This window comes from Terrapene carolina, unplaced genomic scaffold (genome assembly GCF_002925995.2).
Source record: "Terrapene carolina triunguis isolate 2854851 unplaced genomic scaffold, T_m_triunguis-2.0 Scaffold96, whole genome shotgun sequence".
Lineage (NCBI taxonomy): Eukaryota > Metazoa > Chordata > Testudines > Emydidae > Terrapene > Terrapene triunguis.
This window is the reverse complement of record NW_020664447.1, coordinates 58,275,619-58,347,707: the sequence shown is the minus strand read 5'-3', so window position 1 is coordinate 58,347,707 and position 72,089 is coordinate 58,275,619. Positions and strand designations below refer to the sequence as shown.

At 41.3% G+C, this 72,089-nt stretch overlaps 3 protein-coding genes across 5 annotated transcripts in view; 1 reads left to right on the top strand and 2 right to left on the bottom strand.

Moving 5' to 3' along the window:
- Positions 1–2,800, bottom strand: part of TTC6 (tetratricopeptide repeat domain 6) — a 147,679-nt gene extending 144,879 nt beyond the window's left edge. The window contains exons 1-2 of the mRNA XM_029911421.1: positions 2,728–2,800; positions 886–2,069 (exon numbers count right to left, since the gene is read on the bottom strand). Coding sequence (XP_029767281.1) covers positions 886–2,049 — 1,164 coding nt within the window. The 5' untranslated portion in view covers positions 2,050–2,069; positions 2,728–2,800. The remainder of the gene's footprint in view (positions 1–885; positions 2,070–2,727) is intronic.
- Positions 2,801–21,057: 18,257 nt separating this feature from the next.
- FOXA1 (forkhead box A1) lies at positions 21,058–26,532 on the top strand. The gene is made up of 2 exons (XM_024195974.3): positions 21,058–21,459; positions 24,015–26,532. Exons 1-2 carry the CDS (start codon positions 21,385–21,387, stop codon positions 25,275–25,277), a joined length of 1,338 nt encoding a protein of 445 aa, XP_024051742.2. The 5' UTR covers positions 21,058–21,384; the 3' UTR covers positions 25,278–26,532.
- A 35,235-nt stretch (positions 26,533–61,767) lies between these two features.
- The window catches only part of MIPOL1 (mirror-image polydactyly 1), a 292,979-nt gene continuing 282,657 nt past the window's right edge, over positions 61,768–72,089 (bottom strand). For all 3 annotated transcript variants that reach the window (XM_024195976.3, XM_024195975.3, XM_024195977.3), the window contains one exon: positions 61,768–63,357. In XM_024195976.3, the coding sequence (XP_024051744.2) occupies positions 63,291–63,357 (67 nt within the window). In that variant the 3' untranslated portion in view covers positions 61,768–63,290. The remainder of the gene's footprint in view (positions 63,358–72,089) is intronic.

The window sequence follows — 72,089 nt, the reverse complement described above, 5'->3', positions numbered from 1 at the left end:
CACCTTGTTCTAAAGCAACCACCTCTGGATGAAAGAGTAGTTCAGTCTCCCTGCCCATTTATTCCTGGGGTTCTCTGATGATATTGCCAACATAGGTGGGTGCCAGTTGCAATAGTGGTTTTGGTGAGGGAGCTGGACTAGATGACCTCTGGAGGTTCCTTCCAGCCTGAATTTCAATAATTCTATGTGATCACCTGACCACTTGGAAATGGAATAAGATCTTCTTTCATCAACTTATTTCACACAGGCTTAAGAGCCATCTGACAGTAATATCTACTGTCTTGTTTAGGAACTGAATCAGTAATTGCCAAGTAAAAGGCTGTGTATACAATTAACAGTCTTCTGAAGCATTTTTGTAATGCTTGATGCCTTATTGTAGTCTTTTACTGTAAACACTACTACATTAGATGAGAGGAATCTCTAACGCCACATTAATAAATCTAACAGTAACATATTAACAATTTTACTGTGATTTCACAATACTAAGCAATAACTCAAAACTGACACCCTTAATATTGTTAGCTTATAAATACATTTAACACTTCTGTTAATTTGTCAATATCAAGCATATCCCTTTAAAAGGGAAACAGAAAAACCATCTAGATTATAAGCAATGTAATATGACCAGTGTCCAAAAAGAGGCCCTTAAATGAAGTTATATTTTAACTGGTTTTAATATTGGCTTGATTTTACTTTTAAAGGACACTGCAAATTGACAGTAAGAAACAATGAAGGAAGTTCTATGACACATCAGTGTTTTTATCCATTTGTTTTGTCTGGCCTCTGTGTTATAACACATTGTAGGATCTGAAAAACAAATATACAACTTTTCTAAAAGTAATATTTACTCAACAGAAAATATTGCTCTTGTTCTGGTTCACCTACTTCCATTTTTATGCTGTAGTTCCGGCCAAGAACACTCTCCAGGAGTTCTTTGATCATCTGGTCTGAGGGAGACTGAAAAGTAGACTGCAGAGAAGCAATTATTTCATCAATAGACCTTGCAACCACTCTCACAGGCAACTTTGGTGTGGAAGTAAGCTCTTCTGGTTTGCTCTGCTGGAAGTTCTCCTCGTATATTTTTGAAGTGTCTGGTCTAGTTATGTCTCTAGCCTCTTCCAACTGCTCTGAAGCAGACCTCACACTTGGATGGCTGCAGGAGACACTGCTTCTTTTACTCAGTACTCTTCCCGGCTCAACAACTGAATCTTGTTGACTTGCTTTTGAAAGTTCTCTGCATACTTTCTTATCTTTTTTCCTAATAACTTTTTTCTTTTTAGAAGCCTTTTCACTTGAATCAGAATCTGTAGAACTAGATTCATCACTTTCTTTACTGTCATTGCTAGCTTCTTTGGTTCTATTTGTTTTTACAGTCTGAATGTTTATCTTTAGAGAATGGGCTCTACTCTGCACTTTTCTAGTATCTTTGACTTTCTGTAACAGAATGGGGGTGTTATAAGTTACTAGTCTTGGACGAAGAATAAGTTTGCGATATTTAGGCTTCCGAGGTGGTGCTGGTTGTTTTAACATAGTGATTTTTTTAGTGGTCCCTGCTAAAGATGCTATTACTGGCATCTTTACACTTGTACTTTCATGACTACAACTACTATTTTCCATATTTATTTTTTCAGAGTAACTTTTCTGATTTTTGTCAGCACTGTCCTCTTTTACAGAAGATTTATTTCTTTGAGTCATCGTGCTGAGATCATGAGTTTGTTTTTTCATGTCTCTTACTTCAGGAGAGATCCTTACTTTTCTGTGAATTTCAGAACTGCCAATTAATTCATTAGGAACATTTTTATTTATATTAGTGATAGGCTTATGTGGACTCTCTGACCTCTGAAGATGATACTGCTCTAACTGATGTGACTGATCTGGTGTTAAATCTTCCAGGAAGGGCTGAGTGCTCACATTTGTATGAGCAGTAGCTACTGCTTGTTTGAATTTAAGAAAATCCTGCCGAGATTCTTTGCATATAATCTCACGCTCCTTAATCATATTTAGTTCTTCTAGATAACTTAGTCCAAAGTGCTCGTGTTTTCTAGCCATTTCCTCTTAATGTATGTGGCCTGTAAAGCAAAACAGAAATGTGTTTATATATGTTATATACAAACATAGACCCCAATCCTGCAAAGACTTGTGCACATGCTTAACTTTATGCACTGTGAGTAGTTCCATTCATTTCAACAGGACCGCTGACAGTATGTACAGTTAAGCACGTCTGACCAGCCACTAGCACTTTATCTACACCAACTCCAGCCATTGCTACCACTGCTAGCAACTGCTGGAAATCTAGTGTAGAGAAGGCCTAAAAACGAGAGTGCTAAATGCAAAAAAAACAAAAAAAAAACGGGTGGAGCCTTCACCTGCAATAATAAATGATCCCCTCCAAAAATATACTACTCTCTCCAATCAAAGAAAAAGATCCCCCTAAAGAAACTTCCCTTTAAAAAAGTATATGGAAAAGATACAGCCCCAAAGGAAACCAGCTACCCCCAAAAACAGATACAACCTGACCTCCCCAACATGAAATATACCACCCAACTCCCCCAAATGGGACCCCTCCTAAGCACGCACCCAGCCCCCAAATGTACCCCTGGCCCGCCCCAAGACACCCCCAAAAGATACCACCATACCCCGATCTCCCCCCAAAATAACGCGCCCCCAGGCTGAACGACAGCCCGTGGCGCGGAAGGGTCCGTGAGGCCCTAGACCGAGCTCTCTCACCTGCCCCCGGGGAGACAGCTGGGCACAGCCTGCGTCCCCGGGCTGGAGGGCAGGGAGAGCCACAGCCACAGCCCTTCCCGCGGGGCGGCGGCTCTGCCCAGACACTGGGCCGGGGGCGGGGGGACGCGCTCGGGAACCTAGCAACAGACCCGCTCGGCTCGGTGCATGCGGCCCGGCGGGAGAAGAGAGGGGCCCGCGGGGCGCCTGCTTCTCGAGAGCGCCCCCTGCAGCCGGGGAGGGTCCAGCGCCGCGCGCCACACGGGGGCAATGGAGGGCGGAGGGGAGGATGCTCCAGCCCTGCCCGGATTAACCTCCCCCGGCCCCGGCTGCATTTCCCCGGCGGTAGCTGTGCTGGTCTCAGCGGGGATGCAAAAGGCGAGGCAGCTCGCGCTGATGAGATCCAAGCTTCAGCGAGTAGCGCAGGGCACCGGTGCCGGACTCACTGCGGAGTGGGTCCAGCTCCTCCAGCAGTCGGTGCAGCTGCACCCGCTTAGGCCAGCCGCCAATGTGGCCCCTGCTCTGCTAATCTCGGGGTCACCCGACGAAGGGGGACACTTGGCTTCCGAGGCAGGCGGAGCCATCTGGACACCGGGCTGTGTGAGGTGTGTCTCCTCCCCAGCCCCGCGTGGGGACGCACTGGGAAACCTTGTAGCTGCGATCCGGCTTGGGAACTGTGCCCTGAGGTTACCCGCTGGCTGAGGGGTCGGATGTCTCCCAGCCACGAGAGCAAGCAACCTTCAACCTGATCCTGGATTTTCCTTCAGCCTCTTTTCTTCTCTGTATAAAGAAAACTCTGTTGCGCGGTGGATGATGCTGTGCACTGGCTCCATGACATTTCTACTCTGAGACTGACTGTCAAAATGGCATTCATGGGGTTTCATATTTATTACGTCTCAGAGACTTCCAGATAAAGTCCAAATACGTCTTTCTAACTGCCAGCCCTGCAAACTCAGCCTGGAGCTGAAGGTCAAACTTGGCTCTTTCTGGCTCATTCATCAGCAGCAATAAAGTTTCGATCACTGGAATTTAACTAAAAAGGTGGCTCGGGACCCGTGGGACAGAACAGAATCCAGTCCTGCTCCCAGAACTGTATCCACTTTGCAGTGCTAACGGGAGTCAAAAGTAGAGAAAACAGTTGTGAATGGAGCCTTCCTAGTGCCTGTGGTTGTGGATAATAACCTAGTTTCCTATCCAAGAGGGACCCACTATACCTGATATAGCTAAGATCTGAGAGTTCCATGTTAACACTAATCCTTTTGGAGATTTCTGATTTGGGAGGATGGGGGTCCCTTCCTTAAAATAATCACGCCCAATGCGATAGCAGAACCTTTTAGATACTTATCCAAACTGAACCTGGGTATCTCTGAGGCTGGCCCATCATTGATGTAAATGGTCTTCGCCACCAAGGTTTATATATCATTCAAAATGAAAGAAGAGCAATAATTCTCACAAGAGAACCCAAAAGACAGAACCCAGAGAAAGAACAGAGACAGATTAATGAATTTGAACACTTATGCCCTTCCGTTGTTTCTTTTGATAGTCCATCTAAGCCCAGAAAATGCCTTGTTATTTTCAGGAAGATGTTTACTCCCGAGATGGAAAATGATTCTCTCCTCTCTAAGAGGGTTTGTCATCATTCACTCCATTTAGCTTTAAGGTGGGAGGGGAAAGAATCCAACAAGAAGTGCCAAAGAAACTGCCTCAGCAAGTGTTGTATCTTTCAAGCTAGAAGAATCATAGATGAAACATTTCTGGTTCACAACATCCGGGAGACAGGCATCAGGTGCTTGGTGATGAATCCATTTAATTCAGAGACACTCAAACCCAAGTGACAGATACAAAGCAGAATCCCTGTCCTTCCAGTTTTTATGCTTATTCCTTCTATTTTCACTTAATGTGCAAACTATTTGGAAGGCTCTCAACCTAGTGGTTTTGCTATGTACCACAGCACTTACCCTTATTAATATTTATGTACAAAACAAACCAGGTTGCTGGGTAACCCAGGGGTGAAGACCAGTGTGTGTTACAGGTCCCCCCTGTGCTGGATCAACAGAGGATTTGAGTTTGCTAAGGCCCCAGCTACAGAACTCTTTAGCCCAAGCTCTAGAGATTTGCACTTCCAGATCAGTTCAGTCTCTAGTGTTGGCCAAGATGGTGGCCATCACAAATGCATTAGAAAAATATACAAAGCAAAGCTCCACATAATTTACCATAATCTGAATTTAGGTGAAGGGTTTAGTACTCTCCACTCCCTTGAGAGGCAGCAATTCCATTGCACTCTAACAAGATTCTAATTACCTGACTTCTACCTTACTGTGTTGCTCCAAGCACCAAATTTCTGAAGTTCAGCTAATTCACTGGCTTGTATACCCTGCACCTGCTTTTCTATAGTCCTTTATTAATTTCTCCCTTTAAAATAATCTCCTTATATTAAACATACCAGATAATACCCCGGGAGGGGGAATCCACCGTCCAGTTATCCCTGGCCTCCTGGTGCTCTGCAGCATCAACATATAAGCAGGCAAGTGTCCCACTTTTGTGACATAGAGCCACAGTTGCAACTTGCCAGGAGCTGTGTGGCTGCAGCAAATTTGCATACCTGTTTGCATAATCTAGTCATGTCTGTGGATTGTCGCTATAAATGGATGCTTTTATTTCACCCGTGATGGTCCCCAAACAGCTGTCTGATAATAATGAACTTTTGTGATAAGTTACTTGCACCAGATTCAAACTAGTGACCCAAGTGGTGGAAAGGCAGTGAAAAGCACAGAACCAATATTATGATGGTTTTATATGGTAAGTATCTTTTCAGATTATTCTGCTTCTGACTGTATAGCCTTGAGAAGCCTTTTCTACCTATTTGTGTTCCTGCAGCTCAGTAACAAATGTATTTCTTCCAAATAGTTCAGGTTAGACTAAGCAAGAAGATAGAATTTTACTTTTTTCAGGCAACAAAGGATGGGTGAAAGCACAGAGAACATGAGTCTGTCACATTACACCCAGGATTACTGGAAGGGTTCCTTCTATTAGCAAGGTAAGTGATTAAAGCTTTAAGAACTTTTGCTTGCTCTGAGGAACATGACTTCAGCATGGAGTAGTCTATCAATGTAGGGTGCCCTCTGCAGCCCATTATTTTTCTATGTAATTTGTTTCCCCTTCTCCCCAATACACTCATTAATAAATAGCTATTTGTTTTATGTTGCAGTAACCTAGTTAATCATTCAAGCCATCATGCTACTATTCTGCACAATAGGAATGCAAGCAAAAGTTGATAGAGATTGCTTTCTTCGTAGAGGTAAGAATCATTAGCTGAGCCATATAGTTGGGATTCTAGGAAGCAGCTCAGTCCCAAACTAACCTAATGGTAAATAATAAATCAGCATCTCACTTTATCTTTGATAGTTCTTCTCTGCAGGAGTCACTGTGGGGGATGGAAGAGAGGGCACTGAACATGAGGAGGTATTTGCATCAGGAAGTTTAGGAAGATGGCACTGAATGGAAAGAGGTATTTGCATCAGGAAGCTTCAGGAAGGAGGAAAAAACCTTAGCGATTGCTTCTTCCAGGTCACAGTTGTGATACAATGGTGGAGCACTGCAGGAAAATTAGCATTCTATGCTGCCCATCCTGTATCTGTTCTGTTCTCGGGACTGATTCAAGCAAAACTGGGATCCCCTTCAAAAGTATTCATTTGGGCTGCAAGAAAGGCCCAAGATTTACTTTGCATATGTTTTCCCCTTATTCCACCTGGCCTCAATGCCATGCAAGCTAGCTGGGGTCAGCACCCATGCAGGGCCGGCTCCAGGGTTTTGGCCGCCCCAAGCAGCCAAAACAAAACAAAACAAAACAAAACAAAAGCCGCGATCGCGATCTGCGGCGGCAATTCGGCGGGAGGTCCTTCGCTCCCAGGCGGAGTGAGGGACCGTCCGCCGAATTGCCGCCGAATACCTGGACGTGCCGCCCCTCTCCGGAGCCACCACCCCAAGCACCTGCTTGAGAAGCTGGTGCCTGGAGCCGGCCCTGCACCCATGGCACCGAGGATGGAAAGATGAAAACGAGCATTGCAAAACATTTGTGGGGCTAATGTCAAGTTAAATAGCAAATATCATTTAGTTTCCTTTGTGAGTAGGGCTGTCCTCAGAGGCTAGTCCAAAAGGCAGCGCTGCCAATTTATCACCTAGTGATTTACTTGAATTCCAGATGCTACAGTGTCTGCATTTCATGGATTAACTCCAGAAGAAAGAGGGCTGTTGGGATGTCATCAGCATGATATTATGCACATATTGGGCTGTTATTTTCTATCTTCTGTTTCAGCTATATTAGGGTTGTCCCTTAGCCTCTAGGCAGATAGTGCCATTACCAAGGTGAAAAGCAGAAGGGACAGGGGACAACCCTGTGTTGACACTCTTCTAAGCTCTGTTTTTTATACCAGTGATTTTAGTAGTATCAAAAGGTTCTGTCTACATAAATTCAATCCAATGTCTAAAACTAGATCTCAGTCTAAATTTAAGAGCTGTATATAGGCTCACTGAGCCTGGTTGAAAGCATCCAAAGGAGATTGTTCTGGGGAGGATCACTTATATATGACATAGATAAAAGTGAGGAAAAAAATACGATTAAAATAAAATGTTAAGAGAGATAAATTTGCAGGGAATGGGAAAACATATGCCAAGATGTAAAAGAACAAGTAATGTTACAACTAATTGATAACAGTGGGAGTTCTGCATGTGGAATGACAAGGATAGAAGCTGACCTACTGTGAGCAGTTTAGGAAAAATATGAACAGTCGGCTCTCAGCTGTCAACTGTTATTTCATCAGTTCCAGGTGTTTCCTCTAGGGTGACCAGAGGGCAAGTGTGAAAAATCAGGACAGGGGGTGGGGGGTAATAGGTGCCTATATAAGAAAAAGCCCCCAAAATCAGGACTGTCCCTATAAAATTGGGACATTTGGTCACCCTAGTTTCCTCTCACTTTCATTTCTGAGAGCACCTTGCCTTGCTTCGTCTGCTTAAGGGTGGCCATGATACCTTTGCTGTTTGCCAGTCTGAGATTATCCTGCAGTGCAAGCCCAACAAGATGATCACTGAAAGAACTCTACCAGAGAAAACATATGTTCATGGACATGAAATAGTGAATAAGAATGAGCCCTAGAATAAAAAAAAATGGAAATGACTGGTAGGGGATTCAGAGCTGTCAGGAGCATCTTTAGAAATTTAGACACAATGAGACAAATAAGATTCTGCAGCATCTGACTTTCAGCTGAAGAGAAGGAATTTACCTAAGGAGCAGAGATATGAAAATTAACCAAATGCACTGAGCAGCAGATACAGATAGTGCTGAGACGCTTGATATAACAGATTCTAGGAACAGCTAAGAGAAAATGCAGAACAAATGCCTGGATTAAGAGCCCGGCAAAAGTCAGAGGTGTAATGGAAAAAAATCAGAAAAGTTAGTAATAGTATTGAGCAGGACATTTATCTTATGTCCACGACTGCAACTGGTGACTGAACTGATCCATTGATTCATTTTAAGGGGAATAAAGACAAAAGGCTATCAAAAGTACAGGTCTGTTGAAATAAAAACATATAAAACAATAACATGGATGAGTCTCGCTGAAACAGGGAGAAGTAAAATAATGCTGCAGATAACTTTCTCCATGCCTTGGATTAATATAGCTGCTGAAGATATTGCAGTGAATTGTCTCCATGGTACTCATCCTAAGGACAATCACATCAAAAATTGTGAATAGTTTTTTGTAGGAAAAGTATGACATACATATATTCTGGTAAGAAACTGATCTGTATTTCCTAGCCCTAGTGAGTTGACACAAGACAGAGTATACAATAGCCACTGTTACAATTTTCATTCCAAAAAATATCAAAGCACCAATTTGGGCCCAAACATATAATCCAAGCAGAACTTCCACTGTAGTCAGTGAGTTTTGCCTGCATGAGGACTACAGGACTTTTACTTACTATAAAAGTTATACCTGAATGTACACCTCTACCTCGATATAACACTGTCCTCGGGAGCCAAAAAAGCTTACCACGTTATAGGTGAAACCGCATTATATCGAACTTGCTTTGATCCACCGGAGTGCGCAGCCCCGCCCCCCGGAGCACTGCTTTACCGTGTTATATCTGAATTCGTGTTATATCGGGTCGCATTATATCGGGGTAGAGGTGTACTTAATGACATTCTTTGACACTCTGCATACTTGTTTCACATGCTATCTAGAAAAAGTGATGTGACTTATTTAGTACTGTAAGGTTATTCTTCATTTTCGGCAATAGGATAGAGGTAATTTATCATAAAGTTAGGCTGCAATAGGCACTAAGACACTTGATCCTGTTCCCAATGAAATCAATGGCAAAACTTATATTGATTTAAATGGGAGCAGCAGGGCAATTAGATAGGACTTAGTGAGAGTCTAATAGTCCCTTCTGCAGAAAATTCACAGGACAGGATTCTGGGGAGGAGGGGGAATGGTTTTTACCTCCTAACTCTCTGTTTTCCCTCAAGACCCATATAACTCTCAGAAGCCCAGGGCCGTCTGCACAGGAGGCTCTGGCTCTTAGGCCCTGGCTGCCAGAAAATACAGCTTCTGGAACCCCCTTCTTTCCCCAGACTTCCCTGCAGGGCTTGGGGGATGATGTCCATCCTGACAGCCCTCCCCCTTCTACCTCCACTCTACTCACACATCTGCCACCCCATGAAAGGCCTTTGTGGGGTCCGGGACAGAGGGTACAGTGTCATGGAGGCAGGAGCGCCACCAGCTTTTCTGCCGCTCTAGGCGGCAGAAGGTCCCGCCCCGAAATGCCGCCCCCCACAGAGGCGGCGGAAGGTCCCGCCGCCGAAATACCGCCGCAGTCGCCGCCCCCCAAATTGTAGCGCCCTAAGCGACCACGTAGGTTGCCTAATGGGTTGCGCCGGCCCTGCATGGAGGCAGCTGACACCCCTCCACCTCACCCCTAGATTGCAGTTTTGTGCATGGAGAGTCCTCTATACACATGGACACTAGGAGGGGGATATCCCCTCTTCCCAAGTGCTAGAGTGTGGCTTATGAACCTCTCTTAGCCATCCCAGTCATACCTGAAGCCTAGAGGAGGTTGTTGTTGTTTTTAGTGTAAGCCATTTAGTTGAACAGTTTATCCCTCGTCTCACTAACCTGCTTAGTCAAGGATTTAATCAGTAGATGAATCTCGATACACGTAGCTGGATCTAGATCTGGAAAACCTTGTATAGTTTAGTCCCTGGGTACACACTATTATTTTTCTAAATTATACTTCACCATATCACTAAGCTTTCTAATTTCATATAAATTGTACCTTCTAGGTGTTCTTTTAAAAAGAAAAGTGATTTTTAAAAAGTGTTCAGTTGGCTGGAGAGAAAATGCAAATCAGTTTCCTTTGTTTCTAATTAACACAAGCTCTTTAAAGAAACATTCCTAGGAAAGCTAAAAAGTAATAATTTTAAAAGAAAAGAATTTGTCTGCTTTGTAGCAAAAAGCAGTAGGTTTGCACAGAACCACCTGTCTATCCAACTACTATAATAATTAATAATATTCTTTATCACTTGTATATTATTTTTCACTAAGAATCTCAGAGAAGGCTAAGTAACATTATTCCCATTGTAAAGATTGGAAAACTGAGATACAAAGTGATTACATGACTTTCCTAAGGCCACAAAGAGAGTCATTGTCAGACTCAATAATTGAATCCATGTCCCCTAACTTCTAGTACAGTGCTTCTCTTCTACATCCTCTATCCCAGATAAATAGGAAAACTTTATAAAATTACTCAGATTGTAATCCTATATTTGCTGTTTAAATAAACCAATAACTCTATTTTAATATTTCAGTTTTCTCATATATACAAATAAAATAAGCATAAGCATCCCAAAGACAACTTCTTATTATTAAATAAATACAGTGAGTATTAATTCTTGAAATACCATAATCCATATGTGTGGTAATTAGCTAAATAAATTCCAAAACAAACCACTATCCAGTTTAACCTTAGGAAACTGATCCATTCCTAGTTGCTATAATTTAGGACTACCTCATCTGCAGTGTTTTAGTGAAGCCACTTGTGCTGTGCAAGGGAGTATCTGTGGTACTGGAAAAAGGGGCTGAGTTGGGCATCTGCCCTGCAATGAGACCTGCTCTGCCTCAAAATCATTATCACCTGAAATAGGGTTTTATTATGACCATTCTACATAGCATTATATGGATTCCATGAATTCAAGCAAAAGTGCTCACTCATAAACTTGTAAGTTGCCTGATTTAGAACTAAATTATGTCTTCTGTGTGTTACCTTAATGGGAACTGCAAGTTCATAATCAATATTTGGCCTATAATCATTATTGTAGCAAGCCCAAAACTATCCTTGGAAAACAATGTTATTGTCATTGCTTGTGTATAGCTGCAACGACATTGCAGTTTTTAATCATTGATGAATTACAAGAAGGTAGACTGTAAAATAATGCACTTTATATTACAGGCAAAAATACATAGTGGTATTCAAATTACCTGATTTAGGGCCCAATCCTGTAAATGCTACCTCTTGAGAGTAGTACTTACTATTATGAGTTGTCCCATTAACTACAAAAGCCTGATCCAGCTCCATTGAAGTATAAGGCATTGGTAGCTTTTCCAGTGTCAGTATATGGGTATTTGATCAACCCCTATTGGGATTACCTATAGTGATACAAAGTAGTAAGTGTCTACAGTTTCAGTACCTTAAGTAGCTCAGTCCATCACCTTCTGAGAGTTATGGTACTTGGAAAACTGTAATTCTTCTAATCATTATATCGTATCTCTGACTCACAACAAATATTCACACTCTTCTTTGATAAGCTCCTCTGTGGTTCCACAATATCTGTACTTGCCAACATTATACCAATAGAAATAGTTTTGTAAATAAATATCTCTTCCTCCTAAGTGTATAGGCTTTACTTTATTTGTTTGCCAATTTAAACATATTATTTAAACACTGGCATGTCCTTGACAGCAGCAGAGTTGATTAAAAAGTTGGAAATTTGATGATGACCTTTAATTTTCAAGCAATATTTTTAATGAGACATTATGACCACTTTTAGTGAACACAAACCAAACATTTATATTTGGTAGATTTTAACTGTGCCATTCATAATCTAAGTAAGTGTCATATTATTACGCACCCTAAGAGACAATATCTGATTTACTTTTACAAGTTAGTCGTAATCTTTACAGTGAGAAGGGCAGAGCCTCTCCTGTTTTGATAGAAGTCAAAAGCAATAAGTAAAAATAAAGCATTTTCACTTAGGTAATATGCTATCCTATTTATCTATTAAGGATCCGATCGTGCACTGATTCAATGAGACTATGCAGGAGTTTAAAATTAAGCCCCTGCAGAAATCTTTGCTGGATATAGCCCTGAACTTTTAATTTAGTTTTTAAAGGTTGACCTTATTACTGGCTGCTCTCCACTTTCTTGGCGTTATACTGGCAAATTCTCCTGACTTCAGCCCCAGTCCATTTCATCTGCTCCCTAAAGGGTCACATTTCGACCTTGAATATATATGTGTGTGTAGTTCTCATTGACTTCATAGCTGAAAAGCTCAGTCTTTTGGGGCATACAAGCCCCATACGTGCAGATTATGCAATTAAAAGGTCAACCCTATGCATAGAGGGGATTAAATCTGCTGTGGCTCCAGCAGTACAGAAAGGTTGGAGAGTCCAGGGCCAAAGTTGCTAAAAAGAATTGTGGGGATTCTGTTTGTGAGCCTGCAGAGGCTGAGGTTTGGTATGAGAGCCACTCCCTGATAGTGATCCTGCAAAAGGTGTTGGGGAAAGGGCCTCTTGCCCCGACCCTAAGATGATAATAAGAAAAGATTCTGTACACAATCCTGCAACTAGTGTGGGGGAGATAGTCCCTAATCACTGCTGTTGGGAAGGGTTCTATCTGAAAAATTTGGGTTCCCTCCATCACTGTTTTGGGAGCTTTCTCTCACTCATCATTTAAAGAGGAATAAATCTGAAGCTGGATAGATTCCAGAATCTCTCTTTAAAGAGAGCTAGCTCCCTTTGGAGCTGTCACCCTGGGGGAGGGTCTCGTGCTGCTTGACTCTTCACTGACTGCCTTGTAGCCAAGGAAGAACTGATGCCACATGAGGAGGTTAGGGAAGGCACTTAGTGTGGTAAGTGCCTTTCCTGATGTGATTTCCTAGATCCTGAGTATCGTAAGAAGCTCCATCCCTTGGTTTGGGGAAGCTGTGTAAAGCCAAAATCTGCTTCACACAGCCAGCTACAGGGGAGAACTAACCTTCAGAATAGGGAACAGCTAACAGGGCTGTGGCGCTCAGGAGGTTCACAGAACTTGGGTGATCCCTGCAGTCACTGGGGCAATAATGAGCTGGATAGAAGCCTAAGCAAAACCAGCCTCTGCATACTATGCCATGGAACCTCATTGGGACTCCTATTCTAAGGAAATATCACCGACATTCACTTCCCCTCAGTAAAGTCCTTTACTCCATGGACTCCCCTGGGCATGCTCAAAGGGGGGCTACAGATGTTCCACTGCAGAGGCTAGTGGTGGTGGAGGGTGTTCCTCTGATAGATGAAATGTCACACCTGCTCCTGCATGTGTGATCATACTGCCCCACAATCTACAGTGCATGAGCATTGCTAACTCAGCTCAAGGAGATTCATCTTTATCTCATTTGTGATAGGGCCCTGAATTTTTTGTAGCAGAAAGTCTTGTGTTTTATGAACTGTGAAATGCATGAGTAGCATTTCTGGTATCATTAGACAGGGAGGAACTTTAAATAAACCACCCCTGTGTTTTGTTATATTCAACTCTTCTATTACTGTGAATTCAAAACTGAAATCACTCCAGGACAACCATTTATGACAGCCATTGGTCTCTACCATTTATGACAGCCATTGGTCTCCATCCCTCTAATGCTGATGGAGAGCTAGAGGCACACAGCTGAATTAAATCTGTCTTCCTAGCTGACTTAAAGAATAGGCCCCATCAGCCCAGGAAGAAAGGTCCAAACACAGTCCTGTGGGGTGGGAGAATTATCGGGTGGTGTGAGAGGGAAGAACCTTCCACAATCCCCATCACTCAAAATGTGAGCTACCAAACCCATCCTTCCCTCAAGAAGAGCCATTTCACCTAGAGTTAGTAGCATTTGCATAAGCACTGCCAGCCACAGTCAGTTCTGCAGCTTGTGCCTATAGTGGTACAGAATTATTTGATTTATTATGGCCTTTAAAGTTGAGCCAACCTTTCTCTAGGATAGCTAAACCTGCTGCAATTCTAGGATTCAACATTTTGCCTGGAAAACCACATATATTGCCTATTTAATAGGTCCTTTGTTAGGGCTAAAGGTCCAGTTCAATAACAGTGATTGTTTTGCTTCCTTACTTCTCAGTTGAAAGCCCCACCTGAACCCTGAAACATCATGTTTGTTGTTTGAGTTGGATTCCACAATAGGAAACCATAGAGATTTGTGCATGTTTTACCCAAATTCACTCCTTAGCTACTGCTAGTATGTTATTATAACTCCAGAGACAAGGTGGGTAAGGTAATACCTTTTATTGACCAGCTTCTGTTGGTGAAAGAGACAAGCTTTCCAGCTCACACAGAGCTCTTCAGACTTGAAGAAGAGGTCTGTGTAAGCTTGAAATCTTGTCTCTTTCACCAACAGCTGGTCCAATAAAAGATATTACCTCACCCCCTTGTATCTAATATCCTGCAACCATCACAGCTACAGCAACACTGCAAACAATTATGACTCTATTAACTTTCAAAATAAACAATGTGTTTTGAAAATTGGATTTGTGAGAATGGGTACAGGGCACCCAATATACAAGATAAACATTTATTTTTACAGTTCCATAAATTATAATATAAACATTACACCCAACATTCAAAATAAATGCTTATTTTTGACACTGGTGGGGAAAAAAACGATATATTTTAACAGGTCTGTTTCCATACTTAAAAGGATCCACCCCAGACCACATATAAATGTGGGCATCCTGACAATTTGAACTATCCAAATAACATGTATATACCTAGCAGCATTCACAAAAATTAACTTAAGGTATGTATTACATAGCTTGATTGGATGGTAAACTATTTAACAAAAAATATGTTGCTTTAAACAAATAAGACATACAGTTCCTTATTATCCTATGGGTCTTCGTGTCCAATTGTAATGATTGGACAGGCACTATTTATTTGTAGTTTTAATTTTAAAGATTTGTTCCCCTCTGTAACTGGTTTAGTACACAGATATTCTCTGATCGGTTTTAGAGCAGGAATGTGGACGATGTAACCAAATGTATTCTGATACCTAAATTACACCGGAATTAAATCTACAAAAAGAATGGATGCTAACACATCAATACAAATCATAGAATAAAAAAAAATCCTGGCAGTACAGCATCGCTACAACAATGTGCAAAGCGATATCTCCTATGACTGTGAAAAAAAGAACTTTGTTACGTGACTAAATTGTCACAATCAAGTAATTAAAGAATCCGGAGTTGTTAGGGCCGGATCCTTAGCGGTGTTGTTGCGGATGCTCAACATCTTTCAGAAGCTGCTCAGCACCGATCAGGATCGGGACCAGAAGTGACTGTTTTCTAAACCAATGTCTTCTTTCATATCTTCCCCCCATCCCCATACTCCATGAATCTGATGGACCGGATCCTGTTCTCACCGACTGCAATGTCAGCAGGATCGAGCCCTGTGTAGGCGAATAACTTATCGGTGAACCTTCAACTTGCAAAGTTATCTGCTTCATTCAAAATAAAGAACTCGGGAACCCCTACTAGTACTTGGTGGGAAGAATTCTTGTGCACCTGCGCTACAAATTCTTTGCTTCCTCTATCAGGAAAGCATACTGTCTAGTTTGGGGTGTCAGAGAGAGAGAGGGAATACAAGAAAACAGGTTAAATGTTGGCGACTACTCTATTATCGGACAATCTGATCTGCGAGTCAGTCACCCAATTGGCGCGACAAAAATGGGGGTAGGAGAGGAGGATGGAGACGAAACACGCGAATTCCCTGGTGACATTTGTGTTGATTTCATTAATCAGACTTCCTGGCAATTCTCCAGAATCCTGATCAGGGTAATAGTTAATTGCCCATTATTAATAACACGTGAATTCCAAAAATTGATAATTTTGCAGAATTTATCCTATAATTTGTCCCCTTGATACTTGTATATAGTTCCTCTTTAAAGGAGTGACTCTAGACTGTATATGTTGTCACCGTCTATATTTATAGGCGCCCATTCCATTTGGATTTATTGTAATATGGAAATAGCACTAATCCCTGGCGGTTGACAACAGTTCTGCTTTAATCCTGTATCTTACAATCATACCCCTTTATTTGCATGAGATTGAAATTAAAGGTAGAAAAATCGATTCATTTGAATAGCTTAATCGAGATTCATTTTTCAAATGCATTATTGTATTTGAAATGGGCTTTTGCCTGTAGACACCAGAGGAGATAAAGGATTCAATTCAGAACGAAAAAGGGTGTTGTCCGTGTGAGTGGGATCACGGAACCATGTAGTGTAGTTAAATGTCACTTGTACAAGTGATTCATCAGACATTTAAAATCTACTTCCCTGTATGTTCACTTTAAGGAGAAGAAAATTCTTTTTACAGTTTAGCAGAATAAACAAAACAAGCAGAAGCTAGGGGAAGAGACACTCCATTATTTCAAGGCAGATCATTAGTTAAGGAAAAACTACTTAACTGACAAAATCCGAGGCAAGAAAAGTTCATGTGGAAAAGACTAAAAGAAACTGTTGACCCAATAAAGTGTTCTTACCTGTCTAGGCAGGTAAACTGATCCCAAAAGAGAGGAAAGTAAATGCAACCTTATCGCATCTCACCTGTTCGTGAACTCCTCCTGCTGAGCGACTCAGAGTTCAACCCTTAAATCAAAGACAGATTCGAAAATGGGTATCGTATGAGTCTCAGGCATACTTTTAAAACAAAGAGATTTCATATGCTGCGCTGGCCTGGGAGGTGTTAAAATGCACGAAGCTATATTTGTCCAAAAATTGTTATGGTGAATCTTTTCATCACTGTTGACATTTCACTGCCGAAGTGTTTTTATTCGGTCTAGGTCCTTGCATAAAATTGCATTTTGTCCTGGTATTTACCGGATTCTTCGTGGAATTCAGATGCTCTTTAAATCAATCGAAGTACGTTCTGGGAGTGAGAAAGGAGGATTCAGGCTTTCACTGTTTGTGTTGTCTCTGCCCAGTATTTAAAAGAAACACTTGCTACACCCTGCGATCTGGCAACTTCAGGATTTTCGTTTTATTGCCATTCGTGTGCGTTTTGTATGAAATGGAAGTAATAGGATTTTCTTATTTCTGCTTCTTCTCTTCTGTAGAAAAGAAGTAAGCTGTTTTTTCCAGATAGATAGATAGATAGATAGATAGATAGATAGATACCATCACCAAGTTTAGACCAAACAACTTTAACCCATCCCCATAATACTCTAATAATATGGAAATCCTTTCTGATAATGACCAATTCTATGGTGCAGATCTGCAATTAAATTTATATACGGGAAAATGAAACGAAGTCTATACATTAACGTAGAAGAAAAATATCCTTAGCTGCATGGAAAGCGACAGATGATTGAAACAGCTGCACATGTTAGCGATGTGTCCCTTAACAGAACATTTGTTTAATGTCGATCAGACGATCTCATTTGGCTAAAACCAAGAAGCCACTTCAAATTAAAGCTGAAGAATTACCTGCAGGTCCTGTCCATTTCAAACGCAAACTCTCTCCTAAATTAAGCGGCAAAGTTATTTTGTTCTAGGAAAAACAATTAAACAGATTTTTCCTCTTTTTTTAAAAAAATAACTCCTGATAATTTAAAGTTTTGTTTCTGGGTTAACAGGGTTTGTGAAGAAATGAAACTGTGGAGAGATTGGAATATAAAAATAACTTTTATATTTGGCAAGTTAGTATGAATGTAAAACACTAATTTCCCCCAACTATATTCTTCAGTAAATGAGATGACAAATAGTCCAAAAATACGCCATTTCACCTTGTTCATTGTCATTTTTTCCCTACCTGAGGCCTGCCTGGAATACCCTTACTCAGAAATAGTGCACAAAACTGGCTTCAACAATTGTGTGTTTTCTGTAAAATAAGTAGGATAAATTGTGACTCTCTTATAAGAACAGCTTCCATTAACGTCTTTTCTAATTTTAATCCTGTTATTCTCTCTCCCCCTCCCCTCCCCCATCTGCAACATCCTCCGATTTCTGATGCGGAGAAATCACTGAAAGGAATTGAGACTCTGACCCCCGTTAGACAATTCAAAGCAGAGTCCCTCCCTGTTCTGTATTATTACACTGCAAAACAAATTATCTTTGAACAAAATGATTTCAGTGATTCGTTATAAATAGGCATAATCCGCACTAGTTCGATAAGAGGGAAGGAACCCTATCACTTGAACCAGGGATACACTGTTATAGCCTAGCAAACACACTTCGGCAACTAGACTCATCCCAAGAGGTTGTATCTGGAGTCACCCACTCACATCTTAAGAAGTCTCCTTTCTTTCCTGCCTAAAGTGACTTAAAAGTATGCAGTTGACGTCCAGATCATCAGGCATGTTATTACATAGAGTTTCAACAGCTAGCTAGCTAGAGCGATCAATTGAAAAGTACTCTTTTTAAATACTCGCAAAAGATAACGCCCTGATCCTCAAGGTTAGATCCACCGCTACACTCAAAAAAGTATATTGGAAGCCAGTCTCTCAAACAGCAGGCTGCAGTGCAGTAAAGGGGAGTGGGCATTGCGGGAATTTCCAGTAGCGGCCGATTCTTTGCCTCGGGCAGCTTGATTTGTAGAAGTGAAAACTGTTGTAAGAAGATTATAAACTGCACTTATTCATGTGCTATTATACCCAGTAGCTGTGTTTAAAACAGGTTTGTGAGTTTGACGTAGCAGCTGGACAACAGGAGGCGCTGTGACTTTGTTCAATCAAATAAGTCTCCTGTACACCTATAATTTCAGTGAAACAAAATTGTCTTACAGTTGCCTTTCAGTAGAGGAAACCTACTATTTAAAAGGGGGCTGATTCTTTAATCAGTTGTATGTGCTGATATCATTGCTTATGTTTTTTAGATGGACGGAGAATGTAATTTTAAACAGGTTGACTTTTGAGCCAGCTAATATTTCTCCTACACTTTGCCTTGTGACTTTTCTATATATTTTTGCACGTGTATCTCGCAAACGTGGCGTCGACAGTCATCTTCTTTTCGTGGGTTTTCGCTGATCTCTTTTGGGAGCTAATATATTTAGGCAGTTGTTCACTAGAATTACATTGCTGCGGAAAATAGGATACTATCTTGCTTATCTCACACAAACGAAGAATAGTTTGTAGTATAGTCATCTGAAAAAGAGAGGACCTTTTGCTGCTGAAAACCCCGCCAGTTTCATAGTGCATTTGTGTGTACTTGTATGTTATCCGAATAGAACCAAAAATATTGAAATAAACAAATGACTCAAAAAGTACTAATTCATAGATTGATTAGTACTCATATGATAGATAGATAGATAGATAGATAGATAGATAGATACTGCATTGTTTAATGATATTGTCTCTTAGTACGTTCCATGTGGATTTTGTTTCAACCTAAATCTTTTATTTACAGTGGGGCCATTTTAAAAAGCGGATTGTAATCCAATGCCTTTATCTTTTTATTTCTTTAACGGCACATTTTCATCCCTTGTTCTCGCCTGCTGATTTCAGAGTTTTGTTTGTTTCAAGGATTTAATTTAATTCTGTTGCCAGATTTAAAGAAAAAAGGGAAAGAAAAAGAACAAAGAAAGGGATAACAACGCGTTTACTAGACAAGTTAAAACCTATTTCTTCAAAGCAGAGATATTATATATGAGACTATATATTAGAATGTTAATTTATTTTAGGTACTTCAATAAGAAAGTTGTTTAAGGTGTGATGCACGAGAATTTAGCACAGTATTAGTAAAAAATACAAGGACAGTTAAATGTGGAGGCAACCAAAAGCCGTTGTACATGTCCCATCTGATAAACAACTGGTAAAGAAATTCAGATCACTTGTGTATTTTTAATCTGTTTGCTATGTTTCGTATATAATCGATTTTCAAACGCCCAGGAAATTGTAAGGTGGTTTATTCCCGGCCCCCTGCCTTTCCCCGAAGGCTTTTTATTACGAAGTAATACAAGTTCTGTCATCGGGACAAACATAAAGGATGTTGCTAAGAAACCCAAGAAGAGTCTGTGATCTTGACATCAGATCAGAGAATCACAAAAGCTAGAAATTGATATCTTAGTTCACCCAGTTCACCCCCCTACAAGGGCTGGATGGATCGCTCATGTGCTTTTTCACCTTTTAGCCAAGTAAGCCCATTATCAGGCAGGCACCCGCATTTCTTATGAGAAGTCAGAATAATGCACAATTTAAGTTACTAATCCGCTACTCATTATTATCACTGTTACTGGGTGACTATTTCCAAGCAAGCTTCTGGGCTGAATACTTTCTATAACAAAGATATAAAATGGTTTCAGTGACTCACCTGATGTTTGTCAAATATAGGTTAATGTCAGTGGATCCGCATTCAAGACGGTGTTCGTGTTTATTGGGTGGCTTAGCGTCATGCCTCACCGCTGTGACTCACATGGCATGGTTTCTAAACGTGTGACACAGTAAAAGAGAATAATAAAATATACAGCTACATAGAAACCTTGTATGAAGGACTGGACAGGCTTTAGCCCATGAACATGTCAATAGAATTTTGGAAACATATGTTCTAGAACTTTGAGTGAAATTGGAAGCACCAAAGTTATTTGCCTTGGTGAGTCGGGAGGCGAGGGGGTGGGGGTAGAAAGTATTGTGTGATGTGGTCATAAGACTAGTTCTCATTTCTTGGTGTGTGCTGGCTGCAGTGCTCAATCAGTACTTCGAAATATATGCCGGTCGCCAAGTTAAAGGAGCATCTACTGTACTTTAGTAAACACAGCCCGGTAATCTCCGGGTTTGGAGGATGGGTGGCCTTTTGTATTCTATTCAAACAGCGGGGGCTGCCCTTCCTTATCTACTTCGTGTAATTTCCAACGATCCCTGCTAGCATTTCTACTGGCCATTTGAAAGGAGGGTATTTTCCTTTCCTACTCTCCACTCCCCCCCCCATCCCTCCTCCCACCTCTGTCTCTCCTTCTTTCCCCGTAGCTTAAACCAATTACACTGCTTTGCAAATAAAGTGACGCCCCGGGGGAGTTGCAAGCGAGTGGAACTGCCTTGTTTGCAGGTGCATCTCCGGCTTTGTAGGTGCGAACGTCTTTGTGCGGCGGACAAATGGGGAGAGGAGGAGGAGGAGGTGGGCACTTCTGCGACGTAAGATCCACATCAGCTCAACTCCACTCATATCCCAGCCGGCACTTCCTCACTTTCTCAAGTGTCTCGACCCACACCGCTCCTTGCCTCCTTTTTGGCTTATTATAGACCAGATCTCAACCCCCTTCCTCCCCCCCACCCCGTGAGTTGGCTTCTTGCTAGGCTGGGGCTGTGTCACGCTCCCTTTCCTGCTGCCTGTCTCTTGCAAAAAGGCTGGATGGTTACACCGGGCAGGTTGGCTCCATGATGTTAGGTGCTGTGAAAATGGAAGGGCATGAAACTAGCGACTGGAGCAGCTACTACACCGACAATCAGGAGGTGAGTGAATCATAAGAGCTCCTTGTTTGCTGCCCCTGAGCCACTGTAGCGGGCGAGGGGAGGAGGAGGGAGGGCTGGGGGGCTGGGGGTGTGTGTAACAATATGGGGAAGCGGTTTGCACTCTAGATCCTGCCAGTGCAAACGTGCCTTTTCCAACACTGAAGCCGGCCAAGCAATAAAGAAATCGCCACGCTTTCCAATAGCCCAATGGCGTTTCCGTGATAATGGGGCTGCTGCTTGTGCTTGGAGTGAGTGAGAGTGCAGGGGGGAGTTAGCGAGCTCGTTTAAGGGGCGTCGTTTGTACTTTTGCACACACAAAAGCGCCCCGTAAACTCTTGACTCGGCGCATAGGACTGTGCCTGAGCTCTGAGCGCCCTCAGCCCTGGGCTCTCCAGATGGTGCAGTGTGAGGGCCACGAGTCGCAAAAACCCTTGAAAAAACACTAGCGCCTTCCGTCGCCGTGGACAAGCTTGAATTTTAAGGCCTTCTTTACCCACAGTTTTCAAAGGCCTCACCTGTTAATTCTGGTGGTTTACTGGGCAAAATAATCAGTCGTTTGTACTTTGCAACAAGATTTTTGAAATGTGGGTGCGCTTCTGCCTGAGACCGGAGGGTGGCGTTGCTGAGAGTCGGATCAGGCTGGCACCGGGGAACCTGTCTCTTTCTCCATTCCCTTTGCATTTCCATGTTGTTCTTATTTTTACAATATGCTCAGAAGGAACAGAAAGAAAGGATCAAACATAAACAAATGAACAATGATAGAGGGCAAATAAAACCCCATTACGGAATGAATTACCTCCCCTTGGAATATGGATTAAAACACAACAGCGATTGCTGTTTGCACATTTGTGGATGTGGCCGTGTAGCTTTCACACTGGAATGTTTGTGAAAAACAACACACTTAGCATTAGACAAGTAACAGAGAATATCTAAAGTCATGCACAGATTAGTACATAAAAAGGAGACACTTCACAGTAGAATTGTAAATGTGTAGGGGTAAAATGCGGAATATACTAAATATTTGCACACACATATGAGTGTATATGTGTTCCCATACACTGATTTTTAATGTTGAAGGGGAAAATAAGAGTCATATTAAATACTTAGCTTCTCTGTATTCAATATTCACTACCATAAAGTTCTGGAAGCCTCCCTTTTACTATGTTAGTGACAATAGCTTATCCTTATTTGTTACTATAATAAACTCACTGTACAGTTTTTTATAAGGGAAACGCATTCCTGTTTTAAACTGTTCTGGGAAATAACTATCTCAATATAAATTAAAATCAGGCTTGTAAGAGAAAAGGGCATGGTTGCTTATAATAAGTAGCTGCAAATATTACAGTCCATCAACAAAATAATTAAACATAGCTTTTACTTAACAGAGTTGCATTTGTTCACTCTTAATTGTAAATGAACGAAAAAGGCCTTGACCCCATTTCTATTAAATTAGATTTAGCACCGGTTTATATACCTTTACTAATTCTGCCGATAGATTTTAACAGTTCTGAAATGTGTTAAGAGTCGTAATTATATTGCACATTAGAAGATTATAGAAAATCATAAGGAAACACAATATAGAATTCAGAGTATTTATACTTTGGGAAGTGTTTTTAATGTTAAATAATGTGACACATTAGATATAAAACAAATAACTGTACACGCGATGTCTTTCAGAAATGTATAAATGAAATAATACGGTCTGAGCACGAAGTGCTGAATTTCTTGCAATGGCATATTATTAGCTTGTTTAACAAAAAATTCAAATACATGGCAGCCATATATATGATGATTCTTTTGTAGCAAAAACCTAGGCAATTTAATTCAGCCTTGTCTAAAATTTAATCGGACAATGCACAAGTTTGTTCATTTTTATTAGTTGTATTAGTTTTATTAACTAATCAAAACATTAGCAATATGGGAACATTCTAAGAGTAAAATCTATCCTGTTTTAGCCAATTGTTTTGCCATTATTTGTAAGTATGGTGTGTGTTCGACTTGTTTTGGTAAAAAAAGGTGAGATTGTAGTTTAGCGTAACTTTGTAATATAACTGTATACTGCATCAGCCGTTGGGGATACAAATACAAGCGCCTTTTCCAAATAACACTGAGTAAAAATATTTTGCCTTCTCACCCCACTACCTTGTGCACGAAACAGCTGGAAATAAAAATAGCATAGTTTCAGTATTACAGTAATGAAATGACACAATATTAAAGGCAAAAGGTATTCACGTTGGCTGGCCGTTTGTAAGACACGTCAGCTAATACTCGTTTTTATATATTATTACTTTTTATATGTAAATAGGCTGGAGGTATAGAAGCAAATCTGTTTCAATGAAGCCTGAATGTCTTGTCTTGCCCCGGACAGTCAGATCGCCTCCAGAATCGCCGCGGTAACTTTCCTGGGGTTCGGCGGCGTTCTTGCTTTGTGTAAGGCAGGCAGGGAGACATTGCCCCGGCCCCTTGTGTAACGAACTCTTAGGGGGTCGCTTTCATAAAGTGTCCTGCCTTCTCTTCTGCTAACCGCCTCTCTTAATCTTGTGTCCCTGCTGTAGGCCTATTCCTCTGTTCCCGTCAGCAACATGAACTCCGGACTGGGATCCATGAACACCATGAACACCTACATGACCATGAACACTATGACTACCAGTGGCAACATGACATCCAGTTCCTTTAACATGTCCTACGCTAACCCAGGGCTTGGGGCAGGACTGAGCCCAGGCGCCATGGCAGGCATGTCTGCTGGCTCCACAAGCGCCATGAACAGCATGACTGCCGGGGTGACGGCCATGGGGACAGCGCTTAGCCCGACCAGTATGAATGCCATGTCGGCTCAGCAAGCTTCAATGAACGGCCTGAGCCCTTATGCCAGCATGAACCCATGCATGAGTCCCATGGCGTACGCTCAGTCCAACCTCACCAGGACCAGAGACACCAAGACCTTTAAGCGAAGCTACCCCCATGCCAAACCCCCCTATTCCTACATATCTCTGATTACAATGGCTATCCAGCAGGCTCCCAGCAAGATGCTGACGCTGAGCGAAATCTACCAGTGGATCATGGATCTGTTCCCCTACTACCGGCAGAACCAGCAGCGGTGGCAGAATTCCATCCGGCATTCCCTCTCCTTCAACGACTGCTTCGTCAAAGTGGCCCGCTCGCCCGACAAACCCGGCAAAGGATCCTACTGGACCCTGCACCCCGATTCAGGCAACATGTTTGAAAACGGCTGCTACCTTCGCCGGCAGAAGCGCTTCAAATGCGAAAAGCAGGCGAACGGCAAAGCCAGTCAGGAGGGCAGGAAAGACCACTCCGGCGCCTCCAATTCCAGCTCCAATTCCCCTTTACACAGAGGTCACAATAAACCCGCCCAGCTGGAAACCGCAACCTCCGTTTCCAATCCCAACCCTTCCACCAGCCCCCCGTCTATGGACCACAATGGAGCAAGTACTGAGCTTAAGACCTCGGCTTCCGCGGCGTCCTCTACCATTAGCTCAGTCCCAGCCTTGGCGCCTATCCCTCACCCGCCGCACTCCCTAGCCCATGAGTCCCAGCTCCATCTGAAAGGCGATCCCCATTATTCCTTCAACCACCCCTTTTCTATCAACAACCTCATGTCCTCCTCGGAACAGCAGCACAAGCTGGACTTTAAAGCCTACGAGCAGGCTCTGCAATATTCTTCTTACGGGGCGGGCATCCCAGGCGGGCTGCCCCTGAGCAGCGCCTCCATGGCCGGTAGGAGTAGTATTGAGCCCTCGGCACTGGAGCCTTCCTACTATCAAGGTGTGTATTCCAGACCTGTGCTAAACACGTCTTAGCTCTGCTCCGTCACCTCCCGCATGGCGAGCCTGATTCTCCCTCTCTCTAGCCCTGTAACAAAACTGTCAGGTCTCCGCACGCTCCGTGCAAAAGGACTGTTACTTTATTATTGTATTCAAACGCGTTGTGTATGTTATTATAAAACAGGCCCTCCTGCGAAGTTGAGCGAACCCCCTATTGTACATACTCCCCGCCCCTCGCCTCTGCCCCTCCAAAGATCGCTGTAGCCTTTGCAGGGTGTTATTAACGTTAAAGAGTGAGAGAAAGAAAAGATTGTTGAGCTTGTAAACTATTTGTTTGTGCTTTCCATCCCCACCCACTCCTCCCTTCTGTGCTCTATAATCTCATGCAAGTTTACAGGTATGTGGCAATACTTTTAACAATACGGAGATGAAGAAGCAAGCAAGTAGACATATAAGGTTCTTTTTTTAATTAAAAAGGTTGAAGGACAATACTGCTGTGAAGTAGCAAAACACTAATCTCTAAGCAACAAGAAAACTATTTACTTTCTCAGATTATCCTTTTGATACTTGCAAAATACTCTTCGGGTAGCAGAACAGGCATCAGCACAGATGCGATGGGCCGGATCCTGCACTCTCATTGATGTCAATGGGCGCTTTGGAGCGCAGAATTTGGGCCAGATATTTCCAAGCGTTACCTGTCTTGGGATTTAATATAAAGTTACAGAGGTCACAGTCAGTTGGATTTTTTCTCTCCCAAGCTGTTACTGAAGATTCTCATTCATCAGGAACTCTCTTCAACATGTGGATGATATGATTATTTAATTTGAGTCTCTTCATTGTATACTGACTAGACCTATATATGTATAACAACGTTATTTTTTCCAGAAAATATTGAATATTAGCCCAACGCAAAGAAAGAGGCGAGAGAGCTCTCTCTCCTTATATCTGTTTCAGAATGACACATCCAGAATTTTTTATGGCCGTTTAATTATTGCCATTGTTAGCTTGTTTCATCCAGTGTTAATGCACTTTCCACAGTTTTACACGGTGTTAGCATAGACAGACGGGTCTTCTTATTATTCCTGTTCGCTTTCTCAATGTTCTTAATTTATTGCATGGTTTATATTTTCTTTCTTTACAGCTGAAATTGCTTTAAACAACAGTAAAAAATTACACATGAATTTTTTTTAAAAAATGTTAATTTTATAAATGTGATTGTAATTGAAAAATATTTTGATTTAAAATGATAACTGAGAATTTAAGCAGTGAAGTATGTTTTTGATCATTTGCAGTTAAGGACTTTAAATAAATCAAATGTTAACAATGAATGATTTCTGCTATTTTCTTTCAATTGCATATGTGCGAAGGATATAATAAACTTACATAAAATATAAAAATAGAGGGTGGATATGAAGGCATAATAATTTTAAACGAAAGACTTATTAAATGTTGAATAACTCTAACATTGTGAACCATAATGGGGATGCTAGCGTTAATAAGGTAAGCGATATCTGCTTTATTAGATAGATAGATAGATAGATAGATAGATAGATAGATAGATAGATGTACCACACAAGCTCTCTCTATATAGTAAATATATTAATGCATAAACAGCCACGTCAAATTTAAAATTCACTCGCTATGAAAAAAGTGCAATTAGATGAAAGTATAATATCCTTTTTCTTTAGAGTTTTAAGATTACAGAGTTTAGAAATTATCTTAACCGGTGCTGTGAATCTTTCGTCATTTTAGGGCGGGAAAGAAACTGAAAGTATATCTGTGTGTGTGTACTGTTTACTAGGAAAGTAAAACTGACATTTTACACAATATCCAAACGGTAAAAATCCACAACAGAGGATGCTTTTATTTTAATGCCATTAGATGCCCCCTACTGTATATTTAATCTGTATTTATTGCAAAATATGCAGATGATTCCGAGTCCAGCTATGGATAACTAATTTAACAAAATGTGCTTGTCCTTCTTAACGCTGTTCCTAAATATTAATTGGTCATAGCTAATATTGTTATGTATGCCAGCGTGCATTCCTCTCTGTATTGAAATGCAGCAGAACTGTTTGCAGTTTAGAATGCAACACAGCTGTGTGGTTTTGTATAAACACATTTTGTACCTATTCTTCTAAAGATGCAGTTTCCAGGAATTAAGCTGTTGGTCATTGTTACACTTGAAGAAAATCTCTTAAATGCAACTTCACACCAACATGCTGCTCTAAGTCACAAAAATCATTAATCTCCTTAGATACTAGGCTCAGTTTCCAGTCCACCTACTTCTTTGTAGATCTTGCTCAGATTGACATCAATAACAACAACAACAGCTCTGGCAAAAGCTGATCCCCAGCAAGCAGCACTTGTTTGTGAACTGCATCATCGCGAGGGGTATGAACTTGAACAGATTTTACTTTGATCAGCCTACTTCATACAAGAACACGAGATAAAAGAACTGTGTAATTCTCTTAATTATCACATAATTGCCCCCTGACTGGTCGGGGAAATTGAAGACAAACTAAATTGGGGGGAGGGGGGGCTCAGAAATCCCATAGCAAAACCAATTCTTCAAACCCTGCGGTCCAGCCAGGAAAGAAAGGAAAATATATAAAAGGCAAGCAGCTCTGGGCTTTTAAAAAATAGTTTGATCATTCACTGAATGAAGCCCGTACTCTGACGGGGGTGTAAGGACATAGACACACACAGTGAAATAAATTACACCTTTTGCTACATACTTCTATTTGATCAAATATAGATTTACAAAATGATTTTTCCAAATGATATATCATGTATTCTAGAACCCTCTGAAATGCAAACCGACACCTGGTAGGCAACATGAGATGTTTAGCGGTGTATCTAGATGACATTACTTTGCAGCCCCTACGCATAACACTGTCTATGCCGCCTGGAGCTCCAGGCTGCTCAGCACCACTGCAAATCAGGCCAGATGAGCCCTAGTCTGCCGTCCTAACTCACTCTGTCAAAGGGAGTTTTACTCCAGTAATTACTACACAGTCTAGTCCATTTTAAGTAGAATGTAACTAGTCCTCCCTCCATAGACCAGTGCTATAAGATAATACTCTACTTCAAAATGAAAACCTGGATTTAGTGCTTTGGGACTTTGCACAGAAAACCTAAATTGACCCACAGCGGTTAAATATCAGGATTCAGACCTTAGCTGTGGAATACAGCCAGGATGTAATTGGCCTGGTAGAAATACTATGGGTGTGTATAGTAAAATGATTAACCAGACCATTCTGGTTCAAAATTATCTATCTGGCTGTCTAGGTATCTAGCTATAATTCAGTCTATACTATAAATAATATATATTTCCAGGATATGCATTAAATATTATAAACGTTAGAATCTCTGTTTTCTAGAATGGAGCAACAGTGACTACGATGGGGAAACCATATACATGGAGTAGAGGGGAAATTATTCATTGCCAGCATGTAAAAAGTATATATTTTTAAAATATAGCGAATACAGCTTTTGCGTTTAGTTCAAGACAGAGTCACCAAAAGGAAGGAAAGTCGTGTATTTTCTGCTCCATGCTCAGCTATCAAGTTCTGTGGTTCCTGCTTCTTCTGCTCTTTACACGTCTGCTCAAGAAGCCTTCAGTAATAGCAGAAAAATAAACTCGAGACAGGACTGCATGGGAAGGAGTGCAATGCACCACTTTCATGCTTTTATTTTCAGCCAGTTCTATTGTTCTGCCAGGATCAAATTAATTCTATAGAGCATGATTTTACTATATTTCAACGCCTGGTGTTTTAGCCCTGTTGCCTTGCAGGACGCCAAGGAAATGGGTGAATTCAGGATTAGTCGCGCTGTGACTTTCGGACATTATTCCAGTTTATCTGGGAATTTCTGCCTTTTAAAAATGCAGTTATCTTTAATCAACCACATGCTAGAAAGCTAAAACTATTGGCAACCATCAGGTTCATTTAACCTAATTAAATGCAAATAGGGAGTAATTCAGTATATATGGGAACCTCTTAAACGGTTTAAGTGGATTTAGATGGTTTGAAAGATCCAAATCTGGAAATCGATCATGCTTTCCTTGAATGGGAATTTTTGAGTTCGTCAGGAATACAGGCTCGGATTCGTGTCTTGTGGCACAACCTAAGTAGTGCCAGTAATTTTTTCATCATTTTAAAACACTAGGTAGATCGTACCTTTGGCAAGTTTTATAAGCAATGAGAAGAAACACACACGCTCAGATTTTCATAGGTCTAAAAGGAAATACGGATTTTTTTCCTCCATAAAGCGATGTGGGCCCAATCCTGCTCCCACGGAAGACGACTGGAGCTGTACTAGTAACTGCAGCGAGATCAGGATCAGGCCCTAAATTTGCATCACTTTTTAAAATGGAGAAATCCTTACTTTTCTTTGAAGGGGAATGAAATCGCGAGAATCAACGAATGGGCAGGAAGAAAGACACATCGATATTAGGAAAGGAATATAACAATATCCCTTCGGTTTTGTTTGATCTATAAGGTCAATATTGGTATGTGTAACAGCAAAACCATTGTAGGGTGGATATCTATTGAAAGAAATGAGTTAAAAACCGCTATATGGAATCATGAGAGAAATAGAATTTTCTGTTATTTTAGCTTTAAATTTTTCTGTATCAATAAAGTATAAATATGGTCAAATCCTAGAAAACACATCTCACTTTAACATATGCCCATGCCTGGTTTTAAAATGACTGGGGGGAAGGGTTGATTTTTTTTATTGGTCAATGATCAGTCAATACAAACCAATGCATCCTGCACTAAGTGAACTATCCCCGCTGTAACTATAACTAGCCTTTAAAATAATCAATTGAATGGGTGTTGATTTTGCAGCAATATTATATGTAAAAACACTTGATTGCAGTAGCAGTGTACATAATAACTGTTCCTTTTTGCTATGAAACAATAGTGGTTCTAGATTTTTTAAAAAATACTCAATTTGGAAACAGTTTCTTTAAAAACACACAAGAGAGGAAAGACACTTGTTAAAACACACTTGTTAGTGCACGTTCGGTTGTTAATTTTGACTTAATATTGAGCCAAAATTACCCTCTTATATACCGAGAGCGGAATGTTCTCTGAGGATATAGGATTTATATGCATGCATTGCATGTAGTAACATATATATTTAATATGAATTTGTTTCCACTGGAAAAACACATGCAACGGAAACATATACAAATAAACAAAGTAGCATTACATGACAATAGCTTCTAGATACTGATTGGTGTGTGCAGTTAAGGCTAGATTTTCCATTCCTAAGGCAAAAACTCCCAATAAACTGGGAGTTATGGGGTATAGAATGTTTGATGCTGATCAATAAAATTTAGTCACTAATTAAAAAAATCAGTTAACTTAGTGACTAAATTTACAGGTGATGCTGTAAGTCAGATAATTTCTCCTCAATCAAAGCACAGGAGTCTAAATTTCCCAGCAAATACAGCGTAATAACTAATAACTATAGAATGAACAATTGTCTATAATTTCCAAGGTCTAAAGGTCAATTTTCAGGAGGCAAAAGATTGAAAAAAGAGTTAAAAAGGAAGGGTGATAAGGAAAAACACTGCCTTTGTTCTGGCTGGTTATTTCCCACTAATTATTCTACCCTTTGTGACAGAGTAACAGTTAAAGACAGATTAGTCCAAATAACCTCACATTTCATTCTCAATATAGTGCAACTTTCTGGCCCAAGACATTCCATGCTGTTTGTGTTTCTCCTCTTCGCCTCAAATAGAAACTCATTGAGATTTCACATCTTTGAACTTTGGACAGCTTACACTACCAGCCCTCACCTTTGTTTTCAGTCTTTAGGGTTTAAAACACATGCAGTCTCCTGACAAAATCCAGCTGGGTTTGAGGTTAAAAAAAAAAGGGAGGGGGACCTTCAATCCCCTCACACTGTTCTCCCCCAAACTATGAAATGAAATTTAAATAATGTAAACACAATTTTCTTGTTATGGCACGACGGGGTCATTTTCACTTGTCAAATGGGCTTTGCAAAATTGAACAATTGAAGAGAAAGCTCGGTGCAATTGTTGACCATTGTACAATTATTTTTTAATTTGTCAAATGAACATATGTAAAATGTCTCATCATTCTCAAATCTTCGCATTGCTCCAAAACAGCTTCTCGCAGATGGAGAATTGATTTTAAAAAAGTGTTTCCCCCCTACGCACACACACACAGCGGGCGGGATACATTTTAAATAGTTACTCGTCCCAAGTCTCAGCCTTGTACTATGTACTCTCCGCTGGAGCCCTGAAAGCATGATGCGGTGGGGGGGATCGCTAGCAAGCTAGACAGGCAAGAACATCAGTTTCTGGAAAACAGCTGCCTTGCAATGATGCATTGCAGCTCTCTTGCGCTACAGCAACTATAATCCGAATAGAACGCGCCGCAACTACAGCGCACTACGATTATATTCCAAGTACATAGGCAACTAGATCGAATGGCCAGAAACAAACCATGCCCAATTCAGGCAAAACTCCCCTAGAAGTCGAGCCTTTACATTGAAGTAATGTGATTTATCATCAGGTTGAAAACTGATTAGTTAAAGGCGATTCCCCCCTTCCCCCATTTTTAATCCCATTAGCTCTATATTTGATAGAGTTGATGACGCTGAGAATCATTTGCGGCGAAAGAGCTGAAATATCTGGCTTGTAAACTAGGCGCCAATAATTCCCAGAGACCTCCTGAGAACGCTTCCAGGTGACTTTAATTGAACTAATTTCTGCTTGCGGATTCTGTCCTGGATCAGCTACTTCATACCGATAAAATAAAGCAGAATTAGTCGTTATTTGAAATGAAATCACCCTCCTAAGCTGGAGGCAGGGACATCTAGGCTCCCTTTTCTCTTCGAGGCGTTATAAATGAACATTTAAAATGTCCCTGCAGTGAGTGTTTACTTGGGTGCCTCGTGACCCCGGAGGTCTGTCTCCGTTTATGCTGATTCAGGAGGCTTTATAAAGCCCGCACTGTAGTGGAATCAGAGCGGTGGCTCGCACATATTCTGTGCTTGTGAATCTGCGAATTCATGCGAGCACCAACGCCCGACTGCCACGACAACACTCATACAAAAGTGCAGTTGGGAGCCTGACTCCCCCTGGGGCAGATCCTGCCCCCATTGAAGTCAACTGCCAAACTCCCTTTCGGCTTCAATAGAAGCAGGATCTGGCCCAGACACTGCAGCACTATAGCCATTGTAAACATTGCCTTTGTGTGTTAGACTTTCAAATACTCGCCGGTTAATCATCTAAATCTGAAACGAACTGTGCAGTGGCTGACATACATCTTTCCCTTTATCCTCTCTATTCTCATAGCCAGCCATGCATTGACCGCGGACATACATTCCCTTCTGGTTATGACTGGCGAAAAATGTAAGCATATTGGTGACTAGGAGGTGGGGTTCCTCTTTATGAAAACTTGGATTTCTCCATAGTTACTCTCCATAGTAATAATGGACTCCGTTAGCATAAGAAACTCGCGGGGGCGGGGGATCTTTCCATGGCTGGAGGAGCGTGGGGCTTGGAATAAGAGACTGTATGAACTTAACTCAAATGTATGCAAAAAGTTTTCTAGTGATGAGATTATCTGATGTGACTAAGATATTTTCCTTTTGTCCCTTGTCTGTCTGCTTTAGCTAAGGAGATACCTTACAGCCTGTAGTTGTGTAACCATGGCATATAAAGCGAAGAAGGGACGCAATACACTAGCTGGCTCTACATTCAGTTTCATATCTATCTAAAATCAAATTCCTCCCAAGAAACGCAGGCTCACCCTCGACATCAAACACACACCGCACAAGCCAAGCCCCCAACAAAAAAAGTGCTGGTCCCAAACTGATAACCAACCACCCGACAGCTAGGGGCAAATCTATGCGTTACAGCCGCCAAAGTGAGTTATATAATGTGCACTCGAGTCCTGCCTTGAAACAATACAATCTAGTCCTCATGTGTAAGAAACATTCTGCCCTTCCATACCAAAATAGCTGGCCAAGTAGAATGCTTGATTCAAAAACAACATGCAAGGCAGAACCTCATCAACTCTCCCCTCCAATAGCCATACTTAGTGGCACAGCGGTCCAGAGAAAAAGCCTTTAGCCGGTGTAAGCCAGGCTAGTATCCCCCCTGCCCAATTGTTCCCTTTGAGCCCCTATTAATGCGGGACATATGTTATCCACAGGCAGTAGGCAGCAGTAAGACACTGCCATCTAACTTGTTGCTCAACTTACGAGGCGGTTCTCATCTTCTCATCAAAAGCCGCCGGTCTTTCTTCAGCCTTATGGACAAAAATTTGAACAACAATGCTCGACCCCCTTCACTTCAAAAGCCGCTATCAGGGAGGCTACCCAGAGAATTTTCTCCCGGCCTTTCATTCCGAGTTTGAAAAAGCCACTACAGGGCCAAGGCGCTCCTAATACTCTTTGATGGGGATTGAATTCATTATCTCCAATAACACAATTGTGCTTGGCCAACGAAAAGAGCAAAGTAATACTCATCTAGAATTAGAGAGAGGGGGTGAGAAGAAAGGGAGGGGGGATGTGGAGACATTTCAAAGGCAAAGGGGTGGGGGGCGGGAAGCAGAAAACACCTATATCGAAAATCGGCTTGGAAGTGGGTGTCCCCGGCAGTTTAAATTACAGAAGTGTATTAAGTGGCGTATTGTGCGGATCAGGGCGCGCTGGTGGTCTGACTGCGCATTCCTGCCTTTGCTGGCGGAGCCGACGCTAAACAGGTTGGGGTTCCTGACATTTCTCTCGTAGAGATAGGTAGGTAGCGTTGAGAGGTGCAGTCCGGATCTGGGACCCGCCTCATCTAAACCTTACAGCAATTCCTATGTAAACGGACCGCATTTCAGGCACTAGATGCTGCACTCCGGGATGGCTTGAGGCTGGAGGAGGGAGAAAGGATCCTATCCGGCTGAGCCTGCCATTGCTAACCGCTCCTGATTTAAGTGCAATATGAATGTACCTACAGCTCACTGCACTGGATGGCCCGAAGACACCCAATCTTACCACCCCAACTTTACAGAAGAGCGTTAGAACCAATAAACTGGACTCTGTAAAAATTGCTGCTCCATTGAGCAGAGCAAAACTCAGGAGTGTGCCCAGGAGAGATCAGGGCGGTGGGAATGTGCCTAAGCACAGAGCCTGACATCAAACATTATAGACCGTTAAATGCGGCACAGTTTGAGGCAAATGATTGTAAACAAACTCAATCAAACGTTAACACTTCCAGGGAAAACAGGAACAGCCAACCCTTGTTCTGATCAAATTCAGCTACCACTCCACTTGGTCATGGGCAAGACTAACGACTAGATTAAAATGAGGGATTAAAAGAGTTCCCTGCTTCTTTGTTTACAGCGTGGCTGTTTTCTATCGGATGTTATTCAAGCAGGTTTCCTTTCAAAGCCAAGCAATATAGAGATGAATGTCTAAATAAATAGTGTGTGTGTGTGTATATATATATTTATATTTGTGAGGGGTTTGGCTGTGTGAACAGATTATATATATATATATATATATATATATATATATATATACACACACACACACAACTATTCACACTTCCAACCCCCCCAATCATAAATATGTTTAAATAAGATTATGACTTTGTATAAGGTAAATATGTAATTAAAATATTTGAGGAATAAGTCAGGGAGACCAGCACATAGCGGATAATGGTAGGATAAAGAAGGGTTCAGAGTTCCAGACTCACCCTCAGGGCTATATGGTGTCATTGATTTCTAAGCAGAACTGAGTGGAGTGGAATCCATGGGGAGTTCTGCATCCCCCCACTCCATTCCCCCTTAAATATGGATGGTACAATATACAAGACCCTCTCCTTAGCTCTAGGACTTGTTTCACTGCACAGGAGTCCCTTTATTCTACAGCTCTTTAGCACCCTTCTGGCTGTCTTTGGAGCAAGGTTCATATGAAGAACCATCACTCATTCCCATTACAATGTCAAGCCATAAATGGAGGGAGGAAGGGAGTGAGGACCAGACCTCAAAAGGTACTGAGTACTTTCAGCAAGGAGCCGAGCACCCCTGGGAAGTAATCCAGTTCCCACGGAAGTCAAGCCCATTAACTGCCATGGGATTTGGGGGTGATGAGTACCTTGGAGGACAGGACCCTAACAAGCCAGGCCTCACAATCTTTAGGGGACACCTTTATTCTAAATTTTAAAAACAAGGGGGAGAATGGGGGTGTGGGGGTTGGAGGGTTTGGAGGTGGGGAGAAGGGAAAGATCATTGCTAAAATTCTAGTGCCTTGGAAGTTAACACTTAAATAATTGTATAATTGTGTGGGCAATTCTCTCTAGTGTTAAGGGGAGTTACCTTCATGGTGGTGCTAGGGGGAAAATGTGAGTGTGTGTGTAGGGGGAAATCTAACTGATACTGGAGGGAAGGTCAACTGCTAAGGCACAGTTTAGAATCTTCTGGCTTCCATGTATTAGTCAGACTTTTAAAAAATTATTCATTTTCATGAGGGGAGTTATCTTTTATATTTTAAATCTTTCATGGAAGGTTATGAAACATGTATTAGTTAAACAGGAGATTGTCTCTTTAGGCTAATTTGTCCTTTAGATAAGACATAAAAACCAAGGTCCTGACCACTTGCAGTCCATTAACGACCCCATGACACATTTCACAAGAGCAGGGGTCCTGGCCAAATTCCACTTTAGGTCACCAAGACCTTCTTAAATCCCCCTGCTGTTCCAGTTGAATATGATAGAATCGGCCTTCAGTTCCTATTCTAAACTAGGGCCAGATTCTGCATCCTTCTAGAAAAACAAAACAACCTCCCCCCCCCCCATAAAACCCCCTCCCACTCCAATTGACTTCTGTGGGAGTTTTGCCTAAGCAAGAACTGGTTTAGGTTACTTGGCTGGGTGGGGGAGAGGTCAGGGTCAGGGGAGAGATAGCTTCTTCCAAACCTGTGGGGATTTCCCCATGTTCAATAAAGCTGACCCTGTCATCTTTCCTTTCATGAAATAGAGCTGACCTTAACAGGATTATTTTATGTGGATTCCCACTCTGTGTTCTCAGGTATGCCCTGGAGGGTTGTTGTTGTTGTTGTTTTTTGGCCCAAGTGTGAGTGTGGAACCACACCTGCATTGACTTCAGAGGGGGTGCAGGGTATTCAGGGAGTTCAGTATCTTTCCCACAGTTTGCAAAGCACTTTAGTTTGCTTAGATATTTAAAAAACAAAACAAACAAACAAAAAATGAGATAAATAGGAGCTCAATCTTTCTCCCATTGAGGGCAGTGGCAAAACTCCCCTTGTCCTCTATGGGAGCAGACCTCACATTCATAAGACTGAGGTAAGTATATAGAGGCCAGCATGAATATATTTCATCTGGTAAAATACAGATTTTACTGTGCATATTATTTGCCTCATTACGTATAATGACTCCTCCAAAATATATGAAATGACCACATACTTCATGTGCACGAACTGTCTTTTTACAAGGCTAGTTACCCTGAATGTCAATATTCCACTACACATTTTCTAAATAGGCATTTACACAATAGATCTTAATTGCTACAAGGGAGCCCTTTGTCTATGAGAAATAATTTGTCTTATGCTACAGCACAAACCAAGGATTATGATTTTCAGGTGAGGAATAAGAAACAGGTACTAGTTAACTCCTAAGCAACAGAGATTCTGTTTTCATGCAACAGTTTGTACTAATAAAAAGCAGGAGGTGACCCCATTCTCACTTCCTGGATATCTGAAAGTAAAATTACAACACCAATGGCATTGGTTTTTTTTAAACTGGCCCTGTTTTTCCATATTACTACAAGTTACCCAGAACACTATGCAGTGATAAGTGAAAATAAATAAGATAGTTTATAGAAAGAGGGAAATCTATTACATTAAACATAATCACTATTTTAAAAAAATCACTAATCAGCAAAGAATGAGTGAAGCTGTGCTAGAAACTTGCTATTTTCAATTCATTCAATAAAAGGTGATTTATTTTTAAAATATTCTTTCCATTTTTTATTGATAGCTGAGTTTTTCAAGCACCAATACACACCAAATTTTATTAAACCACAATGTTTAAAACAGAAAGTTCCCTTCCTACTCCAGAGGCTTGTAAAATAACTGCTACCAATCAATAGGATATTGTTAAGGGCCCAATCCTGCAAATACATATGCGTAGTCCTGCATTTTAGTGGGACTACCCATGTGAATAAGGGTTTTTGGGATGATGCCCTTACTCTTTAGGCTTCACATACTGTTGATTTTTAAATATGGAAATTGACATTGATAAATCACATTTGGTAGTTTGCCTGCATATTAGTGTCCAAAATATTTTAATCTAAAGATATAACCATCAAATGCAGTATGTATGAAAGCATTTTACGTATTTTCCCTTTTTCAAAAACAACCTGCCAATCAACCTGTATTTAAATGACCATTAAGATTGTTTGTGACAACCTGATTAAAGCCAGATGATTCTAAATTAAGGGTCACATTATCTTTTCAGTTCCGTCCATTAAGAAAAATGAACAAAACCAGCAATACACAGTAAGGTACAATTTCCTTTTGAGGAACCTAATGGGAAATACCTGCCAGTACTGTACTTACAGACTAGATTTACCCCCTTCACCATTATATCCCTCAAATTTTCCCCTCTTAACATGGAATTTATTTGTTTTGGTGTCTTTTGTTGCCAGGGTAATGTTAAAGATGGACATTGGTTCTTCTGGCATTTAAAAAGTAACTAAAGTTCAGTTCCTGCTAAATGGAGGGGGTGGGGGAGAGAAAAATAGGGAAACAAATCATATATGTATTTACACTGTATACTTTTGGGAGGGGCTCAGATACCACTGTGATGGGCACCATGTCTGGACCTAGATAGATAGGGAATCAATGGATAAGCTATACACAGAGAGCGAAATCTCCATGAATGAAAACACACTATCTTACTGCCTCTACCTCCTGGTTCAAAAGTTTTAAAATACCTTCCCCTACCCCTTAGAACAGTATGGGGAGAAAACCAATTACTGGGAGGAATATACTGGTCTCGCCTCTATAGGGCTAAAGTAGCCAAAGAGGTGCCTTAGGGTACTGAGAATGAGCAAGAGAGGGATTGTGATGCAACTAATTTCCACTCTCCACCTGCCAGCAGAGTAAATCAGAGGTTTATTTTTCCTTTTGCTGTTTTTAGGAAGCTAGGGCAATCTGAAAGGGTGGTGAGTTCCCTTCCTATCTTGTCCCATTGCCAAGGTGGAACCAGAGCAGCCCAGGAACTCCAAAGTCTGCACAGAACCCTAAGTGTTCAGTTACATTGCTCATGCATAAGGCAGGCTCTGAGGATAAAGAACTATGGGTATCACAGGCTACCACTGAGGTCAAAGGGAGTTTTGCAAGAGATTTCAGTGGAAGTAGAATGGGCTTTATTAGGTGCTGTGTGCCTTCAAGTCCTATTGGAGACTGTAAACTCTTTAAGACAGGGACTGTCTCTTTACTATATGTTTGTACAGCATGTAGCACAATGGTCCAAATACAAGTACTACTGTAATATAAATGATAACATGAAATAAATAAACAATGCTGCTAAATACCTCTAGGAGTTGATCAACACCTTGCAGGATGGAGCCCTATACATATTGCTGTCAAAGTCACAAATCAATAATTTGTAACAACTGCTTGGACTCCTGTACTATCTTAAACACTTCTGTTATGTATTGAATAGATTACTGAAGTTTCATCTTGATATGAAAATCATAAAAATCCAGTTTTGCACATAACATACAGGATTTAAAAAAAAAAAGAAAAACAGAAGACTATCTCTTTCATGAGAGGCCGTAAAATGGGGATTATTTGCTCAAGAGTCCGGAACTCCTTGGCAAATACATATTTATCTGATAAACCAGAGCATTTACAGTTTGGTCTATTGAGTGTAAATATGTATGTAGGCAGTTTTTACAATGTCTCTTCTGTTCTGGATAGCCTGGCACACTTAAATATGTATTAATATACTTTTCTAAAGGATAAATTTGTATTCTTTTTGTGGAAATGCTTATCTAGAACAAAAGCTATGGGACAGAACGATAAGGAAAATCTTTGTGGAAAGTAGTTATTAGATATGAGCTAAGTTGCTTTGCAATCGATTTTAATTTTGAAAAGGAAGAGAGACATTCTACTTAATCAGGTAAATAACATACAACAAAACACTTTTTAACCAAATAGATTATACCTATTTCAGACTAAATATTTCTTACCGTTAGTTGCTGTGGAAATTATGTCATAAACTGTGGAGTCTGGCCCTATGCAATATGCAATAAGCAGCAGGATTAGATTAACTACTCATAAAATACAACGATCCTGTTTTCATGCAAATATCTTTAACAATAAATAAAAATGGAAATATAGACAATGTAATTAGCTTTTAAAAAAATATATTTTCCCAATATATTCAGCTTTGAATTGCACCTGAAATCCTATAAAAGTGTATAAATATATATGCCCAGTAATATACAGATCTACATTAATATACATATACTCATCTACAAGATCCTGTGTTTTATTGATGATGTGGACTATGCATACATATAACACACCTGAGACAATATCAGCTTAACAAGAAACTTGGAAAATTAAAGACCAATAATGAAAAAAGTGTTTTTTAAAAAATGCTACCCTCATTTTAATTGTAACATTATTTTTAAGATTATTGAACACTGGGGCTTCAAAATTATTCTATGAGAAATGAAATCACATTTCAAGCGTAATTTTTCATAAGGTCTAAAATAAATATTCAATATTACGTCTCTGTCAAAATATGAATTTGAAGCTTGGAAAGCAAAGGGTGTGGGAGGACAGCACTTAGTATGGGCTTGGCTCCTGGGTGGTGCTGAGTGTCACCAAATCCTACTGATCTCAATAGGGGCTGGAGCTGCTCAACATCTCACAGGATGGGTCTTTTAGAAAAGGCCAGAAAGAGAAAAAGAGAGAGATGAGTTAGCTTAGCAGCAGCAGGTGTGGGCTGAAGAGTAGATGGCTGGATGGACAGATTGAGGGGTTAATAGACAGATACACATGTGAATTAATGGCTGGAGAGGGTGAGATGGAGTGTGCTGGGGAAGACAAGGAGTGAAAAGATTTGGCGTAGTTATAGCAACCAGCTCAGCCCTGTCCACTCCCCCCTCCTCTCTAAACCCCTTTCAGTTCGGGCTGCCGGAACACGTTTTTAATTAAAGCGTATAAAAAGTTGTTTTGTAAGGACTGCTCCTCATCCGATCGGTTTCAAAATGGTTAATCAGGCTTCATCTCCTTTTGATGCTCAGAGAAGCATAGGCCGCAGAGGGGGCTCACTGAAACTGCTGCTGAGAGAGTTATCTCTCAATCAGACTGGCCGGGAGGGTGAAACGAGCACATTGACTCGAGTAAGGACTGGAGGATTTGGCCCCTAGTTATTTATTAACACCGCACATGAGCACAGTGCTGCCTGTGGGCAAGTTGCTCTGAAATACAGAAGGGACATTAGGCAGCCTGTGCCTTTAGCACTATAGGAATTCCCCCAACTCCAATGTATGGGGGCTGCAATCTACAGCAGCAGGGATAATCTGCCCTGGAAAAATGAGGGTGGGAACTGGTCCAAAGGTTTTGGAGACTAGTGCCCTATAGATAGAGCCAAGGACGCAAAACAGTGGGGGAGGGGAGGAGGCTACTCTAAGCTTGTCACACATTGAAACTTATTGTGATGAAGTCTCCTTCAATGGCACTCAACTTCCCAGCCACTTTTCCTCCTCCATTTCCTTAGGGCAAGTGTTTCCATAGAAAACATGGGGGCTCTAGTCCCCCCCTCTGTCCTCGCCACTCAGTCGCTGGATGCTGAGGCAGGTCTGGCTCATCTCTCCTGTTCCTGGAGACAGCAGCCTGCTCAGTTCTAGCAAAGGGAAGGAGGAGTTCCCCACTGGGTGTGAAAGGGCCACAGAACTGCACACTGAGTTATTTATTTACTCAAGGGCTCCTGTAAAAATGAAACAAACAAACAAATAAATAAATAAAAAGAGTATATAGTAAACACACACAGTTCTTCATCTCTGTTAATAACACCCTATTTGATTAAAACGGAAAGAATGTTTAGTACCCCTTACACTTCTCTGTGGTCACTTTTCGCATTTCCTGAAAATCGTTGAAGTCAGTTTCACGTTTCTTTGCAGTCAGTTTCACTTTCAGATCCTTAGTGCCCTAGTGTCTCAGTTGCAAGCTCTACAAGAAAGTATTCTGTTGTTTTTTTGTTTTTTAAAAAACCCTGTCATCAGTATAGGCTTTTTATCATGAAAAATATTTCTATTGATCTTCAATTTTGTCAAAAAATATTTTTACAAAACCTAACTTTTAGGCCAAATTTAAGCTAATCATTTGTAACAAGCATGAAACCAACTGAACTCTCCTTTTGAGTGTCCCTGAAAACTGCCAATCAAGTCTGGGGAGGGACTGGTTGTGAAACCTGATCTTGCTTCTGGTTCAGTTGAAAGCCCCAAATGTTTCATGCATGACAGTGTCTTTTAGATATTTCTTATTTAGACTTTTTTCCTTCTTCCTTCTTCCAATTTCCTTGTGATTAACAAGAAGCCCTTACAAATATAAACAGTGTAACAACTATGCTATAGGCAGCAGTATTCCCTTGAAAATTTGTATTACTGTTTTTTTTTCATTCAAAGGCACAAGTGTTTGACATAATTGTTTATAAAACAAAAGCAGCCAGTTACAAGTAAAAAAACAACTGATACAGTTTACAATTATCACAGCATTTTAGCATTGCTACCCATATTTGGCAACATTTCACAAGATTTTGCTTTTATTTTAAGCATTCTGATTAATTTCTGATTTCTGCCTTCAATGTTGCCCTTATCTAAAATGACTGCAATCTCCCATTACTCACAATAGGACCAACACCTCCGGTTTCCCTCAGCGAGGTGGCCACCACTTTGCAGGTGAAGTCGACACTGCCCCCAGAAAAGATGGCCACCATCTCCCATTATTATCCATGGGGCTGAGCCCAGGCTGCTCTCACAGAATATGGTGGCCCTTGTCTGTGAGGGCCATGGAAAGGACAGGATAAGGTGGAGGTGCCAGGAATGAGTTTACCAGGACAGTAGGGAGGGGGAATGTGTTAGGAAACTGAACAATAAACGGGGAGGAGTCAGGGAAAGTGGAGAGCCAGAAGCAAACAGAGAGGGCTAAATATAGGGAGCAAGGGGGAGACTGAGGAGGTACACAGGGCAATGTGCCATGGCAGACAGAGACTAAAATGAGTAGCACACTGGAAGGAAAAAGGGAAGGAAATACAGGAGGCAAGTGAATGTAGGGAGTAGGTGGGGACAGGAGTGGGGAGGGGGAGGACATGGAGACAGAATGTGAATGGGGCTGCTGCCTATCCTTTCCAGGAAGGGAAAGAGAGAGCACAGCAATAGAACAGCAGTTCCCCACACTCCAGAGGATAGCAGTAATTCAGTGGAATTCCCTGTGAATAGTGAACAGAGAAGCCTGCTTTTTGGGTGTGTATGTAAGGTTACATTTTGATGCTGTGATAACTGCACACAAAATGGGGGTTGGCTGCTTCCCCTAAAGATGAAAAAAAAATCAGAAGTCAGGCTAAAAGCTTGATTTATTAAATATCTCCTGATTTGGGGGCTCTGACTCATGATTTTCGAGTACTTGTTGGCAAAACTATACTTTTAAAATATCACCTTTACCACAGGTCAGGAATTATTATTGTTCTTTATTATTTACTTGCAATAGTGCCCACTATGTACTAAGCACTTTCCAAACATTTAAGACAAACACTCCCCTGCTCCAAGGAGTTCACAATCTAAGGAATAGTTTAATAAAAGCAGGGTTAATAGGTTATTTCCAAATATGATATAGTCATGTTCTTTTCTAGAAGTCCATTTTAAAGCATGTAAGAGCATGCAAAGTTTACTACTGCAAAAGTTATAAAGCTATTGGTAATAGAGACTCAGGTTAGATAAGGGACTGTATGGGTGGAGCAAGTGAACAATGCACTCAGAAGTGCTTTTCTTTCACTGATCTTGGTTCAAATTAAGGTTACATTCCAAGGGGAGTGTCCTTTTCTTTTTCTTTTTTTTCTCCGGGAAGAGGATTTAAAATACATCATTTTTAGTTAAAAAACAACAAAAATCCCTATACATATTAATATGAATGAAGCATTCAGCAGTGGAAGGAATCAGATTAGTCTCCCTCCTCATTAAGGGTTGATCCTGCCAATTTTGAGCACCCTCAGATCCAAGTGCAGTCAAAGCAGGTTGAATAAACTCAGCACCTGGCAGGAATAGGCCTGATCCTGTGCCCCTTTTTGGTGTAAATAAGTCCTACCGAAGTCAATGGATTTCTGGTCCTGATCCTGCAAGATGCTGACAACCTGTCCTATAAGGTGCTGTGTGTTCTCAACTTCCAAAGAAATCAGCAGAAGTGACAGCAATTAAAACATTACAGGTTCAAGCCCCACGTACTTCTGCCTATGCATTAGAATTACACTGGCTCCACTATATTCAGGGTGCTCTGTGATGATGTGATTGGACTTGCCCTGTAAGAAATAAAATATACATGCACATGTGACATAGGCAAACACTCACAGACATCTGCACTCAAGCACCCCCCATAATAAGTCCAGTTTGTTGTATATATACATATGTCAAACATTTGACATGTTTGTGAAAAATATTTCCTCTTTTCCCCCCCATCAAAAGTCAACATTTGGGGTGAAAAACATTACAAAATAGGTTATTATTATTGTCACAAAATACCTATGGGGTCCATAGGACCATAACAAGACCTCATATGGGACATCTTATTTTATGGATCCTGAAACCTTGGAGACATTACAGTCTGACATATCAATAAGTTCGAGAAGAGAAAAAGTGGGTGAGGCAATCTCTTTTATTAGACCAACTGCTGTAGGTGAGAGAGACAAGCTTTTGAACTTACACAGAGCTCTTCTTCAGGTCTGGGAAACTTACTCAGGGCTTGTCTTCACGTTCAGCACTTTAGTGAAGACGCTAGTACGCAGACGGGAGAGTTTCTCCCATTGGCATAGTTAATCCATCTCTCGAGAGGCAGTAGCTATGGCAGAAGGAGAAGCTCTCCCATCGACATAGCACTGTCTACACAGGCAGTTAGGTTGGTACAACTACATCACTCAGGGGTGTGGATTTTTCACATCCTGAGTGATGTAGTTATACCTATATAGGTCTGTAGTGTAGACCTGGCCTCACAGTGTCACAGCTAACTACAAGATGGAACAGATTGTTTAGCATAGGTAGTTAACACATATTTCAAGGGACCATTCAAGGTGAAGTGCCTGTTAACACCCCTCCTGTCATAGGGAGGAAAGGAAAGACTGGGGAAGGGGGAGGGGAGGACAACCGGGAGGTGGGGTATAGTGGGTTATAGATTGTTTTAATAAGCCATAAATCCAGTCTCTATTCAGGCTCTTATGAAAGCGTTGTTCAAAAGACGAGCCTGGGAGCTTAAATTCATAACTTTGCTAGTCACTCACATGGACTGAATAGAGTGTTCTTGGTCTGCAACACGTGGTACCAGGGACTCAGGACGTGGTGTGGGTGCAGCAGGAGCCTGTGCTCTGGAGGTCATAAGTGAAAGCAGCCTCTCAAACAGGTCTTTCTGCAGGCCTCTATCTCCTTCCCTCAGCCAACATTCCTGCTCCAGAAACTGCAATGCAAGCCTCTCCCTGCATGCTGAAACTCTGTCCTCACTTTGCAGCCTCGCTGTGCCTTTCCACTTCCCTTAAATCCTTCTCCTTGTTGGCCACCATAAGTTCATCATGGAAATGCTTCCACTTGGATCGGTCTGTGACAGTTCTGAGTCCCAGGGAGCTGCTGGAATGGGCCCGTGCTGCTGAGGTGGAAGGATCAACAGAAGTTGAAAGGCCACCTCAAGTGAGGCTGTCGTGAAGTGCTGGTGGCTCAGTGCTTGGCACGGTACCCAAGCAAACTCCTCGTAAAAGGGACAGGATGATGGCGAGTGCCCAGAAATGTGGTTCTCATCCCTGGCTTTCTGGTAGTCAGTCTTGAGCCACAAAATCCTCTCTTTGCATTGTTCACTGGTCTGGAGAATTCCCAATGCTGCCTGCTTCTTTGCTATTAGCTGGTCCACATTATCTTCCTGGAACTGCTGCTAAAGTTGAACTGTTTGCTTGCCTTGCACCAGAGATTAACCTGGTTAATCTGGACCACTGGCTCCCTTGACGCCTTCGAGGAGCAGTGGGTGCTGTCCGGGGTTCTCTGTTCGGTGTCCCCGTCTGGTTCCCTTCTTTTGACCCTTTGACCTCACTCCTGTCCCTGTTCTTTTATTAGTTGTCCCCCGTAATTTTTTGGTCTCCAGGTCCTGTGGACCCCCCCTTAGGCTGGGGGGGATCCTTTAGCAGTGGGCGGGCTTTGCCCGCCCACATCCTGGATCCCAATAGGACCAGAGATTAACCAAAATCTGGCTGTGCTAGCAGCATTCTCGGTAAAGGACTTCTTCATATCGGTGGACATTACAAATGCAGGAGTAGGTTCACTCTGCTAGCAGCTCAGCAGTCAGAACAAAATGGAAGGGTTAAATGCCTCACAGCTGTTCTTGAACCAGGGGGGTGGCTTCCATTTCCTGAGAGTCGACTGGCCAGTCTTGGGATAGAAGGGACAAAGGACACTGGCCCATGGGATTGTTGCAATAGCATTGATGGACTCTCAGGACCCAAGTCTGGGGGTCCCGGGCCTGAACTGCATTCACACAGCAAAACAATGGAGTATGGGCCCTTGCCCCCACCGGATTCAGTCTCAAATCCCCCAGCCCTAAGGGTAGAGCCCTGCAAATCTGTGGATATCTGGACCATTTTTGCAGATATGGATCAGATGCAGATACAACTGTGCAGGGCTTTACTCACTGACGGTGCCTGGCCCACGACATCTGGCTCGGGCAGCCGGGGGGGCACACCATGCTTGGGGCTGGTGGTCAGCAGCCAGTGGCTGGGTGGCAGGCCGGAGTCAGAGCTGTCCAGCACCCACTCACTGTGCCGCTTCCTGTCCAGCAGTTCGGGCCCCTCTGGGAACGCCAGCGTCCCCGCCAGGGAATGGCCTGGTAGCACTGGCTGAGCTCCTGGCCCGCCGGCTCCTGGGCAGCAGGGCCCGCCCCCAGCTGCGAAGATTGGAGTAGGCAGGGCCCCAGTGCCCCACACCTCCGCCCTGCTGTGATGCAACACACACTGCTGCTGCTGTCGCTTGCAAGAACCTGGGAGCAGCATGTGATGCAATGCCCCTTCCCCCCACCCCTATGCCACCCCTTCTCCTCAAGACCCTACCCCCCTGCTTGCTCAGCTCTGTTCCCTCCGCCTTCCCCCCCTCGCTAGCCCTTGTGAGACGGCTTGCTGCTGTGGATGTGGATATACATAAAAGACGGCTAGTGGATTGCCGGTTGGATGCATGTTGATTCTGGCACATGCGGATGTATATGTAACGCCAACAGACCCCGGTTGTCAGCAGGCGGGATCGAACCAGGGACTTCTGGAGCTTTGTGCATGAGCCTCTACAGCAGTGATTCTTAACCTGGGGTGCACGCACCCCCTGGGGGTGTGAGATGCCCTTTCTGGGGGTGTGAGACATGCCAGATTTTTTTAGAAGGTCTACAACATGAGCTAAAAGCCAACTGGCTGTTAGCTAAGGCTGTAAAGCAGACTCATTTAACTCTCTCTCTTTAAGTGGTCTCGGTGCCACTAGAGGGGACAGAACACCCCACCCAGAAGGTGTGTGGGTTACATATAGATAGATGCGGCTTTGGGCTTGAGCCTGAGTATGAGCCCAGGCTTACACTGCAGTGTAAATATACCCTCTGCCTCTGATCTATCCCCATTCCAGCCCATTCAACACACTGCCATTACATTCCTTCGCAGCCACTCAGGTCATGTCCCTCCCCTACCTTTATGAGTCCCTCCACTGGCTTCCCTACTGGGTTCAACCTCAATTTCATGCTTCTTGACCTCACCCTTAGCGCTCTGTGCAGTGCTGCTCTTGCCTGCATCTTGGCTCTCCTCACTTACTACACCCCCATAATGCATTATGATCTGCCAACTCTGCCCGCCTCTCAGAAGCTTACATCTTCACACTTTTTTAACCCTGTTCTCTATGCCAAAAAGAGCCTCCCCCTCTCCTGAGAATGCCACGCAAACATCACTGTCCTCCTTCAGATCTCTCCCGAAAATCACTTCTTCCAGCTTGCCTTCCACTAGCAAGTGCCCACCCACTGATTTTACAATACGTCACCCAATAATCCTTTGCTTTAGCTCAGATTACAGTATAATTAAAATCACCATAATACAAAACCAAGCTAACAAGATTAACTGCTCAATCACTTAGCTTTTATGTTGCATCCTTTCTGTCCATCTCTCTGACTTTGGCTATTTAAACTGTAGGATCTTTGCAATCCTTACATGTTTGTGAAGCCCCATGGCACAGCAGCAGTGCTATAGAAATAAAAAAATCATCTGTAATAATTAATAAATACATAACATAAATAAATAAAACAAAGGTCATTAGGTTGTGGGTTGTTTTACTCCTATTTTGCCAATCCACCTTCCATCCTACTCTTTCATTCGTTATCTCCATTACCATTTTATTTTCCTTGTTTTCTATCTAATGTTTTCACATCTTTCCTTGTCTCTCCTTTCTCCCAGTTCTGTTTCTCTTTTCCCATTCCCAGCTTTCCGGTCTGATTGGTGTCTCCCTTTACATGCTCCCCCCTTCATCTGTTTTCTCTTTTTTTCATTGTAGCCTGTCTTGTTTGGCTCTTTTGCACCCTCTCCCCCATCTTTTTATATTCCCTCTCTCATTCCTTTGTGCTTTTTTCTGTCCCACCTTCCTTCCTATTCTGTTCATTGGCTGGTAACTGTACCTCTTGCTTCTCTTCTGAAAAGTCCTCCTTATCTTTTTCACCTTCCCTTCACCCATTGCCAAAAACCTCTACTTCCCCTTCAAGGCTCCCAATTTAGTTTTACTCCACCAATTATACAAAGCAATCTGGATCACTTAGCAAGGTGGGCTGTGTGGTTTAGACAGACAAATGGAAGTGTAGACGTCTGGGAACAAAGATTGTATGTCACGTTTACGGGTGGGGGACTGTATCCTGGAATGCAGTGGCACTGAAAAGGAGTTGGAGGTCATGGTGGATAACAAGCCAAACATGAGCTTCAAGTGCGATGCTATGGCTAAGAGAGCTAATGCAATCCTTGGATATAGAAGCCTGGAAAAAATCAAATAGAAGGGAGTTGGCATTATCTCTGTATACAGCATTGATGAGGCCATTACTAGAATACTCTGTCCAGTTATCATCTGCACTGTATAGTATAGCACCGTGGGAGCTCCAGTGGGTGCTCAGCACCCACCAACCACAGCTATTCGGTGGTGCCCCTGATGAGCTAATGGGGGGTGCCGCCAAACAGCTGTTTGGTAACATCGCCAAACAACTGATAGATGGCGGCTGCCACCAAACAAACTGTTTGGTGGCTAGGGGAGGGACTTGGGGGAGAGCGGAGAGCAGCAAGCGATGGGCAGTTGGGGGGCCTAGGGAAGGAGGTGGAAGGGTGGGGTCTTGGGGGAAGGGGTGGAGTGGGGTCAGAGTGTCGGGGTGGAGGTGGAGTACCCCCGGGGAAAACTAGAAGTCAGTGCCCATGGTGTTCACAATTCAAAAAGGATGTTGAAAAATTGTAACAGGTTCATAATGATTCCAGGTCTGGCCTGTGTTATGCAGGAGATCAGTTTAGATGATTATAATGGTCCCTTTGGCCTTAAAATCTATTAATCTGTTCCTTTTCCCAGAATTATTTTGAACTCTATTTTCTCCCCCAATGCTCAGAACAGCTTGAGAATGATGTTGATATCGCCACACCTGGGGAACAGACCTTTAACTAACACACATATTTATCTCCAGTCTGGCTTGGAACCCTCAGATCTCTACAAACATACAGCACCACATTTATCACTGGCTTCTTCCCAAAATGCATTTCACCTTCCATCTGTGGACCCCCACCCTTCCCCTACAGAAATGCACAAGCACACCTCCTGTTTTGGTGCTCTGATTCCCTCTTCTCTTGTTCCCTGGGTACCTCTACATTTTCTCTCACTCTCTCTTCTGTCATAAAATCATAGAAATGGAGGTCTAAGCCCAGGGCTGGATTTACACTTTACACGCCCCCAGGCACAGCATCTTCAGCGCCCCCCCCGCCCAGAGACCCCTCCACAGACCCCACCACCACAACTGCCTAGCACCCCAGACAGACCCCCCATTGCCCAGCGCCCCAACACAAACAGACCTCCCCAACCCCCACTGCCCAGCACCCCCCACAAACTCCCTACTGTCCAGCGCCTCCCCACCCCCTCACTGCCCACCATGACCCCACAACCTTCCCCAGAGAGCCACTCCCCCACACCCTGCCCCCCGGCTGCACTCACCAGCCCTGTTGGGAGGTGACTGTGTCCTCTGGGCTGAGCTGGCAGCACAGCCGGGGCCAGTTGGGGATCCCTCTGGCCCCTCAGAAGCAGTGCGATCAGCCAGGCTGGAGCAGGAGCAGGGCCTGCCCAGGCTGGGCTCCTTCAGGACCCTCTTCCCCTGCCACAGGGGGCTGCTTCGCCTTCCCTGCTGGCAGGAGCACTTCGGCAGGGCTGCGTGGCACCGTCTCCCCTCAGCCAGCACCGCCCCCTCTTGGGACCCAGGAGTGTCAAGCTTTGAATTTTTAGGCACCTCTAAGCACGTGCCTACTGGGCCTAATTAGAAATCTGGCCATGGCTAAGTCCCCTGCACTGAGGCAGGACCAACTATACCTAGACTAAGATAATTCTTTCCTGGGTGCTGGCTGGTGAGTCTTGCCCACATGCTCAGGGTTTAACTGATCGCCATATTTGGGGTCGGGAAGGAATTTTCCTCCAGGGCAGATTGGCAGAGGCCCTGGAGGTTTTTCGCCTTCCTCTGCAGTGTGGGGCACGGGTCACTTGCTGGAGGATTCTCTGCACCTTGAGGTCTTTAAACCATGATTTGAGGACTTCAATAACTCAGGCATAGGTTAGGGGTTTGTTACAGGAGTGGGTGGGTGAGATTCTGTGGCCTGCATTGTGCAGGAGGTCAGACTAGATGATCATAATAGTCCCTTCTGACCTTAAAGTCTATGAGTCTATCCCTCACAGGTGTTTGTCTAATTGGTTCTTAAAAACTTTCAATGATTGGTATTCCACAACCTCCCTTGGAAGTCTATTAAAGTGCCTAACTATCCTTATACTTGGAAAGATTTTCCTAATATCTAATTTAATTCTCCTTTGCTGCAGATTAAGCCAATAACTTCTCATCCTACCTTCAGGGGACATGGAGAACAAATGGTCATTGTTCTCTTTATAACAGCCCTTAACATATTTTAAGATATTAAACAGGTTCTCCCTCAGTCTTTTAGGCACATTTAATCTGGAGGATCTGCCCCCTGTGGAACCAGCAGCAGTAACACAAAAGGAAGTAGTCGTCCCTGAGCTTGGTAAGTTTCTGGTACCATGTTTGTTGTTATTGATATAGGGATGGGAGCGATTTTCGGTTTATTACCCAATGCAAAATTTATTGCAAATCACAGGCAGTCGAGTGTAGCTGCTAATGGCAGATTGCAAGCCAGCACGTTATCACCCCTGCCACCACCATCCCATGGAATTCAAAATGGAAACCGGGAAGCGCAAACAAGTGAAAGAAGCATTCACAATTAAATTTTGACTAGAAACTCACACATTCTTACAGAGATGTGCCTATGTGTTTAAAGTAAGACTTTTATTGGCTTCCCTGTTAGTATTCATAGCCATACAAATCAGGCTACAACATAATAAGGCATCTGTAAAGAAAAAACTGTCCCAAGGTGGGGGTGGAGGGGTGGAAGGTTAAATGTAATCCCTGGGTGATTAAATCAATATCCAGAGTGTGGCTGGGAGGTTGTATGCAATCCAGAAATGTACTGGGGGAGGGAGGATGGTTGGGTAGTTTTTGTAGAGTCCTTATTATTGAGCATATTTGCATGTAGTCCCTGGGCAGATGCATTCAGAGCAGCCTACATTGAGAGCCATACAGAGCCACAGGGAGGCAATCATCCATGTGGATGTTAATGCAGCATCCTGTTGATGCCACCATGAATTTTGAGTCAATCCCAGGTGCCAATGTAGTAGGAACTCCAGAAGGTAGTCACATTTTGGAGAAGGGCATATTTCCAAGGCCATCCTCTGTAGGTCATCAGCCCACTCCACTGGAAGATGTGCTGCCCTATCACTGTAAGTTTCAAAACCTCTATGGTATACATGGTTTGCTTGTAATTTTTCAGGCCCCCTCCCCATCATCTAGTCCTCTGTTAAAGTCACGTTTTTATACCTACCTCTGGGCTTTTGTCACCTGCCTCCTTTAAGCCTAATTTAAAGCCCTTCTCATTAAGTTGCTGAGTTAGTGTGTGAAGATACTCCTCCACTTCTTGGTCAGGTGGACCCCATCTCTCTCCTGCAGTCCTCCTTCCTGTAACAGCATCTCATGGTTAAGGAAGCAACCCCCCTTCTTCTCTCTTCCATCATTTTTGTTTTCCCTCCTCTTTATCTCTCCTCCTGCCATCCATTCTCTCTCCCTTTTCTCTATGCTTCCCCAACTGGGTTTACAGGGTGGTGAGAGGGTTCTGCTGGCACATGGTAATAGTGAGTGTGGCAGTGAAACACATCTCTTCCTGTCCCGCTCTGCACATAGGCTTCATTTCAGCTAGGAAATAGAGCAATCTGCTCCCTGCTAATTCTAAGCAAGTTGCTGGAAGCAGAACATTGCTGGAGGGGAAAAAGAGGTCTTCAAAAACATTTGGTGGCCCTAGAGAGAGCCATAGAACCATCTGTTGGTTAAGACTGTCATAGGTGGATGTATATTGGAGCAGGAGGTGGAGTCAGTAGCTGGGGGAATGGAGAGGAACAGAAGGGCTTGATAGCTGGCCTCAGTCCTGTCCAGTTTTGTAACATCAACATTTTGCATTCATTGTATCCATTCCTCTCTGATAAGGAACTAGCCATTGTTATCTAGACTTACAGCACCTTCCAGTCAGAAAACTGCAACTCATTATATCTGATGACAACTGTGAAGGTCATACAGAAGCCCCAATTTGTGCAATGCAGCAGCCCTACCTTTCAGACCAACAAGAGGACATTATACCAGTACAGTTTGCTCTCCACTGCCTCTCCATTTAATTCTAGGTCAACATTAAGGTCCTCAACCTAATCTTTTGAGTTCCTTGTGGGCTGGGCGTAGCTATTTTAGAGACTCCCTTTCCAGCTACAACCCCCTGATATAGCTGCAAGGATGCTGTGATTATTGAAAACCTAGATGAAATTTTATTTGGTGTCTGGATTTCCCAGTGGTGAGTGAATTAGAAAAACACTTAAATGTAAAGAAAATGGATGTACTTCAAATGTTCTTTTCATTTTGAAAAATCCTACCAGATAGAGAAAGATTCCTTAAACTTAAAATGAGGAATAGCTCTGAAAGCAAAGAAACTTTTTAAGCGTACACACACACATTATAATAATTAATAGTCAATCATAATAAATACATCTATATAACAGAAGAGGCACCAAAACCAAGGTTTATATTTTCTTCTAGCAGGAGATGATTTAGATAATATGAGCATAAAAATGTAAATACCCATGAAAATATTAGACATACATAATAGGGGACAAAATAGCAGGTCCACATGATAACATACATTTTTAAAAGAAACGAGGATACAAATGAGTGAACTCTTAAATAAGAAATACCTTCACTGATAATGTTAGCAGTACTTTTCAGTTTCTCAGTGACTGGATAATTACAAACATTATACCGTTTTTCAAAAAGAGGCAGTTAGATATGTGAATGCATGGGAATATTGGAAACTATTCTGTGAGATTCTTGAAAACATATCGACAAAAGGCATAATTTGATTAGACAAAGCCAACATAGATTTACATGAGGGAAGGCTGGCGTTAGTAACTTGTTGGAGTTTTTAGAAGATAAAACTGTCATCGGCAGGCAAGCAAAACGAAGAGAAAGCAACACACATAGATTTTTGAAAAAATTTGATACAGATTTCCAAGGTGTGTGATCAAAGAACAGTGTAATTGTTAAGCTTTCTGGACCTTTTCCAGAGAACTTTATGATGACTGTCTCTGGCGGTTAATAAATGTTTGATAATGTGGAACAATATATGTATTATTCACACTAGTAAGAAGGTGCAAAAACCTGGAGTATAATCAAAGGTCAAATTCTGGCAGGATACTGTGCACAGACTTGTTAGGCTGAGTCATAGTCTGGCCTAGTAGTTCATTATAAGTCTATAATGAAATCAAATGAAACCAAGACCATTTTTCTTGCCCTGAGTGCGTGAAACTTACCAAGTTTTGATGTATATATGTTAATCCAATTGTATGGCTTGAGAAATATAAGAAGGAGAGGATGTATTAATTGCTTAGCAAATAAACACAGTATAGAATATAATAGATAATCAACAATGACAAAAGTAAGATCTATAGAGAGCTTTAATAATACAATATTTCTTTACTAACTAACACTAATGATGGAGTGAGGTAATTGTGAATGACTGAAGTTTGCAAACTAGTAATGGCCAGATTCTACAACCTTTCCTCATGCCCAGTCTCAGTGGGGCTACTCATGGAGTATGGTGTTACTCAACATCAAGAAAGATAGTAAAATCTGGCTCTAATCACCTAATTCTTGGCCAGTGGAATGACTCCCATTGACTTCAATAGGTTTCAGTTAAGGCCCTACCTGAATAAACACAATAAGTAAGCAAGCAAATAGATCACCAAATGCACTTTTAGGATTTATTTTGCCAATTTGGGGATAATAATATTTACCACCCTTTGTAAAGTACTTTCAGATTTACTGAAGAAAATGCTATATAAGAACCAGATATTTTTAAAATTATAATTCAATGTTAATTATGTATGATAATACATCACAACATACTAGTGAGTGTTTTATAGGATGGAAGCCTTAATAATATAGTGACTCACTGCAACCCTCAGCTAGTCAATCTTTGAGAAGCTGTGGAGAGATTGACAGCTTTTTATACCAATTATGAAGTGCCTGAACCAGCAAAATGTGAATTAGCAAGGTACTACTCTATTATAAATATGGAACTGGGTTTGCCAGCTTCATCAAATAAGAAGTAAATCAAGACAATGAATACAGATAACCAACATTTTCAACCCGGGTGGGCCTGAAAATAGACTCCTACAGCCACATAAATATCTAAGTAAAAGAGTACTTGCAACTCTCTTTGACTTCAGTGGGGTTTGCCAGTTTGCTCGGCAGTTCTGAAAAGCTGGCCACTTTTATTTATGTCTCCAAACAACTGCTTTTCATCCCATTTTTAAGTTTTAAATAGATAAAGTTTGTGTACTCATGCACAAGTTGTGTGGTTAGCTATGGGGTTGTTCTCCAGATGAAGTTTAAATTATGACTTGTACTTGCTGTATCAAGTGCATTTCCTCAGTGATAATGGGGTACTTTTGCTATATGGATTAGCCCTTTGCTCGTCCATGGGAAAGAGTCCAGTTTCTGGAGATTCAAATTTTAAACTGCGGAATTCCTAACATTCTCCTCCCATTGAACTGAACTGACTGGGTGTTCCACTTGTTGATTGCTTGTAGGACTGGATCCAAAGAACACAACATGGTTCTTGTTCTCCCCTGACTGTTTGGACTACTGGCGAGGCTACTGCCAACAGGGGCAGATATGGCCTGGCATGGAGCACAGATGATGCACCCTTTTCACTAATGGCATAACTTCCACACTCCCTGAAACTCCAGGACTTATTGTGCCTGCTTGAGGCACCAATTATACAGCACCCCAACACGACACTGTGCTTTGTTTTTTCCGACATGCATGTAGTTGGGATATTGGCTCTAAACTTAGCACCATAAACCTTCATGAGTTATGAAATGTCACTTTTAGTGACTTTTTTGATGTCCACATTTTCAACTGCTGCACTTTATGGTCATCTTTGCACAGAAAGTTGGCGGTTGGCAATAAAACTGTTCTCACGTTCTTTAACTTTACATTTCAATCTTTGTTCTATAGATATCATAATTACAAGAGAATTAATGAACTTACATAAGCAGATGCTTTTGCAGAACACAAGACTACAAAAAAAGATAGTGCTCAGTCAATTAACTGAAAGAATGAACATGCCAGTTTCAATCTGTTTTAAATGATCCAAAAACCGACTTTGGTGAAAGAACTGCTTAAGTTTTTCCTCAACAAACTATTGTGTTAATCATGATTCTTATAACTGTCAAGTGGGGAAACCTGATGGTCAAAGTAATCTTCCCCAAGTTTTGCCAGACCTCTGGAATATCCTGTTTAGAGGACAAGACCCTCTAAAGCAAAATGGATGAACTGGTGATTGAGCAAGGATTATAAACTATAAGACTGCGGGTATATCAGACATAGCAGAGAATACAGACTCTGAAAGACTCATTATCACAACATTGGTTTCTTGCTAAAACTAATTTTGATTGATCAACTGCTTTGGCTTCAGAGGCTCCTTACCAAGAAGGCCTCTAGTGGTATACACTGCTCTGATGAGCAAACTGAAAAGTGAATTGAAAACAGGAAGAAAAATTACCCCAAAAAAACAAAATAGGAGGATTTATAAAAGTCAGAGGAAGTGGTAATCTGACCTCCACAAGCCTAATTTACATGGCCAATACTTTATGTGCCAGATAACCACTCACTGATGTTGGCACTACTAGAGGAGAAATATTATTACAAGGATGAACAAGTAATGTTTCCAGTTTATTAAGTACCAACATGTTTTCTATCAATACCAGGCACAAACATATTCGTCTTTCACTCCTTTATTTTCAAACACACTGGAGTCATAGCATAAAATCCTCCACCCTCTGCATTTCATATTACTACAAACTGATGCAGCAATGCAGTAGTTGATCTTGCTTCAATCTCTGTCAGTTCTTGATCTTCTTCAATAGCTCAGTGCAACTGCTAGTCTTTAGTGATCTTCATTGATAATATTCCTGTTCTTCAACAGCTTTATTATGTTAGAATCTGAGGGTGAAAGTAAAATTTGCTCCAATGTGTGAAGTGGATGAAACAAAAATAATGATACTATTGGACATGTTAAGATATCAAGCATAGTGGTAATGCGAAATCTGAGCTGATGCAGTTTTCCCAGCATTAGTTACTCTCTTTTTGGTCCAGTATATTCTGATAGAAGTATACTCTGATACACTGCTGCTTTGATGGTTAATAAAGTATAAAGTGAATTCACCAAGTAAACTTAATGGCTACAATAAGAAATCAGTTGTTTTATTTTCTGAAAGGAAGGGGATTCTAACCTGTTGATAGCTGAAATCCTGCTTAGACATCAGTATGTGGCCTCATATTACAGAGATTGATTTTTATAAATAGCATACAGAGAACACACCCATTGGGCCACATAAAGAATTTGTGAAACAATAAAGCTACATCTGTGAAAGTCAAATACTGAAAAACAAAACTCTAGGTCTTCAATCTGCAAGTTAGAGCAGTTCCCAGGCAGTGGTTATTTATTTATTTATTTGTTTGTTTTATCGTGCATTTTAATATATGGAAGTCTCTTTGAAAAGGTTTGCTTCAGAAATTTGGTCAGCTCATATCTGTCTGTGACAAATGCACCATATTAGAGTTTCTACCCTTCTGAACTCCTTGGGATAACAAGAGTTATTTCTTCAATTTTATCTGGGAATATAGTGTGCAAACTTACTTATAGTTTGGATAAGTATCAGTTGTAGAAAGTTCATGTAATTAATAAATGGATCTCCTCTCTTTGGACACTGTATATCACATGTTCTCCTTAGCACAACCTCTTGGAACTTGGGAGTGGCCTGTTCCATTAGACATATTGATATTTTATCTCATGACAATGAAAACACCTGTATTATGTACAAAACCAATTTGAATGCATATGAACTTTTCTGAATGCAATGCAGTTAGCAGAGGTGCCGACTTCCTAAGTTCCTGAGGGGGGCTTGACCCCCACTCTGCCCCAGGCCACGTCCCCACTCCTTCCCTTCACCCAACCCCTCACCCCACCTCTTCCCACCCCGTTCTGTCTCCTCTCCTTGCCTCTTCCTGCCCTCTCCTCCCTCTCCCCCAGTGACTCCTGCACACCGCTGAACAGCTGATCACCCGTGGGCGGGAGGTGCTGGGAGGGAGAGGAAGGAGCTGATCAGGGCCTGCTGGCAGGCGGGAGGTGCTGTGGGGAGGGGGAGGAGCTGATCCACGGGGCTGCTGGTGGTTGCTGAGCACCCACTATTTTTTTTCCATGGGTGCTCCAGCCCTGAAGCACCCATGGAGTCAGGGCCTATGGCAGTTAGAATCTCTGGGTCAAATTTAACCCTGAAGTAAGCATGCTAAATTCTACTTGAAGACAATGGGAGCTGTACTTGTTTCCCCAGAGTTCAATCTGACCATTTGCATTTGGGTTCTGATCCAGAAGAGCACTGAAACACATGCTTAACTTCAGTGCTTTGTTGATTTGGGGTCCTGGTAGGGTTTAAACAAAACAAAGGTATACTTCCATGTTCAATCATACAGAGGAAAAAACCCAACACAAGCCAACCAACTAGCCAAACAGAAGAGTCTTTCTACTTAATATTTAAGAGCAAAAATTAAGTTTTACCTCTAACTAGAGCCACATGAAAGATGGTAGTTTCAGTTTGCAGTAGTTTTCATCTCTTGAGTTTCACTATGAAGTTCAGGTTCAAACTAACCAGAAAATTCAAAGCAAGTTTAGTTTTTTTTACTTTAAATTATAAAAAATTCCCTATCACATGTTGGAAACAGAAAAGAAGGATTTCTTTTTTCTGAAGTTATTCTACTTTATCAATAGACTACACAGCCAAACTGTCTGCTTATAGCCTGATCCTGCAAAGTAGTATGGGTAATGCTTACTAACCCACTGTAAGCATTACTCCTAAGAGGAAGGGTCTGTGGGATCACGCCCATAATATATTTTATTCATTCTATGAGGAAGAAATCTGGGCCACTGACATGAAGCTTCAGATTCCAAAAGACATTTTTGAAATTGCATGTCTGCCATTGCAGTTAATTTTGACTCTCATTAGTTTAATGACAATATTTTATGTTACTTTTTAAAAAAACCTTTACAAAGACTATTTTAATGAAGGGATTAAAAATACAAAAAACAAAGAGACAGGTAACATGAGATGCAACTTTGGAATGTATAGGGCTAGTTCAAATGTGCAAGCTTGAACTTAACAAATGTTTAAAATATTTGAGTTTTTTAAACAGTGCCAAAATAAACCACATCTTTTCTAAAGACTACATATTTAGCTAGGCACTGGCAATGCAAATCTTTCAACCATTCCAAGTATTTGTTTAAAAGCCTCATAGAACACGTGCGCTCCCAACAAAACTGAAGAATGAAATGTTTAGACCACTGAAGCCCAGCAGCTGACTTACGATCAAGCTAAAACAAGACAAACACTTTGTTTTTTGGATTTGTGAATACATTTTTTATTTACCAGTGCAGTGGAAGAAAAAGGAATATTTTGCACAGACCTTATGTTAACTGGTGTAATGATAAAAGCCAGATGTACTTCATGTAATGCTGCAACTCTGTCAAGTATAGTACAAGAGAAACTGCCATTCATTTGTTGCAACAGTTTTCTCTGCCTCACAGTAAATTGTTTATTCTGATACATGGGGCACAGCACCCACAAAAAGCAGCTTTCATATGGCATTATTTTAAACAAAGAAAACAAAGGCATGTAGAAACTGACATTTAGATAGCAACTTCATTTTTGTGTGTGAATTAAAGCAATTACAATTCAAGGTCACCTAATAAGATTTTTTATAAAACCATTTTAATTTGGAAACTAAAGTGAATGAAAATCTTATAAAATATCCTATAATTTGAAAAAAAAGGAATGTCTCTGTGACAACACATTGACATTGTTAAATTATTTCAATATGATAGCTTATTTGTAAAAGCAGTCTCAAAATTCTCATACATTAATAATTAACTAATGAGTCTACCTATCAGCTGAATATATTTAAAGAGGGTTATAACTGATTTCATCTATAGGGTTCCACTAACAAGACTGAGTGGGCTATGAACTTTTCAACTATCAGCAGCTTTCCTGACACCAATGTACAAAACTACACTATGAGATTTTGGCTGTGGGCTGAATGAAAAACAGTACTAAATGACTAAAGGGCCACAGTTCTGTTCTGTTAAAGTTGACTTGTCCCAATATTGTTAATTAGTGAGGGCTTAGGGAAGGCTTACTATGAATATAATTACAGTGCTGAAAAGCATTAATAACATTCTTATCCGGTGACAACGTGACACTATTTACATATTTTATCATGGCATGCATCATGAATGGCTCCCAGTGCTGTCACTCGCTGCACGATCACATAGAGAAATGCACAAAATCTCATGAGGGATATGAAATGCACATATATCTCCATGCTACATCAAAGTAATGGTGACACTGCTTACACCAGTAATTACCGTTGTCATAGTCTTTGCCTATGGAAGACAAGCCCTTACTCTGAACTGGTGGCAAAGGAACTACCTCTACCGGGATGTAATCTGACAGAGCCTCATCCTTTCCCCATAAATAAGGAGACTAAAAAAAAAAGACTATTTTGCAGTTATATAGTATTTTACACCTTCAAAGTGCTGTACAGAGATTAACTAATCAATCCTCACAACACCTCCGTGAGGAAAAGCAAAAGCAAAATACTATTATCCCCATTTTACAGATGGGGAAACTTAAAAGGGTGAAATCCTGCCCCCCATTAAAGGTAATGGCAAAACTCCCCTTGATTTTAATGGGTCCAGGAATTCACCTACACTACAGAGATTAAAGGCCTGATCCCACACCACTGAAGTCACTGGGAAATGAACTGTTCATTTCAATGGGAGCAGGATCATAAATCAATTTATTTCAATGGGAGTTTACCTAGGCACTTTTGAAAATCCCACTATGTGCCTATCTGCATCTTTAGGTGCCTAGATACTTTTAAAAATCTGGCCCTAAGTGACTTGCCCAAGGCCACACACCAAGCCAGTAGCAGGGCAGGATTAGAACTCAAGAGGTCCTTCACATTTAGATAAGCCTTCCCAAGCATTTTCCCAAAGAAGACAAATATTCGTAGCTGAATAAGCTAAAAGGTAATCTGATCTCATGTTTCATGGTGTAAATGGTAAAACAGAGTCAGGAAGGAATTTTCCCTCATATACAACATGGCACAACTGTATTATGGACGGTCACCATCTTGCTCTGAAGAATCAGCTATTGGCCACAACCAGAAAGAGTATATTTGACTCAATGACTGCTGATCTGATCTTGTATGATCTATCCTACTTTCCTGGATAAAAGGGGAGGATGGAAGTATGATTATGTAAAGTCTGCATGTAAAGGACTAGGAGCTCTTTCATTAGGGAGTCTTTTTTTCATTTTGGGGGGTTTATTTTTAGCAATTTTTTTTTTTTAGTTTTATGTAGCTGTCCAAAAACCAGGGTAGATTTTTTTTGTGGGCTGTCTCTTTATATACACTGCAATGAGTGATGTATATTATATGTATTACTCATTTACAGTATATACTACTGTATATACTGTATATACTGTAATGAGTAATTTCTTTATAATTTTCCCTAGTGAACTTGAACACAGTACTATTTCAAACAGCACTATGTCATAGCGCACTAGGGAACCTTTTGTGCACGCCAGCTGCGTCTACATGGACCAATTAATGTGCAATACATTATTAGTGCGCTTTAGAAATCACACCCCACAGTCCACATTATTGCTCCATGTCGGCAAGTCCTTAGATACAAGTAACCATTTCCGGTGTTCATTGGATAAACACCAGTTTCATTTTTTGTACTCAGAGCGCTGTACCAGTTAAAACTGAAAATCAGAAGCCCTACCCTTAAGAGTGAATCAAGGGGAAAATTCTAGATACACCTAGATAAATGTGAAAGTGACAGCTAGGTCACTCAAGCATGGACAACAACGTCTTCCTTCCTTATTTGGCCATTTCCCTCAAGCAGAATTGGGACAAGGGTGTCCACAGCATGTGGCACGCCACTCAGTACACCACTGGAGATACAGTAAGGGTATTAGAATAGGGCAGTAGTTGCTTCCAATCTAGTGAGAGCAGCATCCTCAAGACAGTAATTACAGGCTCACTTTGAGCACAAGAGGAACTAGAGCCTGGTGCAGCAGTCATAGGTTCCTCTAGGCAGGGGCAGCTCTAGCTTTTTTGCCGCCCCAAGCACAGCAGTCAGGCAGCCTTCGGTGGCGCGCCTGTGGGAGGTCCCCGGTCCCGCGGATTCGGCGGCATTTCTGCGGGAGGTCCGCCAGTCCCACAGCTTCTGCGTACCCACTGCCGATTGCCGCCAAATCCGTGGGACCGACGGACCTCCCGCAGGCGCGCCACTGAAGGCTGCCTGACTGCCACCCTCGCAGGGCCAGCAGGGCGCCCCCCGCGGTTTGATGCCCCAGGCACGCGCTTGCTGCGCTGGTGCCTGGAGCCGCCACTGCCTCTAGGGTTTTACCAGCTCCCAGGTCTGGAAGCATGAAAGGGTCATCTGTGGTTTAATGACTATGGAGGTTCAGAAGCAATAATCACAGTCTGACTTGGGGCCGAGTGGGTGGTTAGGAATCACTCACAGAGTCTCCTGGGGCATAACGAGTACTATGCACTGCAGGTAAACCTACCTTCCCCTGCAAGTGGCCTAGTTGGGAGACTGAAACCAAAAGGAGCCTAGGTCTGCAGACAAAGAATGCAGAGTACTGCAGTGTCTGACCAGAAAGACGGACCCTGAGTCTGATTCTCCACATTAAATGGCATAGTGCAGATTTCTTTCCTTCATTCTTCTATTCTCTTCTTTCATTGCATCTATAAAAACAATCACTAAAGAGAGAAGACAGCAGAAACACACAAAAGCCAGACGAGGGGGGCTGAGCAGAATGTTCAGTGCTTCCATTTCAAAGGAGGAGGCAGGAAGATTGATATAGAAGAGCTGAGGCTGTGCCTTACACAGTGGAGGTGAACGGCAGTTCCTTTGCCCCAGCAAGGTGGAGTATTAACCCCGCAGAGATTTTCTTTCATAGGAGAGGGAAGAAGAGCGACATATAACAATCAGAATAATCATCTCTACAGCTTCAATACTGATCAATGTAACTACATTTTTACAAATTAACGAATCTACTCTTTTAGTGAAATCTAACTGTACATACATGTTTATAAGGAGCTGAAATGGATCTGGAGTAGGATTCTGTGCTAGCTATAGAAAGTCTTTTTAAAGCCATGTGTCTACCTTCCCCATGATGCATGTACATAATTCTGATTAACAATTACAATACGGAGGGATTATGAGTGTGCATTACGAGGAAAACATCTCCATGATATTACATAGATAGAACATTGAATCTGAACCTCTATTATCAGTAAGAAATACATTCAACCTTAAAATATTCAATTGTTTGCGGATTGCTAAATAGCATTGTAGCTTTACACTTTGCAGGACTGGCCCCTGAAGCAGGCCGTATGTAACATGGCCGGGCTATGCCTTGCAGCACACTATAGTCCGACAATGTTAACTGCGTGAAGAGACTATTGTTAAAACAGCACACAAATGATTTCCACAATACTCACTGACCATACCACAATACAGCTGCTTAAAGCAAATACATGTTTGCAGAGATACAGTTTGACAAATAACACAACTCAGCAGCAAAGTGGTTAAACATTTATGATTTGATTTTATCTCAGTCTGGAATGTCATTGGAGTGTCCCACTTCTAACAACTGTTTGCTAAGTTAAGGCTTTAGTGTTTACACAGTGCTGAATGAAGCAGCCTGGTCACCAGATGTGAATACTTCCCTAGGCTGGAGCTTTCAATCAGATCACAGTCCTAATGGTCCCTGCTCCAACCTTCTTCCTCAGGACGTCCACCAGCCTTTCCAACCTGAGATGGGAGCAATGGGGGGAAGGGAGAGAAGAAAATAAAAAGGAAGCTAACATTAGGAATGTTCTGGCTGAAAGAGACAGTGTTTGCACTGAACCAAGCTGTCCTGGTGGTGGTCATGCTAAGAAACAAAGCATTACTGTAAAAGACAGACACTAGGGCAGAATGCAGACAACTTGAGAGAAACTTTTAACCTACAGCCCAACCCAGTCACAGTCAGAGGTGTATATCAACTCATCTTCCCTCTGTGTAGTACATACAGTATCTGAGACCCCCATGACACACTAGTTTACACAGGACTATGAATAAATCTTGCTGCAGATATGCCGCAATACATGGGCAGCACATTCAATTCCTGGAGGAAAACAACAACCCTACTCTGTGGCTGTTGACTTCACTAAACACAATACTAATTGTCTTATTTTCTTTTAGCATTTGGTACTAAAGCTATGTGTAAACTACAAGTGGTACAGTGGCAAGTCTGCAGCACCCCAGCTATGCTGATGTAGCACAGGTGCTTCCTACATTGACAGAACGGTTTTTTCTGTCACTGTAGTTAATGCACCTCTCCGAGAGGCGGTAGCCAGGTCAACAGAAGAATCCTCAGCTGCACCTACAGTGGGGGTTAGGTTGACCTAACTAAGGTGCTGGGGGTGCCAAATTTTTCACAGCCCTGAGCACCGTAGCTAGGTCGATCTAATTTTTAACGGTAGACCAAGCCTTAGCTCAATTGTGCAATGTGCCTTGCACATACTGTATGTTTACCTCTAAAAATCCCATATGTGTTTATATCAAAATCTCTTTTCAAAATACATGATAAGTCAAGTTTCTGAGTTGAGAGTGTATAAGATGTTATTTCTACACTGGTTCATATGTTTTGAATTGATGATACAAACAAGAGCATACAATAATTTAGGGTCAAATCCTGCAGAATGCTCAGAGTCCTCAATTCCCATAGACTTCAATGCAGTGGGAGTGAGGGTGCTCAGTGCCTCACAAGATCAGACTCTTCCTGGCACATAACCAAACCCAAATTCTAAATTTGTCCAGGAGTTCTCAGTCACATGCATTTTTCTTAAGCACTCCAATGAAAGTGTATTTAGCTATTTCCTCGGTTTATCTATTTTTTTATGTAATCCTCCAATGAAAGTTCTCCCACAAATAAACACAGAGCATAAAGCTGGACTTTGAGGGAAAGGGAATATTTTCAGTGCCTATGCCAGTTAACAAGAGTTGTGACTTGTGAGTCCAATTAGCTGCACACAACACTGAAAGTTCACCATCTTTTCTGGTCTGAGATGATTTTGTGTGTATATGTGTTGTATACTGCACAACATTGGTAACATAAATACATATATACACATATATACTGCACAGCACTGGAACATAAATTCAATATAAAAGTAATTCAACCCCTTTAAAGCTGAAAAATGCATTTGACCTAATGGATGCATTAGTGACTTCAGTGCAAAAGAATTAGTTCGTGCTTCTTGGATTTACTGCCACAAGTTATAACATCTGATACTCACTAATGTGTACAATTAGGTACTGAAACACTCACATTTTCCAGGAACCTCTGAGCACCATGAAACTACACCTTTTATTGTGCTATTCAGATGGCTTAAATCCTGAAACTAGATTAGGAATTCACTACCCAAAAGCAATTGAGGGGAAGATTATCAACAGGCACCAGGAAATGACACATGGAAAATTTAGATGGTACTAGTTGCATTTTCCACAGTGAAGGTACTGGAGATGCAGTTTTTATGTCTGTGTAGTTTCACATTTTAAGTATTAGCATAGGTAGTATCATTATAGGTTAACTATTCCTTCTCTTCCTCTTCCCCCTTGTCTAAATATCTTTGTCATTTTTCTTTTGTCTTTTATTTTCTATAATTTCCATTATTTGCCATAACACATGCCTCTACAGGAGTTCATCAAACTTTTGGGGGTGAGGGTCAGGAAGGAAACAACTTACCCACCCTGATCAACACAACTCTCATAAGTCAGTTCTTATGTAGTTTACCCTAACCAGAAATACTTTTCCAGGCTGGCTAAGTGAGTGGCTTTTAGGTCCTAGAAGATGTAAGGATTTTACCTCATAGCTACATGATGGGCCATATTTTTCTTCCCTGTTACTTAGAAGTTCATATATTTTATCATTTCCTATTTCAGGGACAATACTTAAAATAATTTGGAATATAGCTGTGAAAATTTTATGATGTAATGCTTTTCTTTTGGAAAATGCTGATTTGACAAAATCAAAACATTTCATGGCAGTGCATCTATTTTGTTGAAATTTTTGATGGGAAATTATTGAAACATTTCATAGGGATGAAACAGTCCATTCAGACTTCATCATTTTGATAACAAATATGTTATTAATGAAATCTTTCAACTTTTATAACAGTAAAAATAATAAAATTATAAAAGTCAAAATGATAAAGTTGAAACAAAACGATTTGACCTTATTGAAATGAAATCTTTTAATAAAGTACAAATGAAATATTTCGTTTCACAAACAAATTCCAAGATTTCTACTCTTCGTCCGAATTCAGGATGAAACACAATTTCAAAATCTTTTCCCATGGGACGGGAATTCCATTTTTCAACCAGTTTTAATTTGAACAATTGAAGTCAATGGAGTGATACCAATTCACATCAGCTGAGGATCAGACCCACTGTATCTTTTCTGCTTTCCATCTGCAGGAGATATGCCCTCTTTCATTGAATAGACATCAGTTCCCTATCCTTCACCAACCAGGAATCGCCTAATGTCTCTGCAAAAGATCTGTGAGATATCCAAGAAGAGCAGCTTTCCTTTGATGGCTTTTTTAGGTTAAGGGTTAAGATGACATTTTTAATCTTCACGAATGGGGGCTGTAGGCAGGGCCAGTTCTGGGCAAGCAGGGTGGTTGTCCTGGGTGCCAACTTCCAGGAGTGCTGAAGTGCTGTGCTGTTTTTCCCCCCACTCTGATCCTGACTGGCTGGTTGTGTTTTCTCCCACTTTCAGCTGCTGTCGGGGAGCATGGTCCTAAAACATTTTCTGTCCTGGCTGGCAAAATGGCTAGGGCTGCTGCTGGCTCTAGACCTGTTCAGGCCCACAAAGCTCAGTGTTATAGGAATATGAAAAGGGAAGGAGGCCAGGCCTGATTTAGATGTCATCATTCACCTCCCTTTACTTTCAGCAGCTGCTAGGACCTTTGGATGTCACAGATATCTTATTTATTATGTTCAATAGTATTATAACAACCTTCTCAGCCACTTTAAGCACCTATGAAAATCTCTCTCATACTAGTACTTGTCCCCAGGATAATACAATCCCTGCTATGGAACAAGAGGGATGAAGAAACTAATCTGACACACTGAAAGTCTGAGATTTGAGGGTTCATTATTTTTTGGAAAACAGAAACACCTGATAGCGTGATTATTTAAATCACTGTTGTATTAAAAGCAATGCTATGCAGCTGCACACCTGGGGGGAAAACTACAATGGTTTCAGTTATTTAAGTACCTTTAAGCTCATAAGGTAAATATGGAATAGAGATCAATGTTTAAACTTTCTCCTGCAAGCGTGCTTAGCTACGTAGATATTGTCACAATTTTGTGATCAACCAATGGCAATGGACACCAAAGTAGACAAGTTAGTGAAGAGTTGCCCATATTTGAAAAGAAATACCAGTAGGATGAAAGTTGCTGTCTTCTGTTTAACCTTGCAACTGTCAGGCCTCATTGAAAATAACGAGGCTTAACAATCATAGCTTCTGCTCTTCAGATGAATGATGACTGCAATCATCAAAATGAGGTATCCAGCACCAAGTACAAACTATGCAGAGCTTATGTGCCTTTTATTTCAGTCCTGTATGGATTTGCATTTATGTATTGATTATTAGAAAAAATGATTATTAATAGTAGGAGATTAAGAAACCACATCTCTAACATGGATCTAAACAATTCTGTGAAATAAAAAATAACAGCTAATTATGAATTAAATCACAAAGAGGGTGAAATTCACCTTTGTGCAGAGAGCCAGCAAAATGTCTACTTGTACCCCTAAAAGCCCTCTTAATCCCATAAAATAGTGCTATGGCCTAAATCAGTGGTTAACAACCCCTGATACAAGCCTCAGGACTCACTTTTGGGAACTATAATTCTATGTCCCTGTTGTCCATCACAAAGCCCAATTCTGCCACCCTTACTTACAGAGTAGCACCTTTCTCTGTGAATAGTCAACTAAAGTTAATGAGACTACCTGTGTAGTAAGGTATTACCCAGAGTGAGTAAAGGTGACAAAATTGGGCTGCTGCAGATTTCCTGGTTGTGCCGTCTAATCCACGGTGGAGCTTGTTGCTCCAAATGCCATTCTTATGACAGAGATAGTAGCCTAAATTCCATTGTGCATGCATAGCTGAATGGGAGGTGTAGGAAACTAGTTGGTACACCAGATCTCTTAATTTAGGTAATTTTTTATAAAAAGGATGGAGGCCAATAACCTATAGGAAGTAATATTAAGAACATAAGAATGGCCATACTGGGTCATACCAATGGTCTATCTAGCCCAGTATCCTGTTGTCCAACAGTGGCTGGTGCCAGATGCTTCAGAAGAAATTAACAGAACAGGGCAATTTATTGAGGGATCCATCCCCTGTCATCTAGTCCCAGCTTCTGGCAGTCAGAAATGTAGGGACATCCAGAGCATGGGGTTGTGTCCTTGATCATCTTGGCTAATAGCCATCGATGGACCTATCCTCCCTGAACTTACTTAATTCTTTTTTGAACCCAGTTATAAAGTTTTGGCCTTTACAACATCCCCTAGCAATGAGTTTCAGTGGTGACTGGGTGTTGTATGATAAAGTACTTCCTTATGTTTGTTTTAAACCTGCGGCCTATTAATTTCATTGGGTGAACCCTAGTTCTTGTGTTATGTGAGGGGGTAAATTACACTTCCTTATTCACTTTCTCCTCAATATTCATTATATACCTCTATACTATCCCTCCCTTAGTCACCTCTTTTCTAAGATGAACAGTCCCAGTCTTTTTGCTCTTTTCTCATATGGAAGCTGTTCCATATCCCTAATCATTTTTGTTGTCCATCTCTGTACTTTTTCCAATTTAATATATATTTTTTGAGATGGGGTGACAAGAACTGTATGCAGTATTCAAGGTGGGGGCATACCATGGATTTATATAGTGACACTATGATAGTTTCTGTCTTATTATCTATCACTTTCCTAATGGTTCCTAACAGTGTTAGCTTTTTTGACTGCCGCTGCACATTGAGCCGATGTTTTCAGAGAACTATCCATGATGACTCCCAGATCTCTTCTTGACTGGTAACAGATAATTTAGACCCCATCATTTTGTACATATTAGGGCTGTCAATTAATTGCAGTTAACTCACGCAATTAACTAAAAAAAAAATTAATCGCGATTAATAGCACTGTTAAACAATAGAATACCAGTTGAAATGTATTAAATATTTTTGGATGTTTTTCTACATTTTAAAATATATTGATTTCTATTAAAACACAGAATACAAAGTTTACAGTGCTCACTTTATATTATTATTTTATTACAAATATTTGCACAGTAAAAATGAAAAAATGATAAAAGAAATAGTATTTTTCAATTCACCTCATACAAGTACTGTAGTGCAATCTCTTTATCATGAAAGTGCAACTTACAAATGTAGATTTTTTTTGCTATATAACTACTCTCTCTCTCTCAAAAAATGTAAAACTTTAGAACCTACAAGTCCACTCAGTCCTACTTCTTGTTCAGCCAATCACTAAGACAAACAAGTTTGTTTACATTTACAGGAGATAATGCTGCCTGCTTCTTATTTACAATGTCACCTGAAAGTGAGAACAGGCATTTTGCATGGCACTTCTGTAGCCAGCGTTGCAAGGTATTTATGTGACAGATATGCTAAATATTCATATGCCCCTTCATGCTTCGGTCACCATTCCAGAGGATATGCTTCCATGCTGATGATGCTCATTAAAAAATAATGCATTAATTACATTTGTGACAGAACTCCTTGGGGATGAACTGTATGTCTCTGGCTCTGTTTTACCTGCATTCTGCCATATATTTCATGTTATAGCAATCTTGGATGATAACCCAGCACATTTGTTTTAAGAACACTTTCACAGCAGATTTGACAAAACGCAAAGAAGATACCAATGTGAGATTTCTAAAAATAGCTACAGCACTTGACCCAAGGTTTAAGAATCAGAACTGCCTTCCAAAATCTGAGAGGGACAAGGTGTGGAGCATGCTTTCAGAAGTCTTAAAAGAGCAACACTCAGATGCAGAAACCACAGAACCCGAGCCACCAAAAAAGAAAATCGACCTTCTGCTGGTGGCCTCTGACTCAGATGATGAAAATGAACATGCATCGGTCTGCTCTGCTTTGGCCATTATCGAGCAGAACCCATCATCAGCATGGACGCATGTCCTATGGAATGGTGGTTGAAGATGAAGGGACATATGAATCTTTAGCACATCTGGCACATAAATATCTTGCGACGCCTGCTACAGCAGTGCCATGCAAACGCCTGTTCTCACTTGCAGGTGACATTATAAACAAGAAGCAGGCAGCTTTATCTCCTGCAAATTGTAACCAAGTTTGTTTGTCTGAGCGATTGGCTGAAGTAGGACTGAGTGGACTTGTAGGCTCTAAAGTTTTACATTGTTTTATTTTTCAATGCAGTTATTTTTTGTACATAATTCTACATTTGTAAGCTCAACTTTCATGATAAAGAGATTGCACTACAGTACTTGTATAAGGTGAATTGAAAAATACTATTTATTTTGTTTTTTACAGTGCAAATATTTGTAATAAAAATAAATATAAAGTGAGCACTGTACACTTTGTATTCTGTGTTGTAATTGAAATCAATATATTTGAAAATGTAGATAACATCCAAAAATAATTAAATACATGGTATTCCATTATTGTTTAACAACACGATTAATCGCGATTAATTTTTTTAATTGTTTGACAGCCCTAGTATATATGTATTCATTTTTATTCATTTTGTGTATTTGTTTTGATATATTTTAGTTAAGTTGCAAACATATTTATTACATTTGTCTATGATCTTGCAGAACAGGATGAATTAATCTTTTCACTGCTGTGAGTCTTATACTGTGAAGAAATACCTTGTGGAGGAGGTGCTCTTCTGAGGATAACTGAAAGGTATAAGACAACGCTTATCCCAAAGAATAAGCATGGATCATGACCCAATTTGCTTCACCTCTTGAAGCTACCCAAAGAGGACACTCAGGAAAAAGAGATTTTTCTGACCTTTTAGTGAAGATTGAACATGCATGACTGCCTGGTGGAAAAAAATCAGCTCTAGTGACCAAGGTCCAGATGTTTAAAGATATTTAGGGCCCTGAAGATAACAGATAGACTCATAGTGGAGTTCTCAAAAGTGCTTAATCTTGTTAGGCACCTAACTCGCATTGATTTCAATAGGACAGGCTTAGGTATTTTTAGAAATTCCACGAGGCACCTATCTGCATCGTTAGATGCCTAAATGCCTTTGAAAATCTAGCTCTAAGAGATTAATTCACCTTACAAATATCACTTTACTGGTGTGCAATTTCTTTTTGCTATATTGTATCTATGTATTCAAAGACCTATGTTAAAAGAAAAAAAACCATTGGGCCAAATTATGTCCTCATATGGATATGTACTGCTCCACCTTTAGTCATATTGAGCTGCACATTCCAAGGGCAATAAATTCCATGCTTAAAGGATGGATAAAAATTGCCATATTTGAAGAGCATAAAAAGGAGTGAGAAATATTCTTTATCTTATTTCTATAGTGCCTACCTAATAACCCTGCACAATAAGAAAAGTCCTACAGTTTAAAGGCAAAGACATCTGCAAAGCTGGTACATGAGTATTTCTTACTTTAGCAAGAGATGTATTGCCTTTAAGACTCTTGAGTTGTGCTAGACTAATCGTGCTCTTTTTTTATATGAAGTTGGAGTTAATTCTAGGCCAAAAGCAAGGAAATCTGTGGCTGAATGTAGTAGCAAATAGCTTTACTGGTGGGGTCTGCTACTGTGATGTTACCAGGTGGAATAAATTCTTCATGAAATGTTCATAATCTTTGAGAAGAAGGTCCCATCTAAAGAAGCAGACTGCCTAAGCAGTCAGGGATTTCTTTTCCAAGACATAGTCTACTTGCTTGCTTATGCAGTTACTTTAGGTTTGTGCTCTCTTGTCCCTTATGTATGCTGTTCTGGTTTGAATACTGGATGTGGTTAGACAGTTCTAAGTGCTTGACTGATTTGATTTTTAGTAGATTTATGGATTCTCCTTCATTGATGTTTCCTTTTGGGTTGCCATACATTGGAGGTGGGCTCCAGATTTCCAGAGGCTGATGTCTACTCTGATTATGAATAATTCTGAATTATATAGAAGTTTCCTTATTAAAATAGATTTAAAAATTCTTGATGACAGAAACTTTAATATTAGCTATAGGGCTCTAGTCACTGCTCTGTCAGTTCACCCCTCCTACAGGAGATCAGATAAGGGAATACAGCTTTAAACTGGGGTTTGGACTTACTATAAGATCTACTGACGAAGGCTGAGAGATGTGCTGAATCAGCGCATTCCCCCCTGTGCCCCTTCTCTGGCCTGAGCTGCCCATTTTATGGTGGACAGTGACATTTAGCCACAAACCTTGAGTAAGGGCTTGTGTAGAGCTGCA

Bases quoted from the DNA above. Each gene is read 5' to 3' on its own strand.
- FOXA1 (XM_024195974.3), top strand. From the start codon at position 21,385: ATGATGTTAGGTGCTGTGAAAATGGAAGGGCATGAAACTAGCGACTGG. The intron at 21,460-24,014 runs GTGAGTGAATCA...TCCCTGCTGTAG, and splicing joins ACTACACCGACAATCAGGAG to GCCTATTCCTCTGTTCCCGT.